Source organism: Nannospalax galili, unplaced genomic scaffold (assembly GCF_000622305.1).
Source record: "Nannospalax galili isolate Female #2095 unplaced genomic scaffold, S.galili_v1.0 scaffold1360, whole genome shotgun sequence".
Taxonomy (NCBI): domain Eukaryota; kingdom Metazoa; phylum Chordata; class Mammalia; order Rodentia; family Spalacidae; genus Nannospalax; species Nannospalax galili.
The window spans coordinates 29319-101407 of NW_008346551.1; the positions used below are offsets into that span (position 1 = coordinate 29319).

General features: G+C 42.1%; 1 protein-coding gene across 1 annotated transcript; it reads right to left on the reverse strand.

Annotated features, from left to right (window-relative positions):
• Positions 1-13451: 13451 nt before the first annotated feature.
• On the reverse strand, positions 13452-41425 carry LOC115072026 (protein FAM240B-like). The gene is made up of 3 exons (XM_029568305.1): positions 41331-41425; positions 25035-25179; positions 13452-13954 (listed from the first exon to the last, which is right to left on the reverse strand). Exons 2-3 carry the CDS (start codon positions 25175-25177, stop codon positions 13861-13863), a joined length of 237 nt encoding a protein of 78 aa, XP_029424165.1. The 5' UTR covers positions 25178-25179; positions 41331-41425; the 3' UTR covers positions 13452-13860.
• Positions 41426-72089: the final 30664 nt, after the last annotated feature.

Below are 72089 nucleotides of genomic sequence, written 5' to 3' on the forward strand. Positions count from 1 at the left end.
GGCTCTCCAATTATTTTCTTTTTTGTTTTTCAGTCATTCTTTCTGTCCCATTTTCCATGATGTTCCCTGGATCTGAGGTGTAGAGGCTGCATTGTAGATGAGCTGGGGAGATGGCTCAGTGTGTGAAAGTGTTTGCTCTGTAAATGTGAAGACTCGAGTTCAAATCCTCACAACCCATGCTAAAGTTGGACACTGAGCTTGAGCATCTGTAGTCTTAGCTTTTCTATGGGGAAATTGGAGATAAAAACAGGAGAATTCCTGGGGTCTCTCTGCAGCTAACCTGTGTCTACTGCAGAAAAGCAGCAGAGCTCCTGTGCAAACAAGATGGAAGGTAAGGATGGTAAGGATGGATGCTCAAGGTTGTCTTTTGACCTTCACGTGTGCTATGCATCCATGTGCCCACATTCACACACAAATGCACGCACACATACACATACACATAATAACCATATATATAGTTTTGGTGGTTTGAAGTGTCCCTGTTCAAATAATGTAACCTATATCCAAGTTTAAAAGATTAAATAAAAATGTTTTAATCTATTTTTTAAAGTAGAGTTGGAGTTTATTAAGAAATTTTAATATAGATTTTATTCTTCTTATTTATTTTTGAGACAGGGTCTCATTTTGTACTTCTGGCTGGCCTGTAGATCACTATGAGGTTCAAACCACCCTCAAACTCTCAGAGATCTGCCTGCCTCTGCCTCTTGAGTGCTGGGATTAAAATGGTACACCTCCATATCTGGCTTAATATAGATCTTAAGCAAGCACAAGGGTGAAGAGAGAGGTTGTTCAAGAAGAGAGGAGGAAGAATGTACGTGTGGGCCTCTCATGGGAAGGAGTGATACCTCACTAGATTTATTTTTATTGAAAGAATTTTTCTTTAGTAAATGGATTATTAATATTAATTGGTCTGTGAAGAGCATTGCACAGATTGATAGATGAGTGTGGATACTGATAAGATAAAAACATAGGTCAAATGTCAAAAGAATTCTTACCATATGAAGATCACAGAGAAATCAAGATATAGTTTAATCACAAACATGACTGACAATCTTGTGAGATTTTCTCAGAAACGTACATGTTTACAGATGAGAAGGGAGTACTGATAAAGTCAAACTCAAAGATCCAGAATTCCTGTGAAGTAGAATGAATTGCCCCATCTTACAGGTTACTATGTTAGTCAGTTTTCTGCCATTATTACAAAATACCCGAGATAATTAACCTATGAAGAAAAAAGGTTTATTCTTGCTCTCAGTTTGGGAAGTTTCTGTCTCTGATTACTTTGCTCCATTTTTTTGGAGTCTCTGAGGCAGTGCATGACAGTTGGAGTGCATGACAGAGTAAAACCACTTACATCAAAAGCCAGTGGGCTAGTGAGATGATTCATTAGGTAAAAGAACTTGCCATGAAAGCCTTGGTGACATGAGTTCCATCCCCCAAACCCATGTAAAGGTGGAAGGAGAAACTGACTCCACAAAGTTGTTCTCTGACTTCCAAACACCAAAGTTGTTCCCTGGCTTCACCCCTCCCTCCCCCCCCCCCCCCATATATAAAAACAATAAATAATAAAAAATCAGGGGACAAAGAAAGAAAGAGAAAGGGCAGGTCTCACAGTTCCCTTCCAGGGCACTACCCTGATGACCTCAGGACCTCTTAGTAGATCCCACCTCTTAGACATTCCAGTACCACCCGCAGCACCGTGCTGGGGAGCAAGCCTTTGACACAGACACTCATTATTCAAGCCACAACAATGAGGAAACCCATGCTGACAGAAGTTAACTATTTTGCCTGTTCTGTGGCAGCCCTGAGATTAGCTCCCAGAGCTGCCGGACTCCAAAGCCCTGGTGTTTAATCCCCCAGCTCTACAAATAACAACTGGTTATTTGTATTGAAGTCTAGGTCACAGTCCCAGCAAATAGCACTTGGAAGTCAGATTCGTTGATTTCTGTTCATTTGCTAATCTTTTCCCAGCTTGCTGCTCCACCCTGGGCAGATGCACATGAACTGTTGATTGCTAAATATTTACTTTAAAATACTGTGAATTTAATCCTGCAAAGAGTCTTGGAAGAGAAACCTGATTAGGCCACACTTCATGTAAAGCGAGCTCTTATTAATCTCTCTTATTTTATTATTATTGTTGTTATTGTTATTTGTATAGGGTCATAGGTAGGCCAGGGTGGTCTCAAACTCTCCAAAGATGGCCTTGGACTTCTGATCCTCCTACCTCTACCTCATGAGTGCTGGGATTACAGACATGTGCCACCACACCTGATTTATATAGTGCTGGAGATCACACCCAGAGTTTCATGCATGATGAGCAAGGACTCTGCTGAGTGACACCCTTTGCCCCCCTTTTATTTTAATACTGAAACTCAATTTCTTCGCATGATCCTTCCCATCCTAAGACTTTATAGGGAGATCAAGCATGAGCATTAGAGTGGCATCTGAGCTCCCCACTCAGTATCAGTTTAGAGGTGTTCAGGTCCCTCCCTGGGCTGCATTTCAGATACTCAGCTGTCCTGCAGCTGTCTGACAGTTGAGAGGGACAAAAGAATGTTGGACTCACGGTATTTCATCCTTGTGTATAACACAGGGCAGTGGGTAATAGAAGGGTAGAAACAGAATAGCAGGCAAGTGTCATGCAAGGGGAGCTGGGGTAGAAATGCTAATATCAGAACTCCAGCCTTTGGCACTTTGTTTGCTTTCATGATGAAGGTTGCCAGCCCTCCCTTACAGCACCTCACTTGGCCTTCAGTGCTGGCCCCATGGAACAGTCTTCACATTCTAACTTATTTTCAGTCTTACAAGGAAGGGCTTAAAGGGATAAAAGAGGGCTGTGCACCCTTGTGACCTGGATGCTTTTCTGGTATGAGGCTAATGAAGTGGTTCGGCTCTGACCTGACCTTGAAGCATGGCCATTGTTTCAGGGTCTGTGCCAAGACTCCCTGGGGTCCTGCTGCATTCTCAGCTCTTCAGTTTTTATGGCAGGGGTGTCCGAACCTCTTCTTTCCCAACCTTGGGCACAAATTTCAACATATCCATGTGCTGTTTTGTTATTTGCTTAGTATCTTAGAAAATAAATTTGCTTTTTAAAAAATTTAACTAAATGCATTTATAAAAATTTTCTTAGTTGTTTTTAATCATTGTATGAATATGTATATACACCTATTAGATACAAAAATAACCTTTCATCATTATTGGACTGATTGCCACATACTAGGATGTGTTTGTTAATGGTGAGAAAAGACTCAAAAGATGGACCAGTGAAATGGCTCAGTAGGCAAAGGCCTTTGTTGTACAAGCTTGATGACCCGAGTTTGATCCCTGGAACAAGTGCAAAGGTGGTTGGAGAGAATCAATTCCACAAAATTTTCCTTTGACAATTGCACATATGCACACATCGATGTGCTAATAATAAATAAAATTGCAAAAATTCAAACTAACTACTCACGAGTAGTTAGGATCCAGTACAGAGGCCTCACAGGGCACATATCCCTGGAAATGGATGTTGCTGTTAAAGAGACAGACCCATATTTAATATCCGGGGCGACACTCTAGGATATCAAGTAAGCATCTAAAAACATGAGAATTTTCACTCTAGGGAAAATGGTGACATAGTTTGGTTCTAGACTCAAACAAATGATGCTTAAAATGTGGATCTCCTTAACAGAATTTCACAGGTAGAACTCTGTAATTAGGATCAGAGTATCCTGCAGAGGATTCAAGTATAAACAACCCACCTTCTTGTCCACCCATCCTTTCTTCAGTTCCAAGAGAACATGTGAGATTCAGATATTCAACCCTTTGTTCTCTCCTGTTGATTCTGAGGGGCACCATTTTAATAAAATTCCCACTTTGAATTCTGGGACTGTGAACCCTAAAGGACATAAAAATGGAAAAGAAACGAAAGTATACCTAAACACAGCCTGGAGTAAGCCTCTGCAGGAAGAGCAGTCTGGCAGGAAGGGCCCCCATCCCCCCTATACCTGGGCAGAAGACCTTGGTGGGCCTCTAAAAGCCAGAGTGGATGCCAGTGGTCAAGGTAACTCTGATCCCAGCTAGCCCCTTTGATCTAACCACTGAACTCACTCCCTTCCACTGTCACCTCCTGGGTAGCTGGCTTTCCAGTGCCCCAGCACACAGCGGGCCTGTGATTGGCTCATTAATACCTCTAGGGGAGCTTGCATTCTAGCTGGGAAGTCAAGCCTCCTCAGGTGAGGTCGTAATGGGAACAGCACACAGTGGGGTCAAGGTTAAAACGCTGGCAGTGAACATCTATTGCAGACTCTAAGGTGCTCACCAGGCACTTTGTATAGCTGATCTTCCCAGTGGTCCTATGAGGTAGGTCCTTATAAGTGAGGGAACTGAGGGGTTAAATGACCTCCCTGGGAGCCCCAGCTCAGAAGGTGCATCCCAGCACTCACCTAGTGGGCTGGCTAGCCTGAGAAGCCCCTTATTCTCCACAGGCTCAGTCTACATAGGGCTTTTGAAGAGTTCTGTTAAGTATTACCGTGTTCAAGATTCAGAGGCATTCAGCAGACTTTAAAACGAACTTGCTTGTATTTCTTCTGGTCAGAGTTCTCCATACTTACCGGTCTATGAGGCCCTCTTTGCTCTACTTTTAGTCCCACGGCACAGGATATGAGGCAAGGCCGCCAGGAGTATCTCCCCTTGGTCCAGTAGTGGGAGGAGCCAAATTGAAGCATTCCATCCAGGAAAGGGCACAAGACTCAGGAAGTAAATGGAATTTAGAAGGCTCAGGAAGCTCCAAAAGACTATTGCTCAGACAGTTCTTACAACTTGTAAGGCTCACGGAGCCCAGAAAATTGCAAAATTCACAAGGCCCCTCCCCAAGGTTTAACAGGAACAACAGTTCCTTGGCAGATGTCTGGCCAGCTGAGCTGTTGGCAAGTTGTGCAGGGAGCCCCAGGACTGCAGCTTTCCTGGGTTGCCACCCATGCTGGGGTGGGCCTTTCTGTTATACAGTTACTTTTGAGTCATTCATGCTCCTGTAAAGTCACTCTAAAGCTGGACTACTGTGGGGTTATGACACCAACATTACAATTACCTGGAGGTGGGTGTGCGGCCTTTCAGCACTTTGATCTGTTAATTCTCAAGGATACCCACATTCATTCATTATCTTTTGAGGAGAAGTACCAAATTGTCCCAGGAAATTCCCCAGTTTTAAGACACAAGGGTCATTGAATTTGCCAAGGTTAATTAAAAGTCATTAGTCCAGATTTGTCCATTTTATAAAAGTCATAAGCCGGGTGTGGTGGTGCACGCCTTTAATCCCAGCACTTGGGAGGCAGGGGCAGGTGGATCTCTGTGAGTTCAAGGCCAGCCTGGTCTACACAGTGAGTTCCAGGACAGCTGGGGCTACAGGGAGACCCCGTCTCAAAAAAAAAAAAAAAAAAAAAAAAAAGTCAGTCTTATAGATTACTAAGCTAGACTTAGATGGATTTTTTTTTGGTCTGCCATAAGTGCCCTATCAGCAGTGAACAGACATTTGTTCATGGTGCCCCAAGAAAAGTCACATGACACATGGTGACTGATGCACCTGGGTCCACCATTTTTATTGTGGAGAGACACAGAAGAAGGAATTTTCACTTTTCTTTTGGTTCTAGTGGAGCACAGACTCTGGTTTTTCCTTGTTAGGACACCCAGGTCCTTTGGACCTTAAGCAGAGAAGGCTGTGAGCAGGGCAGAGCACACCAGGCCCCAACCCCTCTCCCTGCATTGAGGGGTGAGGGGTGGGGTGTAGGAATGGAGCCTGATTAGCAGTAGTGCCTTACAAATCGCACATTAACCAAGCCCCATTCCCTAACCCAAAGAAAGAATGACCCTCGACATGTGGCCTAAGTCACATGTGCCTCACTTCTTCACCTCTGTCGTGTAGCATAGGTCCTATGTTATCCAAGCCTGCTTCCTCTTGGTGCAGGAACTCTCCCTTGCTCAGAAACCTTTAAGGGTTGGCACCCTGCTTTGTGTCTGGTGGGACTAAAGCCTCTTACTACAGTTTCCCACTGTGCTGTGCTGCCTCTTGGCCTGCCAGTGTTAATGCACCCCTCGCCTAAAGGATGATTCAACTCAACCCCTTCTCTCGAATCCTCATGTCTCCTATCCTACCATGAGTCTAACATTTCTCTACTCAGTCTAACATTTCATGGACCATCTGAGCCAGTCGCAGGCACTGAAAGGATGTGGTTGGTTAGACCTACGTCACAAGCCTAGGAGTCGGGTGAAACCTGCCCTCACTTGGAAGAGGATCGAGAGCCCAGAAATTCCCTCCCCGGGAGGGAATTGTGTAATGAATTATGAGATGTTCTTACGGGGTCCATGCAACCTTTCATTGTGAGTGACATGTCTGGAATAACATAATCCATTTCAAGGAATTGTTTGTAAATCCTCATAAAGTGGGATATGCTTAAGTAAGTCACCCATTATACCTCTGACTTCTATTAAATTTTTGTTTTTATTACAAAGGAAAGGAGGCTGGGGAGATGGTTCAGTTTGTAAGGTGCTTGACTTACAAGTGTAAGGAACTGAGTTTGGATCCCCAGAACACAAGTACAAAGCTGGGCATACACACCTGTAATCCCAGTAATAGTGGGATGGGAGGCAGAGGCAGGAAGATCCCTAGAGCTCACTGGCTACTTAGCCTGGCCTACTTGGTGAAGTTACAGGCCAATGAGACACCTTGTCTCAAATGAAAAGATGAAAAGTGGAAGATATCTGAAGAAAGACACCTGAGGTTGTCCTTGACACACACACACACACACACACACACACACACACACTTAAAAAATAAAAGAACTGTAGGGGGGCTAGAGAGATGGCTCAGTGGTTAAGAGCACTGGCTGCTCTTGTAGAGTACCCAGGTTTGGTTCCCAGTATCCACATGGCAACTAACAGTTCCAGGGGATCCAACCTCCTCTCTGGTCTCTGTGTGCATTGCATGCACAGGTACAGATGAAATATTCATATACATAGAATGAAAAGAATAAATAAAATCTTTTTTAAAAGAACTGTATAAAAAGTTTTATATATTTTACTTTTTATACAGAGGCTAAAGTGCTTCCCTAGTATGCACAAAGCCCTGTCTTCCATCCCCATTACCATATAAACTGGATGTGGTGGCATAAATCTATAATCCTAGCACTCAAGAGGCAGAACTTCATTTGAACGCAGGAGTTCGAGAATAGTCTGGACTCAGGAAGAAAGGAAGAGGAAGGAGAAGAAAAGAGAGAGAAAACCCCAAAGAGGCAATAAATGGAAGCAAAGAGGGCCCAGGCTTGGTGGCTCCTGATGGTAATCCTGGCACTTGGGAAGCTGAGGATCAAGAGTTCTAAGTCAGTTACTTAGTGAGACTTTTCCTTAAAAATAAATAAATCAATAGTAAATAACTTGGCCACATCTGAATGCATTGCACCCAACAGCTACAGATCTGATTCCCTCGATTCTAATATGTCCACAGCATATTGAGCAGAACAGGTTACAATAACATATATAATCTCATTTTTGGAAATCTTTTTGAGTACACACGAAAAAATATTATATAATCTTCACAACGTCATCAGTGTTTGTTGCAGACTGGAAGCCTGTAGGTCATTCTTATACTTTGTACTTTCCTGACTTTTCCCCACAAACATGCATATTTGTATAATGTAAAAAAAATCAAGTGATTTATTAGTTTTGAAGAAAGCTCATCACAGTCAAAGCTAACACAAGATTCTCATGTTAATGAGACATTCCTATTTTCTTCTTTACAATCTGTATATATTCAAAGAGAATATTGCATAAGTCAGAACTAATGGAATCGACCTGAGCTCCTTCCTCAAGGCCCCCTCTTGTCCTTGTGAAGGTCACGTGTGGAGGCCTGGCTCTGCACCTGACCTGCTCTTTAGCACTGTTTCAGTTCTCATGGTGTGTGGGGGAGGTGACCCAGTGTTGTATTAGGAATGATCCTCTGATTTACCCAGCTGACTGGGCTAATGCCTATCTCCTCTGTCAGGCCAGGACAGTAAATCTTTCCTAACCAGTGTCTCCTGCCTGTCTCTCTGTCTCCATCAGAGGATGGTGTCTCCAGCAGCAAAACCTGTGAGTGCCATTGTGTCTCCCTGGCTGGGCGCATGCATTTCAATTCCTCTGTCCCCCACTCCTGTCCCCACAGCCCCAGGGGCTTGTATATAGCTCTTCAATGTTACCATTAAGTTGCTTTGTGGAAAGGGAAATATTCCCATTTCAATTCTTCTGTCACTGATAAGGAATGGTGGTTTTGAGCTGTCCAAAACACAAAAGGACCTTTCATTGTGTTTTCTTCAATATCAACGATGTCAGATATAAAGGTCACTAAGACCTGGGGGGGGGGGGGATAGCTGAGCTCACCTCTAGGTTGGCATTATGTAAGATCTTGCAGTTTTCATTCAGTGTTTTACACAAGATTGTTAAAGAGAAACTGCTAATTAATTTTGGAACAAAAGCTGCAAACTTAAAGCTATTAAGCTGGGGGGAGAGCGTAAAACAAAGTGGCCTCACTGTGGTCCCTGCATCTTGTTGCTTAGACCATGCGTATATTTGTACCTTCACTTACCTGGGACAGGGTTCAGGATCACAGAAGGGGTGTATTTTCCAAATAAAGCTGTTTAGATAATCACAGTTTTAACAAAGACAATCCCTCATGTCTGTAGAGTACATTCTCCACGATGCTGCCAGGGTTGCTTAACTAAGTTACTAAGACCAGCTCTTAGCAGGTCACCAGCCTGCTTAGAAACCTTTGATGAGTCTCCATTGCCTGTATGATCAAGCCCAAACTCCTTAGTGCAGCATTTCAAAGGCCTTCCCTTACCTAAGCTCAACCTACCCATCCTTTCCCTGCTTCAGCCCCAGGCTGACAAGCAGAGGCTGTTTCTTGCCTTTCTTAGTGGCCTCATGCATTCCAGTAGTTGACTCTAGTAGTTGACCAGACCTACCCCGGGCTGCACTTGTCTAGAGCATCATGTGTGTTCCTTTTAACTCCACCAGCAGACTCAGTTTCCATAATTTCCCTCCATTAGATTCTATGTCTTCCAGGGAACTGGTTCCCATGTCTGGCTGAGCACCAAGGTCTCCAGAGTATTTTGATTAAAAACACAATTCCAGAATCCCACACCAGACCAATAGAATTAGTCTCTCAGAGTAGGGCCTAGAGGTCTGTGAATTTAAAACAGTTTTCTCATCAATTGGGGCTGGTAAGCAGGCTTGGGACCACCACTCTAGGGTGAGCTATGCATTTTCCATGGGACCAGACTGCTGTCAGCCAGGTGGAACACAGAGAAAGATGGAGGCAGAGAACTCAGACACACTAAGGACCCCCTCTGGGGCTTGTACTAAGACATGTGAACCTGCCATCTGGAAAGACAGTGGTAGGCTGGTTGCTTCACCAGAAACCCAAAGCCCAGGAGGCTAGTTAGCAGGTCCACGGTTCTCACTGCTTAGTAATTTGGCTGTTGATAGAACCAGCTCAGCTCCTCCTAAGGGTTCATATTCTCTTTCTTTAGCCCATATTAAGTAAGCGTTGGTTAAGATAAATGAACACCTACTATGTTTTTAGATGCTTCATGTCTCATTGCATCCAACCAACCTGAATTTATCATGGTGACCACAGAAGCCACCTCCTAATTCAGCTCTAACCATCTCCTGTCATCTCTCAAATCTATTTTCCTGCTGTAGCCAAGTGATCATTTAAACTTGAAAAACCTGCCAAAGCTACTCTGTTCATGGTCCATTTTGCCACATAAAAGATTTTCATTTTCATATAGACAAATATGTCTATTTTTTCCTTTATAGCTTCAAGCATTTTAGACTTGATAATGAGTATTTAATGAACCTGCCCTGCCCTGCCCTGCCCTCTGGATTTCTAATGAGAATGACAATCCAGGACTTTAAATTTTTAAAATGTCTAGATGGCTTATGCACTTTAACATGAAAGGCTGATTTTAGAAAAATAAGCAATGGGGTGGGACTTGCGGGGTATATCAGAAGCTCTGTTGGGAGAGTGATCGCTTAGCATGCTGGAAGCTCTGGGTTTAATCCGAAGCACAGCATAAGTGGGACTTGGTTGTGCTTGCCTATAATCCTCTCACTGGGGAGGCAGAGGCAGGCCTGAAACTCAAAGTTGCTCTTTGCTACATAGCAGGTCAACCCAGGCCACAATGAGACCCTGTCTCAAAACAATTCAAAACAAGACAAAATGATCGGTGGGCATAAGTAAGCATTTTGTAGATGAGAAAAATCAATTTTTGTTTGTAATCAATAAACAAATGAAATGCCACCCCCCCTGCCCCCGGTCACCAGAGGTTGAAGAAACAATGGGGTGTCACTTTCTATCTCTCAGATCAGAAAAATCCTAAATAGCACTAACACTCAGAAACCACTGTTTCAAATGGAAATTTCTCCAAATTTTCATAATTTCAAAAGTAAAATCCATTAATGCTGTTTATTTGTACTTCCCATCCTGGGGAATCTGGTTTTCAGTACAAAAACACTGGTTAGCAAAAAGGACCCACGGGTGAGATTTTCACTGCTGTACTGTTCAAATGGCAAAGTCTTGGAATTGAAGTGACTGTCCAGCTCTAAAAAAATTGTCCACTTTAGCATGAACACCCACATCAGGGTACGACATGGCCCTATTACACTTGTGAATTGGGGCTCCATTGACCTGGAAGCATTCGTTTGAGCTGACTGAAGGAAGCAAGATGTGAGAAGGTGGAATATGTTCACAGAAAATATTTGTACCAAGTCTTTTAGTTGCAAATTGTATGTATGTGCATGTGTGTGTATGTGTTCATGGTTACGTTAATGTGCAGGAAAGTATTGGAAGTTATTAACATAGGCTGCTAGGACGTGACCGTCAGTGGTGGCAGGGAACACAGCAGATACGGAAGGAGCAAGCCAAGACAACCAAGGACAAAGGAGAAAAGGTTAGGAGAAAATTGCAGAATTCAGGAGGCAGAGGCAGAGGCAGGTGGATCTCTGTGAAGTTTGAGGCCAGTATGGTCTACACAGAGAGTTCCAGGCCAGTCAGGGTTACACAGTGAGACCCTGCCTCAAAAACAAAATAAAAACAAAAATCCAAAACCCCCAAACCAAAAACTAAACCACCCCCCAAACAAAGTATATCAACATATAGGTGTTACAGTTTGGATCTTGAGTTTCCTCCAAAGGCCTGTATGTTAAGGGGCTTTGTCTCTATCCCAGGACACTATTTTGAGAAGGCAGAATGTTTAGGAGGTGGCATCCAGTTGGAGGAAGTTAGGTCATTCTGGCATATCCTTGAAAGGGATATTGGTACCCAAGCCCCTTCACATCTCTCTCTTTTGCTGTGAGGGGAGACTACCTGTTCACAGTCTTTATTCATTTCTCTATTTCTTTTTTATTTTCACTCATTTGCAAAAGTCATGGTCTTCTTTTAAAAACATTCATGAAAGTTTGGGGAGATGACTTATTAGCAGAGTGCTTCCTGTGCAAGCATGGGGATCTGAGCTCAAACCCCGGAACCCATGTTAATCAAGTTAGGAAACAAAAAAGCATGAAAAATGAAAGAAAACATGTCATATGTGTTGGTTGGCAAGCAGATACAGAGAATTTTTATCCCAGTGCTTAGGAAGCCAATCAACATATACGATGTGATCATCTTTGTGCATCTTTGTGCATATATACACCTGTTTGCTTATCAGAAAATCTGAAAGAAGTTAGGCTGGATGTGGTGGTGTATCCGTGTAATCCAAGTGCTTGGGAGGTTGTAGTAGGATGATCAGAAGTTCAAGCTCACCAGTGGCTACAGAGGGAGTTCACGGTCAGCTTGGGCTGTGTGAGACCCCTGTCTCAAAACACACACACACACACACACACACACACACACACACCTGAAAAAACCAACAATGCATATATAAGCAATTAATTCTATTTAAAACTTGCCGGTGGTTATGGCCTTGTATATAAATCTGGATTCTTAAGCCTGTCTCTGGAGGCTCCTTCTCCCCTCTTCTCCCCCTCCTCATTCTCTGTTATAGACACACATTTCCTCTCTCCCCATGGATCCCCAACTCTCATCTGCATGGTCTCTCGCTTGTCCTTAATTCTCCACATGTGATGTTCCCTTTAGCCAAGGCACCCTCCCCTTCTTTTTCCCAGTATGATTCTTGTTTGCATTTATGTGCTGTATATATTTGGTGTATAATGTAATATCTTGGTGTGTACATACACAATGAAATTATCTTCACAGTTTAGGTCTCCATTTGATTGTCACTTTCTCAGAAGACTTCTCTTGAGCCCCTGATGTGGTCAGGTCTCCTGATGTTTATTCCCACTGTTCTCTGTCCTGACTAAAGTCTTACTTCATGATTATCTTCCTCTTCTGAGCTTTACTCAGCTTTTTCTTTTTTAAAAAATATTCAATTTATCATGTGTATGAGTATATTGCTTGCACACATTTCCTGTATTTCTGTATTTCTTTTTTATTCACTCATTTGCAAAAGTCAGGCTTGTGCAATGCCTGTGGAAGTCAAAAGAGGGTGTCAGATCCCTTGGAACTGGAGTTAGGATGGTTGTTAGCCACCATGTGGGTGCTGGGAATCGAACCCAGGTCTTTTGCAAGAGTAGCCAGTGCCCTTAACCACTGAGCCATCTCTCCAGCCCCTTCATTCAGCTTTTTCTAGCAGTAGTTTATAATTTATTGAATCCAAGTTGAATAAGAACCCACAGGAGACCCCCAGTACCACCCTTTAGATTTCACCATGGGGGATAATGGAAAGCTCCAGGCCTTCTTTCTTGCCACCCATGGCTCTCTCAGCCATGACAGGGTGCTAGTTTTCCAGAGGAAGCAGACTGGGCACCTCTAGCATCAGTGAAGACTGAGATGTCCTTTCTAGCACTATCTCAAATTGCCTGGTATACTACCGTGTTTTCTTTGGCCACTTGAGTTCCTTGGCCTCTCAGTCTGAGGGGTTCACCTGCTTCCCCTTGAGTGAGTTCTACACTCTATCTCCCTTTGTTGCTGTCCTGCCATATGACTCTCAGGCCAAGGAGACCCCATCTGTTTCATTGTAGAATGCCATCTCTCTGGCACTCGTGTTTCAGACCTTATAGGAGGCTAAGCAAGGGTAACTCTAAGTTCTAGAAAGTGTCTGAGGCTGATACTTTCTGTACCACCAAAGAACTGACCTAGACAAGTGTGCCAAGTTAACAGGGGGCAGGCAAGGTCGAGGGTGAGCAGTGGGGAGGGCGAGACAACCAGGACTATTGAGCAGTAGTCTATGCATACTGCCAGTGTCTAATAAACATGATTGGGAAAGTATGAAATCCAAAGGCACAGGGAGAGAAAACGAATTTAGTTCATTTTCAAACCACATTGTGAAATGACTAGCTTTACTAGTAACACTAGCTTTATTTCTGCAAGCAGTGGTATTTCTGTATGCACAAGAAAGGGGGAAAGGGATCAGGATTTGTGACCAATTTCTGGATGTGAGGAAGCCAGATTCCATCAAAGACGTTGCCTTAAGTAAGCTCGGAGAAAACACTCAGATTTCAAAGAGGGAGAATGGGGAACCAGATTGTGGGTCTTTGAAAACTGGAGTCTTTGAAAACTGGGGGGAGGGGGTGAGAACTCCAAGAGCTTTTTATACTAATCCAGGGTCACCCTGTTCTCTGTTTGCACAGGATTGAGTTGGATAACAGCTCCCATTAGCACTGGGGGAGGCTTCACATGTAAATCCCATCTCAAATGGGAGAGTAAGCGGGGAATGTCCTGCTTAGTAAGTCGACATATATTTTTAAAATTTTTTCTCCTGGAAAATGCCCTTGGTGGCTTGCCAGAAGCTCTCAGTCCGAGGGGTTCACCTGCTTCCCCTTGTCATCGGGATTGTCCAGCATCCTCAGCCTCTTCTCCAGTCTCTGCTTCCATTCTTCTCGCAGCCTGGGGAGGAGATAACACACATGCGGTTGGTCATTACATTTGTCTCTAGGTCTGCTGGCCCAGTTTTGCTTCTCGTGAATATTGTTCACAGAAGCCCATGACTTTTGTGAATGAATAAAGAGTAAAATGAGTGAAGACTGTGAATAGGTAGTCTCTCCTCAGATTTAATTTAGTCTTTCCAGATTAATACTGGACTCAATATAATGCCAATCAAAGTTCCAGTAATATGTTTTTGTAGCCAACAAGATGACCGCGTAGAAAAACTGCTGCCTGTACAGGGTCCCAGCTGCTTGGGAAGCTGAGGCAAGAGCGTTACATGGGCCCAAGAGATTGAAGCCAAACTGGGCAATACAGCAAGACTTCATCTGAATGAAATCAATCAATTTTATATGGAAAATGAAGAGAAGAAGTAGATTAGCCAAAACAATGTTGAAAAGAAATGAAGTTGGAGGATTTAAGTGACACAATTTTAAGACAATATAATACAGAGTTACCATCATTAAGACTGTGGCTTCAGGAAAGGAACAGGCAGATGGATCAGATATAAACACATACTGAGATGACAATTGATTTGTGATCTCTGCTCAGTTAAAGAATGGGAAGAGAGGATGAAGAGATTGCTTAGTGGTTAAAAGTACTTGCTGTTCTTGCAGAGGACTAGGGTTCAGTTCCCAGCACCCACAGTGGTGACTCACAATTGTCTGTAGCTCCAGTTCAAGGGGATCTGTCTCCTTTTCTAACCTCCATGGATACCGTATGCATGTGGTACACATAAATGCATGCAAACACTCATACACACAAAATAACAATAAATAAATCTTTTTTAAAATAGGAAGAAGCTGAGATACCTTAATTTTTCTATCTTATGAACAATCTTAAAATGAATACAATATTCATCATTCTTGTCATATCCCCATCTATTCTGTTTTCCTGAGAGAGATTCCCAGAGATGAAATGTTACATTTAATCAACCCAGTATTAATATCATGAAGGCTCTAGGCAACAAACTGGCTCCAGGGAAATGTCTTTATTTTATTTTTAAAAGGCACTCATTACTAGTAGTGTGTGTGTGTGTGTGTGTGTGTGTGTGTGTGTGTGTGCGTGCTCATATGCATGATGTGTATGACAATGTGAGTACACACATGTAGAGGTAAGCAGATAATTTTCAGAATTTGTTTCTCTCCTTCCACTTTTGGTTTCAAGGACTGAACTCAGGTCATCAGGCTTGAGTGGTAAGTGCGTTTACTTGCAGATCCATCCCACTGTCCTGTAGCTTCTTATTTAAAACTCTGCTCAACTGCTGGTCCAGGAAACCTAGAAAGAATCTGGAGGGTGGGTATGGTGTTTGGCAATGTCTGTTGCCAAAGCATGTTAACTACCAAGGTCTAAAAGCTGAGATGTGCACAGAACAAGGCAAGTGAGGGAATCTTGTCAGGACCCTCAACTTTGAATAAACGTCAGTGGTATAAGAAGGATTTGTCTGCTTGAAGAGGGAGGTGAAGCACGTAACCTCCACACACATGAAAATACATGAAAACTGCCTCCCTCAAGGTCCTGGTACACTGCCCACATCATTGGCCAGAAGACATTTGCTGAGTTCTATGACCTATTTTGACACCCATCTCTTGGGCATATTCATAGTTCTATTTCTCCCTTGTGTTTGTTACCTGACATTTTAATTGTAACCAAGCTCTCCAATCTGAGGACATGAGTTCATAGGCTCTTCTTGTCACACGTCTTTTTTTAAAAAATATTTTATTTATTATTTTTTTTTATTTTATGTGTATGAGTGTATTGCCTGCATGCATGTAAGAGCACCCGTGTAGTTCAGTGCCCACCAAGGACAGAAGAGGTCATCAGATCCCCTGGAACCGGAGTTACAGACAGTTGTTAGCTGCCATTGTCACATATCTTTGAAAGGCTCTGTAACAAACTCTCCCTCCAACTATGTGACTTCTGTCACCCAGGATCTCCTCAAGCTCACTGATGAGGCTGGCTGCCTGGGTGCTGCATTGAGCTTGATAGACTCCTTCACAGAGTTTGGCGTCACAAGGAGATTTAGCTTTCACCTGGTGTTTTGCTTGGTGTGGTAGCTATGGAAACATACCACTCAGATGGGGGAGTATGACTCATCTGTGGCTGTGGCTACCACAGCAATACGGGGGAACTCTATTGGGGTAGTGGTACAGATAGGTCTGCCTTAAGACCAGTGCCAAGGCCAGGCCTCTTGTAGGCTGCTCCCAGTCAGTGACTGAGCATCTCAGAGGCACTAATGCAGGCTCATTCCTGCAGCTGTACCATCTCTTTAACAGGTGGCCTTGGCTCAAAGCATCTCCTTCAGTATAAAGTTCATTCTGCTGTCTACCCAGTTTTCTCTCTCTCTCTCTCTCTCTCTCTCTCTCTCTCTCTCTCTCCCTCTCCATCATCTGATGACACTTGTTATATCATAACTCTGATTTTCTCTTGGTGGTATTCTGGAGCTGGCTTACCACTGTTGGGGCCAATTATGAATTTTTTCAGGGTATTTTTTGAGTTGATTAAATGTAGACAAAGTAAAGTTAAATTACAGAGATTTACATTAATTAAATTATGTTAAAACCAAAGATAATAAATAAAACTTTTCATTTCCTGTTTCAGTATTTGATAATAATCTGGGCCTACTGTATTTGTGTGGTGCTAATGGGTGATACTGCCAAACATCTCTTCTCAACTCATCTTCACTGACATCTCGAAATAGACTGTGGTAGGAACATTTATACCATTGAATTTGGCAAGCCCTATAAAAATGCAAGACTTGCTTCCCATTCCATTCATTGTCTGATGGACAAAGGATTGCTCTTCTGACCAAATCTGTCAGTCATCTATTTTTGTAAGTAAAGTTTCATTGGAATACAGCCTTGTTTATCTGTTTACCTATTCTGAATACACATTTCTGCTTTCACTCCATAATAGCAGAGTTAAGTTCAACACAGATCACTTGAGCTATTGTGCTCCAAAGATTTACTACCTTGTTCTTTTTTAAAAATCTATGTGCTGATCCCTTATCTAGATTTAAGAAAGGGATGGAAGAATTATAATAATGCAACTTGACTTAGAAGTGTGTCCTATTGGAGTTGGGGAGATGGCTCAGTAAAGCACCTGCTGAGCAAGCATGAGGACCCAAGTTCAGATCCCTATGTAAAAAGCTGGATGTGATGATGTATGCCTGTAATCCCAGGGCCTAGGAGGCAGAAACAGGCAGATCTAGCCAAATCAGTGAGCTACATATTCAGTGAGAGATCCAGTCTCAAAAAATAAGGTGGAGAACAATAAGAAGTACTGTGGTTTCTATTGCACACACAAGCACGCGTACCTACAGGTACATGTACACACCCACAAACACCCACAGAAGAAATGTGTCATGTATAGGTATCACATTATGAATAACAAAAAGAACTGACAGTCCATTTTCAGAACTAAACACTATTATGATCAAGGACACTACTTCTTGGCTGAGCTGGATGATAAATAAGCATTGATTTATTATTTGATTTGTTCAAATCTTAGTTCAATTGTAGGCATTGGTTGGCTACAGACACAAAAGGTTAGCAAAAACCTATTAGAAGCATATTGTGAGAATCAGTTTCTATGTGGAATTTTATAATGAAGGGCATTTTGCATTTTCTTGGTATTTGCAAGTTGTGTGTGATACAGATTTCTTATTGGTAAGATTTACAGTAAGCTAACACATGTATATACATGTGCACATTTCCCCCCAGAAAGCCAGGTGTGACATATTTATTATCATATCATAACTTCTTTCCCATTTCTCCTCTTACAGGGGTTTCCCCCAATGGATCTCTGGCACATCTAACCCTGGCCTCTTAGAGGACCCGGATCAACACATTAGGTATGATGAATCTATTCTAGGAGGATGGCTTTGGACTCTGGGATTCATGGCACATTTATTCACTTTTTATAGCAGCCATACCACTATTTATTGCCCACCAGTGAAGGCTTCAGGTCCCTATCTACCCAAATGACCTTTCAATCTTGGTTTATGAATATTTATATGGATCGCTGTTCTTTTTGGTCAATATCTTTCATCACTCTGCTGTTTCTGTTTAGTTTTGGGTTCTCAATAAACTGGTGACTAGAAATGCATAGATGGAGCTTTTATTTTCAATAAGGAGGTCAGGATGAGGAAGACAGTGTACAACAATGAATGCAGAGGGGCTGGAGAGATGGCTCAGTGGTTAAGAGTGCTTGCTGCTTTACCAGAGGGCCCAAGTTCAGTTCCCAGCAGCCATGTCAGGCAATTCACAGCTGCCCGTAACTCTAGCTCCAGGGGTTCTGATGCCCTCATCTGGCCTCCACGGGCACCTGCACATGTACACACACTTTCACATGCTGTTACTATCCACACTGTTACTATCAATGACATGGCTTCTTGGCTGAGTCGAATAATAAACAAGCATGGATTTGCTGTTTGATTTGGTCAGACTTAGTCCAATTGCAGCCATTGGTTGTCTACAGACATAAAAGGTTGGCAAAAACCTATCCGAGGCATACTGTGAGCATCAGCTTCTCTGTGAACGTACATGAAAGGAGGCATACAGCTGGTATTAAGGCTCCAAAAGAATGTTTTCACCTGCAGCCTAGAAATGATGGTCTCACTTTTCAAATGGAGACCTCATCATGTTTGTTACTTATTGTTCTAGATTCTTCTGTGTTGTGTGGGGTGGCAGGTAGTATCTGGGTACTCAGACTCTCCTTGATTAGATTGGGGTTTAACTAGACAGCAGGTAGTATCTGTGAGAATCACAGTATGTTTGCTGGGAGGCAGTGAGGACCAACTGGGTCCAGGGTTGGACGTTTTGTGTCCTATGCTTGGCATTATGCATCTTGGTTGGGATTGTACCAGAAGCAGATTTAGGGGAAGGAACTGGAAAATAGAGGGAGAGGGAACTGAAGTGTTCAGAGAGAACTCTTAGCCTTCCCTGCTAGTCCAAATCTGTGACAAGAAGCTGTTAAGGAAGTGGTGGTGTGGGGAGAAGAGTCCCACACCACTGCCCAGCACTGAGAAAACTCGGGTGCATGATGGGAGTTCTTTGAGCAAAGCCTGCTTCCAGGTATTGGCTAGGCTCCACGCAAATATTATGATGGCTCCAGAAAGGCCACTCAAAGCTGGTGCTATGAGTCAGCTTTGCTCCCCAGTCAAAGTTATCTTGAAGGCACTCTGAGTAGGGCATGACTGTGGTGATCAAAGCATGCAAAGAAGAGTAATAAAATATCAATCCCTGTCCACAAGGAAATTCTCTGTGGCTACATTCTTGACCTATCATTTCATAGCACAGTACCACAATATGAAACATTTAAATTTCTGTCCTCCCCTTTTTTCAAAGCAGGGTCTCATGTGGTCCTTGTATCTGAGGATGACCTTGAATTCATGTTCCTCCTGCCTGTACCAGTGCTGGGATTACAGGCATGCATCGCCATGCCAGGTTTTATGTGACATTGGGCATTGAACCTAGGACATGGTGCATTCTAAGCAAGCATTCTACCAATTGAGCCACAGCTCCAGCCCTGTGCTTTGGTTCTAACATGAAACTCCAGATGAGGGTTTTTCTCCTTCTCCGTCCTAGCCAGAATAGACCATTTCTGTTGCTTTTCCACACTGGGGGGAAATGAGACTGAGGTTGGCTTTTTGGTATGTGTCCTACACATCACTAGGTCCCTGGTCTTGGGGTAGAGCTCAATCAGTGGACATAGGCTGACAGCCCTTGATATACTGGTCCAATCCACTGAACATACCAACCACATTTCTGTTTTGGTATAAAAACCTACCCCTAGTTTTTCTCACAGCTTATTCTTTGTAGACTAAGTGTCTTGTCAAAAGTTTGAATAGTGATTTCAATTGGCTAGCAGGGTGTGAGTCAGCTAGTCTGTGATCTGCACCTGTAAGTGATTGGCAGGCAGCTGAAGAACAGGCCATAGCCGAGGGGGAGCCCAGTGGCTTTGACACAGGCTTCATTAAAGCCCCTTCCTCTTTCAAGTCTACCAGATTTAACATTGCAGTGGTGTGGGAATTCTGTGAGCCTCTGAAGAGATATTCTGAAGAGTGTTTATTGTATTCTTTACACAGAGTCACTGTTTGGTTGCTCAGTTATAGCTGTGAACTATTAAATTATGATTTAAATATTCCTCATGACTTATCATCTAAGCTTAGATACTTTTAGAAATAAAGGAAAATGAAATAAAAGAAGTTATTCCAGAAGGAGAGCTGATGATAAGGCCTTTCCCTGGCAAACCATGAGTTAAGAGCACACACTGTGCCTTCACTGCACTCAACTTTCCTCAGATTGCCCCCAGTGGGTATCTTGCAGTTTCCAGCTTCTCCAGAGAGCCAATCCAATCATTCTGTGTTGACGGGCTTGGAAACAAGAGGAGCCACAGGACCTGGATTGGATCCCCCTGGACCCACAGGGTGGAAGGAGAGAACCAACTCCTGTGTGTTGTCCTCTAACGTGCACACAATACGCACAATAATAAATGTAAAAAGTAAAATAAAAAACAAAGGGAGTGGAGTGTTTGCAGTTGTTGGATACTTACTCTACCTCATGAACATACATCCAGGACCCCTGCCAGATACCTCAATTACCAGGGAAAAGTGAAATCTCACAAAACCCTGGCTGTCTCCTCTGTCAGTGAACCTACATGCTCGTGCTAAACACCTTCTACCCAGCTCTGGCACAAGATTTACAAGCTCATCCAGCAGAGATAAAGGAACATGACCTTGATTTTGTTTTATCCTATAAAGGGCTTGTTGGAGAATTCTGAGAACTTTGTTTTACTGTTTACTTAAAACATGTCTTGATTGCAAATTGACTTGGATTTGCCTTTATAAATAAAAGGAAGAATACAAAGCTCTCTCTGTCTCTGTTGTGTATTTAAGTGTGCACTTAAGCATAGTGGAGTTCAGGAGGCAGATTCCCCAGGGCTGGAGGGGGGACCAAGGGACTTATGACAATCAAATGTATCCTCAGAGATTATTATTTTGTTAGGACACTGTTTCAAATTGTCTGTTCAGATTAGCAGGGGCTTAAACAAGTGTTCTGCCATTCTAGTTTTGATTTTAAAAGTCCTGGACTGTTTTGCGCAACCAGGTAAAGGTGTGTGTGTGTGTGTGTGTGTGTTTGTGTTTGTGTGTGTAAAGCAAACTTGAGCTTTCTCATTCATTGTCTATCAAATTAAGAAGGGTCTTGACTTTGTTTTGCATTTTCTGCTGATATATATTAGTAGCCCTAGAGACATCAGAGCCTATTACAAGTTTTGCTTTAAATTCAGCACTCAGAGCTTCTGGAAAGGAAGACAGGTACAGGGATGGGACATGATTCCCATGGGCTAGTGGGTCAAGACCAGGGGAAGAGGCCAGGAGCTTACAACTGACTCTTCTCACCTCTCTGGGTACCTTAATATGCCACCCTGCAGCACGGAGGAACTCCTGGTTTTGTACTGGTAGGGGATATGAGACAGGGAGAAAGAGAATCAATCGACAGGACCACTTGCAGCAAGCTGCTTCCTAGGCACCGGGTAGAGAGATGTGTATCCATGCCCGCTTCCTCTAGGAAAGATCTGTGGTTGATAAGAGCTTTTTTGCTGTAGACTGCAGATGGCTTGCTATATTGGAGACAGGAATACCAATAGGGTGATATCTTATGTTACAAACAACATGATCGATGGCCAGTAATTCCCTTTATAAATGGCTTGTTCAGTGGTTGATGATAACTTTTGATTAAGACTGCAGGAGCTGGGGCTGGAGAGATGGCTCAGTGGTTAAGAGCACTGATTGCTCTTGCAGAGGACCCGGGTTCGGTTCCCAGCACCCACATGGTGGCTACCAACTATGCTTAACTTTAGTTCCAGGGGAATCCGAAGCCCTCTTCTGACCTCCATGGCATTGCACAACATGGGTGCACTCACATACATGCAGGTAATACACTCATACACATAAAATAAAAATAATAACTAAAATATTTTTTTAAAAAAGACTGCAGGAGCTGGGTTGGAGGGATGCATTAAAAAATAAGACAGTAGGAAATTCCTTTGCTCAGATAAGACCAGAGAGAGCTCTGGAGATGTAAATCTTGTTTACAGCCTTAAGAAGCAGCCTGAATCCTGAGGGTGAAAAGGAACATGACACCCAGGAAGATATGATAAGAAGTTAGGAGATTTAATGGGGTATGCTTCGATGTCTCAGAAGCCCCTCTTTCAAAGCAGTTCCTTACAGGCCCTCATTGCTAAGCCTACATGCTTAGAAGGCCCAGACTTTACTCTCCACCCCCTCCCCATGATGGTCAGCAGTAGCTGTCAACTTGACACAACTTTGAATGACCTAGAAAGAGAGTCTTGGTGATGGATTGTCTACACCATGTTGGCCTTTGGCATATCTGTGGGGAATTGTCTTAATAAGGTAATTGATGTAGAAGACTCAGCCCACTATGGGTGGTACCATTCCCTCAGCAAAGTGGAGGAATCGCACCAAGTGTAGGCAAGCAAACTTGCATGCACTCATTGTCCTCTGTTCTTGGCTGTGGATGTGATGTGACCAGCTGTCTGAAGTTCCTGCCTTGACTTCTCCACAATACAGGGATGCAGCCTAGAACTGTGAGCCAAATAAACCCTTTCTCCTCTAAGTTGCTTTTTGTCAGGATATTTTATCATAGCAACAGAAATGAAACATCTCCACCCTACCAGCCCATGTATCTGCTTGCAGACTTGGGTTACTGAGTCTGCTTTTCCGACCTCAAGCAAAGGAACTCTAAAGGTATAATTTCCCCTTTTTCGTCTTCCTTCTTCCATCTCTTGCCAGAAGTCTCAGAGATCTCAAGCTTGCCTGCCCTGCTGTTTTCTCTCTTAAACTCCAATAGAATTGTCCTTAACTTTTTTGATGAGTCTGTTTTAAAACTATTTCATCTGGAGAATTAAAACACTAGAAAGGACTCCAAGTCCTCTGATGACACTATTAGGAATGTGGCTGGAATGGTGACAGAATTCCTCTCTGGCTTTGGAGGGAGGCTTCTGCTTGGGACTTAGACGACTTTTAGAAAATGATGTTGAAAACTGCATGGGGTGGCTCATGTCTGTAAGCCCAGCACTTGTGGGAGATGGAGGCAGAAGGATCAAGTGTTCAAAGTCAATTTCAGGTACATACCCAGTTTGAGGGCACCCTGGGCTACATGAACTACCACCCCACAGGCAAGTCTTGGTGAGGCTGCTCCTACTTTTGAGACAAAGAATCCAGGCAGACCCTGAGGAATGAATTGTTCCTGCTGCTCCAAGGCACTGACCTGTCGGCAGGAGGTGGCCTTATGGTAGACTCACGCTACCCATGTTCTCTCACGTAAATAAAACATCCCTTTTCAGTAGACTCTTGACATGAAATAATTTTCCAATGAGAGAAAGGCTGCACTACCCATCACCTGCCCCAAGGACTCTTAATGTGTGTCTTCCCAGATGTGGGCTCTTCCTTAGCTAGTTTTTCACACAGAGCCCTCAAGCTCATCTGGAAGCCTAATATATGCCTTGTGATGAGTTGAGTAAGGGATTGTATTTTATGCTTATATTTACTTATTTATTTTGAGACAGGTTCTCTCTCATATAGCCTAGGCTTGTCTCAAACTAAGTAGCTAAGGATGACCTTCAACTTCTGATCCTCCTGCCTCCATTTCTCGAGTGCTAGGATTGCAGGCTTGCATCACTATACCAGCTCTTGAAGAAGAGATTTTAGGGAACAACTTTATTTATTATGGGGGGTTATGCATGTGCTATAGTGTTTGTGTGTGTGTGTGTGTGTGTGTGTGTGTGTGAGAGAGAGAGAGAGAGAGAGACAGAGACAGAGACAGAGACAGAGACAGAGACGGAGAGAAACAAATTTGAGGAATCGATTCTCTCCTTTCACCTTTATGTGAGTTCCAGAGATCAAACTTGGGTTACCAGACTTGAATAAGTGCCTACTGGCCATCTCACCAGGCCAGACCTTAATTTTTGTTTGTATTTAAGAAAGTCTTATGCATATCTATTGGTTCTCAGTAGGAACCACTCTGTGCCCCAAGAAACCTTTATCACAATGGGAGAGGAATTCTGCTGACAGCCAGGATACTGCTGAACATTGTACAAAGGATAGGAAACCACTTCACATGCCTTAACATGTCAACAGTGCTCACAGCCCTGTGAGTAGCAGGCTACATAGATGTACCTGAAAAAACCCAGTTAAAACAGTGGCAATACGGATTGACTGGTTCTATTAACCTTGCTTCTGACTTTCTGTACTTTATGTTTTGATACCTTAAAAATTTTTCTGGCTAGGGAGAGACTGCCCCCCTTAGCAGAAATAGCTCCTCCACTGCCTTTCAAAGACTGGGTCTCAAATAGTCGGGTACAAGGTGGATAATCTTAAACTTCTGAACCTTCTACTTCCACAGAATGCTGGGGTTACAGGTGTATACCACCACACCTAGTTTATTTGGTACTAGGATTTAGCCCAGGACTTTGTGCACATTAGGTAAGCACTCTTCCTAGACCCAGCAAAAGACTCAGTTGCTTTCCAAACCATTTACTCCCAAGTCTGTAGTTTCAACCTTTTCCATATCAATTTCCACACTAGCCACTGTGTGCCCTTGCAGAAAGGTTCCTGGAGCCAGTACCAGGAGCCAGGCAGACAGAAGCCACCTGGGATTATTCAAACTAGCCAAGCTTAAACTCTACTTTTTCTTGCTTTCTTTTTCCATTGAATCCCCCAAAGATTCTGACTTACCCTTTCCTCCTAAATCCTGTGTTCTCACTTAAACCTGGTCCTTCTGTGTGCCTGAGGAACGTGTGTAGATATCTCTCTGGGTCTTGTGTGTGTAGTGCCCTTCTTTCCCTCCATAGCTTGCTCTGGTTTTCTCCCATGGCTTCCAGACCATGGTACCACGTGCAGCATCCTCCTTCTTACAACGGAGAATGATGAAAATGAGAGAGCTGAGTCCTCCTCTTCACATCTAGTCTATTTCTGAGGAAACCTACTTTAAAAACAAGGACAGAAAAGCAAGCCACATACTTTCTCAGGGCACTTCTCTCCTGGCGATCCTCCTCCAGTTCTCGGTAACAAGTCTGCTTGCTAATTTCCTTTTCCCAGAAGCTTTTGAGTTCATCACAGGTCTCACAGCAGAAGACTTCCCGGCGGATGTATTGATTGTTCATCCCTGCAATGTGAAAGACAAAGCGAATTCCAGTCCTGCAAGTCAGGGCATCCTGACCTGGGGAGAGTTTGAACCCAGGCAAGTCTAACTGACATTTGTGTATGTGTACCTGTAAGATGGTCACGTGCTTATATATGGACTCTGTTTTTGCAACTGCAAATGAAGATTACAGTAAATATGTCAAAGATATTCTTTAAAAGTGGAAATGAACAAAGATAGAAAGGTCATTTGTGACCCTTGCAGGTGGTGTGATCCTACAAGCACCTGGACTTTTTGTTGTCTTTTGCTGTTCTGTAAGTTATAGAAAAATTATAGTAATGTAAGTAATTCTAAAACATGGAAATTAAAACATTTTGTTCAGTGGGATGCAAATGACAGTAGATGTCAATCAGATTTTCATCTACTTATAAATTCATTGCTTTTTATATTTTTTGGACTCATTTGTAATGAGAGAGAGAGAGAGAGATGTATGTATGTGGGTACACTTGCCCATGAGTGCTTAGAGTACTTATGTGGAGACCAGAGATTGACACTGAGTACCTTTGTCTATCACCTTCCACCCTATTTTTTGAGAGAGGGCCTGTCGCTGAGGCTGGGGCTCATTGATTTGACTATGCTGGTTGTCCAATAAGCCCCTGGGGAATCTATCTGTTTCCACATCCCCCCCCCCCGTATAGGGATTAATACTACACGTTGCTTTGAGATGGGTGTTGGGGAACAAGTCCTCAGGGTTGCAAAGCAAGCACATTGTCCACTGAGTATCTTCCTAGCCCCTCACTTGTAATTTCTGTCTAGTCTTCCCATTATATGTAAAATAAAATCTTTGCCACATTTGATTTTACATGTTTGAGAATCACTTTCATTTTATTAAAAACCCTTTAACATTTACTTTAGCTTGTGTGTATGTGTGCATAGGTGTAAAATGACTCCACAAGCAAAACCTCTGAACCCAGTGCAGAGCAAACACTAGGTGTATAGCAAATGTCACTCTTTTCTGTCCCTCCTCAGAGAGTGACACTGACCTCAATTCTTCACTGAGCAGTTGGTGTGTGAGAGGAGTGTCTATACACTGTTCCCTTTCATGAGATGAGTGGTCCTATACTCAGTGTTCTGATCAGGATAGAATTTGCCTGTGGCCTCATCATTGAAAATAGAGCTGATTTTAAACCCAGGTCTGCTCGCCTTCATAGACAACTCTCTCCATGGAAGTCTAACTTGAGCTAATTAATTTTTCATTTTGTACATGAAGAAACTGATGCTAAAAGGCATTAATTGACTTTGCTCAGGCCAAACAGCTTCAGAGTGCTAGGAGCCCGTATTCTCCCCCACACCTTATCCTATCCTTGGAGAAAGGCAGCCTGCCTTTGCATTCTCGTTCTGTTGAGGAGCTCAAAGCTCTCTCCTGTGACTGACAGGACCCTCAGTGTTTGGGTGTTTGTGGCTTAGTGGGCTCTGTTTTCCTAAAGAGAGGGACTTGGTCTTGTTATTTATGATGACTTGAAGTATTTAACAGATGTCACCTATTCTTTTTCATAAAAAGAACCTGTGAATGGAAGTTCCCCTGTGGGCATTGCAGACATCGAGAGAAAGTCAGGGGGAAACTGATTCTGTACTTTCTGGGTAAGAGAAGTGTTCAACTTTGGTGACCTTTTGAGATCTTTCAAAGCAAGGACGATATCCTGAGCATCTGAGAACCCTGGGCTGTCCTCTATCCTGACAATGGCACAGTCTTCTGTATCCAAGGGTATATGTATGTCCCACTTACTGCCATTTCCAGGTCAAATAGATTCAGTGCAGAGAATTCTAATAAATTTCTAGTCATTGGAAAGGAGACTGTTAACAAAAATCTTGGATTTTTACATTGCCGTTCTTAAAACTAGGGGACAGAATCCTTGCCCCTTCGTACCATTGGATTCCCTGTGGGTTCGGCTGTTGCTAAAGGGGGAATCTAAAGTCTTCTCACTCTCCTGAGGTGCTGATATGAGGTAAGAAAATACTGCCTGTGCCAGGTAGATGACTTGGCAGGTATAAGCACTGACTACATAAGCCTGATGACCCAAGTAAGAGCCCTGGAACCCGTGTAGAAAACCAGAGGCAATGGTGTGCACCTATAGTCCCAGCACTCCTCAGGTGAGACTGGAAGTGGAGAGAGAAGAATCACCAGGAAGTTTAGGGGCCAAGTAGCTAAGATTATTCAGTGCAACAGCAGAAATATCAAGAGAGATCCTGCCTCAACATGGCAGAAGCAAAGAACGGACTCGAAAGCTGTCTTCTGACCTCCACATACACACTGTGGCACGTGCACTGGTGCACACACGCGTAACTAAAATACAATGAAAATACTGCTTGCTCTGAGCTTATAGGGAGGAATTATACTTACAACTTAATAGTTTAGGTAGAGGTAAAGAAATACCCCCTACTTGTGTGATTTCATCACAGAATCCTTTATTATAAAATGTCCCTTTTTTTTTTTTTTTTTTTTTTTTCTCAAGTTCTGCAACTGAGTCTGCCAGTACCTCCCTAGCCTTTTCAGTTACCCCTGCCTTGGGCAATTTTTTTTTTTTTTTTGAGATGGAGTCTCATGTAACTGAGGCTGGCTTTGGACTTGCTATGCTGATTCTCCTGCCTCTACCTCCAAGTGCAAATCACAGGAATGTACCACCACACCCAGTTTATGTGGCGCCGTGGTTGGAACCCAGGCTTCGTTGCATGCTAGGGCAAGCAGTAGCACAAAGGGTATTGGCCGAGCCAGGAACCAGGGGGATCAAAACAGCTGAAAGCAGAGATGCCCACACGCCCAAGGGGTGCATGGAATCTGAGTACACCCAAAAGAAGTTGGACAGCGAGCTGTTAGGGATCTGAACTGCTGGCCAGTTTGGATCAGGAAGCACTTAATGGCTCTGTTTCCACGGAGAAGCCTTGCCTTAGAGAGAGGTCATGAGCTAAGTGATAAGGAAGGCACTGGCCTGTGGTCCTGAGTAGCATCAGAGCTCTCTTAAGACAGTTCAAGGCTGAGCCCAACCCCATCTTGGCCAAAGAAAAGATAACTTTTGCTGAGTCTAGCAGAGGCCTGCCTAATGCTCCTCTGGGTGTGGGGGTGTGTCTGACCACAGTGTTAGTCTTGTGCTCTCCTCACTAGTGCTGTAACCACAGCTTGTAGAATGTTCCCTCTAGGCTCCTGTGTTTGGATACTTGGTCCTCAGCAGATGGTGGTGTTTTGGTTGTTGTTTGGGAAGTAGAGCCTCCCTAAGGGAAGTGGGTTACTGGAGATTGTAGATTTTGGGGCTTTGTAGCCTGGTTCCTACTTCCTGTCGGCTGTCTCCTTCCTGATTAAGGACACAGTGTGGCCAGGTACCTATTGCTTCTGCTGCCATGCCTTCCCTGACACCATGGACTGACACCCCTTAAGCTATTAGCCAAAATAACTTCTTCTTTCTTTAAGTTGCATCTCATCAGGTATTTGATCACAGCAAAAGTAACTAATACCCTTAGCTTTCCTTAAAACAATTTCCAGAGTAGAGGAAGACTCCTGAAATTATTTTACTTACTGCCTCCCTCCTTTCCACGAGTCAGTCTATGCAGCCCTCTTTCCTGCACCCATAACTGAGCATGCAAGCTGGTCAGATCCCCGGATTGCTGTTATCCCAGGAGCAGATGGGAAGGGAGGTCTTTACTGTGTCTCACCTCACCCATGAGGGGATGTGTGGGCACAGTTCTCTAGACTGCTCCCATCTCTGCCTCACTCAGCAGCTTCGCAGACTGTGCTCTGTCAGTTAGATACATGAGTGAGTCAAGGATGAGGGCGCTGGATTGATTTCTACTGTGATGTTAAGCAAGCAAGAATTTGTCTCATAGAGTCCTTCATTAAGTATTGTGACACGGTTCTGGGTCCTCATACACAGACTTCTATTTTATTCCTCAAATGTGACATGCTTGTCTCCAGAGCGTTTACAGTCTTTTGTCCACCCCTGGTAAGCAGCAACAATGCTAACTGCCTCCCCACCCCATGGACTTTGGTTTATACATGACATCAAATGCCTCACTTTGTACTGAGTCAGCTGGTATTTAAGGTTTATTTATTTCTGTTGCTGAGCTGTTAGGATTAGGAAGACTTGCCCAGGGGGTATTGGAGCCTTGACAGACACCTTTAGCAAAGTTCCCAGTGATGAGTCTCACCCAGTGCCACTTAGGATATTGCTTCTGTGGCCTCTTTATGGTCAGGCCATACAATCAGGCTCACTGAGTGACACCGAGCATGCTAAAGAAGTGACTGATTTACTAAAATTGATAGCTGCCCATGCTAATGACCACACTCAGCCCTCCCCGGTTAGCCATAGCTGGTCGTTTTGCTGAAAGATGTGAATGAACTTGAGCTTTTAGCATAATGACAGCTATACCATAGAATACATGTGATTTAAGTGAGGTGTGCTCCTTCTCTCCTGTGTCTTCTCTTTTTCCTTGCTTTATATTCTTCGCTCCCAATCACCGTGTTGACTGTGAGCAGCATGGTAGTGGCTGGTATGGGCAGCACTGGATCCTCAAGGAATATAATTGAGGGCTAGGGCTGTAGCTATGTTGATAGAGTGCTTGCGGCAGAGATGGGAGCACATGAAGTCCTGTGTTCAGTTCCCAGCACAGAATAAACCAGGCACGGTGGTGCATCCCTGTAATTCTAGCTCTTGTGAGGTGGAGGCAGGGGGAGCAGAAATTTAAGGTCTTTCTCCACTTCACAGCGTGTTTGAGGCCAGCATGGGGTACTTAAGACCCTGTCTCAAAAAAAGAAAAAAAAAAGAAGAAATGGAATTAATAACAGTTTTAGGGAACTATCAGCCCAAGGGAAGAAGCAGGAATCAAAGGCTCTAACTTTCCCTGGGAACTGATGAGCAAGGCCGTCTATGACTCACTGTCTCTGTACCTGCCCTGATCTGGGCAGCGAAAATCATCACTATACATGGACAGCTCTCATGTGAGTGAAAAGCAGCACCCAGCTGCTTTCTCTGTGGGGTCCAGAAGAAGGAAAAGCTGCGGTGATCTCTGCTGCATGGACCTGCAGTGTTTCCACAGTTCAGAAACAAGAGTTGCGATGACAGGAGACTGTCTGCTCCTGAGCTACTTAGCCAAGATGAAGAGGAATTTTCAACTCAGGTGCCTCCATTCTGTTCTTGTGCAACTGATTTTTTTTTTTTCTAAAAATAAACTTGACTTCAACTCTTTCCCCTCCCTCCTCCAAGTCACAGCCTGTCTCTTTCATCCACTGGTGGGTGCAGTTAGAGGGGAGGGACCTCTCAGGGGAGCAGTGAGTGCTTTCAAAGTCTTCCCTCCAATCCTGAGCTTCTTTAAAAATAGAGGATAACTTCTTTGTCCAGTCATTTGGATAACTTGTTTCTCCTTCATCTCAACAGCTTAAATAAAGAGCAGAAAATTTAAATAAGTCTAGAGGCTGGAAGGTCACATACATATTCTAATTCAAAATTATTTATTAGTTATTATTATTTGTGTGTGTGTGTGTGTGTGTGTGTATGAGTGCCATGGCATGCCTGTGGAGGTCAGAGGACAACTTTATGGCACTGGTTCTCTTCTTTCACCTTTTGGTGGGTCTGGGAATCAAACTCAAGTCATCAAGCTTGTGTGGCAAGCACTTTTACCCACTGAGCCATCTTGGCAGCCCTATTTTCATAACTAACACATAGAGATACATCTGTTTCCCATGCTCATCCACAGCTATATTAGGTTCCCTGTATGTGGTGGTTTGAATGATAATGTCTCCCACAGGCCTCAAGTATTTGGACATTTTGTCTCCGGTTGGTGGAGCTGTTTGGGGAGGTCTTACAACTGATGGTGGCCCCGAGACCATTGGTTTTCCCTTCCCATCCCACTTTCAGACTTTTCTGGATGGACATGGAGTTTTCTCCTTTTCCATCTTCACCTTCAGAGGTGGAAGTTGTAGCATTGTGGAAAGTGGTTCTCCTCAGTTTAGCTCCTTGCAGAAACAGGGAGTTTTTTTTGTGGAGGGAGGGTCTTTTTTGAGACAGGGTCTCCCTGTAGCCCCAGCTGGCCTGGAACTCACTATGTAGACCAGGCTGGCCTTGAACTCACAGAAATCTGCCTGTCTCTGCCTCTGCTGGGATTAAAGTGTGCATCACCACACTGGGAAAAATGTAACTTTAAAAAATTAACGTGTGTTTGTGTGTGTGTGTGTGTGTGTGTGTGTGTGTGTGTGTGTGCCACAGTGCACATATAGAGGCGAGAAGACAGTTTTTTAGAGACATCTCTCTCCCTCTACTGTGTGAAACAGGGGGATATGGAGGCCAGAGGACAGCTTTTTGGAGACAGTTCTCTCCTTCTACCATGTGTGACATGGGGATGAAACTCAGGTGGTCAGGTTTGGTGGAAAGTACTTTTACCTCCTGAACCATCTTGTCAGCCCCAGAAACGTTTTCACTTCTATCCCCTTCACTCCCAATTCAACCAGGCTTTGGGAATTTGTCTTGAATCAGTTTTTATAGTTTCTCTTGTGATTACTATCCTTCAAAGCTACCTCAGATTTTGCTGATTGTATGTTTGTGTCTTAAGAAGAGGCTGGGAGGGGGTAAAATTTCTTGGGGCAGTATGAGCTAGTTCTCAGCTAGAAACTTTAGCTAAAGGAGGGCTTATGAAAAATAGCGGTGCTTATACTGTATGTATTATATATATTTGTATATATATTATATGTCCATAATAACTCAGCCCTATTGTTTCCTCTGGGGGTTCCATGGATTGACTGTGTGATACCAAGTCATGAAGGAGGGAACACCAGCAATTGCTAGGGAAGTCACTATGGCTTTGAGGTCTTGTGACCTTGAGAGACATATTTAATTTTTCCTGAAGCTGAATTTCCTCATACGAAAGGTGCATTGTTCTGATGATTAAATGAGATAGTGCGCTATACAGAACACACAACATAGTGTCTTGGCTATGGTGACTGCTTGCCACCACTGTTTGTGCTTTATACAGCAGCCTACATTAAGTGGAGCACCAAAGGTTGCCTCTAGGCAGCAAACTGTGGTAGCATTTTCTTATTTCTATGCTTAGGGATGAGGAAGAGAGTTTGACAGGCGAAGTGATTTCTTCCTTGTTCCAGGGCAGAGCTCTTGCCCTGATTTGTTAAGTCTCAGCCCCTGCCTGCTTCCTGGTGGGAGGCTGACTTCACACAGAAGAGTGTGACCAACGCATTCAATGTTGGAATTGCTGATTCAGTCTTGAAAAAGATCTCATTTCATGATCTCAGTAGCTTTGGGAAACAGGTTGTATCGTTTCCTCCTTTACCAGGCCAGAAGCCAGGTATAGATGAAATCATAGAACCAGCAAAGTCTGGTGCTGGACTCTGAATATGTCCTGCTTGATGCCAAATGCATGTCATCACCTCCCACAGTTTGATCCACATTCTTTATTCATTTAGGGGAAAGTTCATCAATCCTAGGAAAAATAAGGACTGAATGTTTGTCCCCTCAGATTATGATTACATGCAAGAAGCTCTGTAGTTGTATTGCCTGGACACATCCAGGCCCACCATGTGTTGTCAGTACTGACAATACCTCTGTGGGGTGGTCAGAGGCCTTGCTAAGTAAGTCAAACAGGAGTCTGTAGGGGAGGCTCTGGGTTACTTGCTAGGGATGAGGTAACAGAAGCAATAAAAACAGAAGCATTGTATACTTAGATGATCTGCTCAAAAACTAAATTTCAAAAGATCAATATTGAATGAGTGGAAAAACCTAGAATATGGACAGTGCAAGATCATGAACTTGCTGCTCTAAGATGTGGCCAGATGCTTTAAGAGATGTGAAGCCCAGGAAGGATCTTGCCACGAGCCCCTGCAGTCATATCCCTATCCCTATCCCTCTGCAGAGAGAGTTGTGATATGTGTTCACAAGGCTTCCTCCCCACCTTTGCCTCTAGAGGTAAGCTTAGCACAAAGCAGCCTTGAGTTACAGCCTTGTTTCTTATGTAGCACACCAAACTCTAGTAGTCTCAGATTGCATATTCCTCATAATAAAGCCATATGCTACCCTAGAACACTCACGCCCTCTAGAAACCAAAGTGGGGAGTACCCTTTGTGCTCAGATCTTCTCTTGGACTGTGGAATGGAGCCCCTGCTATGGTGGCCTGCATTATTAAAAGGCCCACTTACTTTAAATACATCTCAGTGCTTGTCAATCATGTCAATAGGGAACCAATTCTCTCCCCCTTTTTCTATGACAGACAGCACCAGGATTGCATCAGTGTTCAGTTTCTCCATATCAACAACTGGGCTGGGAGGATTAGAGAATGGCCTTGTTCTTAGGATGAACACATTGAAGGGTTTATGGGTGGAAGGCCATGATGTCTTCTTTATTCTCAAATCAGTCAGAAAAATACATAAGGAGATGAAGCAAGTGATGAGGCCATGGCAAGTGTATCTGGTCTACTGGTCCATGGATTTCTTTCAATTCTTCTTTTATTTTTCCTTCTTCTATGCTGGGAATCAAGCCCCCTGCTGCTTCCTCATATCTGCAGCCCTGAGTTATCCTTGTAATTGTTTGCTATCTTGATGTTAGTTCCATGTAAAATGCTAAGCCAACAAAAATTTTCTTTCAGGCCCCTTGAGATGGCTCAGCCGGTAAAGGTGCCTCCTGCCAAGCCTGGGCAGCTGAGCGGGACCCACGTAGCGGCCTGAAAGTAGGACTCTGACATCCACACGCATGCTGTGGCATACACGTGTATACACTGTGCACATGAGCATACGCTTGAAATAAAGATGTACAAAATGTTTATAAAAAATAAAAATTACTTTCATCTCCTTACAAGAGAAAAACTACAATTTCCCTTTTCTTTCCCTTTTAGTCTCCAGCCCCTTATGTAGAGTGCTAACATCTGTAGATAAACTGTGGATACATTTTTATTTTTAAGATTTTCTGTGCTGAACATATTTATAGTGACAAAAACATGGATGGCTTGAAAAATTTAGCTAAAAGGACAAGAGGAGTCTGTCCCAATAGCCAGAGTTGGAATGATCTGAGTAAGAAAATAACACAATATGGGTTACACAAAATTGACATGATTAAATAAGTGAGAGAGAAGGAAACCTACTCCTGTCAGAAGTAACTAGAAGGAAGGAGTAAATAGAAAATGCGAGGCAGCGCCGCTGCTGACAAGGACAGAGAGAGTGAAACCTGCCGCAGGATAGCCCCGCAGCTTCAGGACCATGTCCAGGCTTGCTCACTCCAGTGAAGGGTGGACCCGGAACACGCATTCTTTAATACCACTCCCACTTTTCTTGAGTCTGGTGGTACATGCTGTTCAAGGGGGAAAACTGTAACTTTTCAGAGCAGAGGCAAGGGGCACCTTATGCAATGAGTGAGCTCACCGCACAAGCAGCCATCGTTTCCATGTGCCCCAATGTGATTGGATGCAGCAGAGGATGTGGTCTTTTCTACACACCTCCCAACTCCAGAAAGCCCAGTCTATTCATGGGAGCCATTGCTAGGTTGTCCCCACTCTAGCAAATAACCCCCATCTATGCTCATGCAGGCACCTAATTCAACACAGTGGGTCACACAATAAAATTAAAAGACGGGAAAGTAGATGCTGGACTTGGGGAGAAAGGATTTGGTGGAGGGGGAAGAGATAAGAAATAATGGAGGTTGAAGAGGACTTTGTTCAAGAAACATTATATGGCGCTGGACAGATTGCTCAGTGGTTAAGAGCACTGGCTGCTCTTGTAGAGGACCTGGGTTCAGTTCCCAGCACTAACATGATCGCTAACAATGCTCCTTAACTCCAGTTTCAGGGGGTCTGACACCTTCTCTGGCCTCTGCAGGTGTGGCACTCATGGGTGCATTTACAAAGCAGGCAAAACTTTCATACTCCACAAAGCTCAAAACCCATTATATATGTATGAAATTGTAAATGAATAAATAATAAATTAATAAATAAGAACACTAGAAATAAGAAAATTGTAGACAAGGCTCAAATTCAGGGCCATTCTACAAAAGATCTGACCACTGTTCCTTGAAAGTGTCAAGGTCAGGGTAGCCTAGAAATTGAATGCTGGCCTCACATGCTTCAGTCCTCGTATGTTTCCATTCCTAGAAACACAGATACATACATGTGCACACACACACACACACACACACACCAAGGTCATGAAAGATAAGGAAAAGTTGAAAAACTGTCACATAACGGAGGAGACTAAGGAGACACTGTATATAATATATGTGTCTATATATACATGGGTATATGTGTGTCCCACATAAATGCAATATGGGGTCATGGAGTGGATCTTAGAACAGGAAGAAGAAAATTAGTGGAAAAACTAGAGCATCTTCAGGGACATTTATTGTGCTGGTGTTAATTTAATAGTTTTGATAAATATTCCATGTTTGGGTAAGGTGTTAACATCCTAAGGAAAATAGATGACAGCCCTATGGGAACTTTGTAACTTTCCTTAAGTCTAAATGTATTTCAAAATAAAAAGTAAAAATAAAAAGGGACTTATATCATACACATACATCTTCCTACCACCATTGGCAGATGTGAATTATGGGCTGTTTTCTGGCTGTGGCATTTCCAGTGTGTTTAGAGGTGTTCTGCCCCGGAGCTAGCTGTGCCATGGAAGTCCTACCTGTGTCACAGAAAGAGCCCCGGACTAGCAGCTAAGAAACCTGCATATTCTATGTTGATTTCCTCAGCTGTGAAGTGCAATAAAACTGACAAAGTCAACCCAGCCTCAGCTGAAGAAGCTGTGGGGCCACATGTTTAGCTCCTGACGTGATCTATGCTTAATAAAATCTCGGGTCGCCTACTTTATACTTTGGATCATATATAAATCAAGTTTGTGTGATACAGGTATGTTTAGAAGGCTCTGTGGCAAATTCTAGAATGTGTGCCTCCTTAGAGGAGACATGCCATTCAGCTCCAGACGCTTGTGGCCAAATTTTCAAGTTTGCTGTAAATACCAATTTAAAAGAAAAAAAGACATGTAATCTTATTTTAAAATGTTAAAATTTAAAGCATCGGGCAGAATGTGTGAACATATCTGCTGGCTAGACTTGGCTTTGGGTGTCCAAGTTTAGGTCCTTATATGGGCAAGTGAGCTCTCTGTAGCTGTGCCCGAGGTTCCAGGGGAAACCACCCCAGGTGCATACAAGTGCAAATGAAACACCACACATACTAGGAGAGTTCAACCTCCATGGCTCAGGGCCCTTGTTGCCCCAGGCCATAGCTCACTACTATCAATTTATACTGGGCCCATCAAAGTTTGATATTTCCTCACATAATTAGGAATGCAAAGGACCCAGGAGGCCACCAGCTTCTTGTGCTATGGCCTCGGTGAGTTGAGATCAGAAGCCAAGTCATCACTCAACCTGGCTTTGCTCCTCATATCTTCAATTAGATTCACGTACTGTGGGATAGGAGCTTGCTTAACCCTGTGATCTTCACTGTGTCTCCATGTGGAGATCCTGTCAGGTCCTCACAGCCATGGTAGTTACCTGCTCAGACTTCTGCAAAGACTTTTCAGCTAAAACTAAGCCTTTCTCTTGAAAACTGTATATTCTCCAGTGAAAAACTAGTAAATAAGTAAATTAAAAAATTGCTAATAAAATTCACTGCAGATTTGCCAGCTCCCTTTCCAGTTCCCTCCCTGCTTCAGCGAGCTGCTTTCCATTTCTTTTTTTAAAAATTTGTTTTTATTGAATTTTTTTGTATATTTTATACAGAACATCTCAAACAATCTTAATGATTTTTATACCTCCATTCCCCACTGGCACACTCACATAGCCCCCCCCGCCCCCCCCTAGCCCATATACTCTGTCATCCCTGTTAAGGCCCACTGTATCATCAGTGTCCCCAGATGGTCCCAAGTGTAAGTCCATCCACTGAGGTCTAGTCAGCCTATCTAGAGTCCCTTGTTTTAGGGAGATCAGGTCTTTTTCACCTAGCAGCAATCAGTTGTCAATATTTCTTCAGATAAGATTGGTGTCTGCTGCTCATTTTTCCAGTTCTATGCTGGGTTTTTGTCTGCCCAAGTTTGTGTGGGACTTGTGTATGCTGATACCATGGCCATAGAATTATATGAGCAGGTTCTCAGGAGCTTGTAGGACTCTGTCTGTGAATTGCCCAGACCTAAATGACACATCTACAATGCAACCTAAGGCTCATGGAACATGGAACAGGAGTAAAGAAGAAGACACTAATGAATCTCTCGGTTCTCAATAACAAAGCTCCCTCATGCAGCAGAGGGCCAGGAACACAAAAGGTCACAAATGGCCAAAGCATAGAGATCAAGACTCTGCTGAATGATGGTCCTTGGACAGGACTCATTTATTAAACTTCATCCACCCGAGTCTCAGGGACCATCTCGGAAGAGGGGGTGGAAAGATTGTAAGAGCCAGGGAGGAGGTGCATAACCATATGGAAACAGAATCTTACAAGCTCCTGGGAATCTGCTCATATGCTTTTCATTTCTTAAAACTTGCTTGTTCTTCTAAAAGAAATATACTGGTTTTAACTCTCACTTCGTTTCTCCAGACTGCCAGCCTGTGTCCTTTTGGCTGTCACTAATCAATGCCATATCTTTTCTAAGATGGTGGGCGCTAGTTACTCTGATCTCAATATTTTTCTTGTAGAAAATGAAGTATCAGGAGGCTGAGGAGATGGCTCAGTGGGTAAAGTGCTTATCTTGCAAGCATGAAGACACGAATTCCATCCACAGAACTCAGGTGAAACAAACAAACAAAGTGGGGGCCAGGGAGATGGCTCAGTGGGCAAGGGTACTTGCTGCACAAGTATGAGGACCTGAGTTTGAATCCCCATTACCCAGGTAGAAGTTGGGCATGGCTGAGTGTGTCTGTAACCCCAGCATTGAGAGACCAAGGCAGGTGGATCCTGGGTGGTCACTGGCCACCCAGCCTAACCTAATACAGAGAGGTTCAGGATTAGTGATACACACTTTCTAAAGGGAATAAAGTGAAAAGTGATGGAGCAGGGTACCTGACATCATCCATTTGCCTCTGTACACACACAGGTACACACACACTACACACATTATACATACACATATTATACATATGCATGCATACATACAGGAAGAGACAGAGACAGGAGACACACAGAGCAGAGCAGAGCAGAGCAGAGCAGAGAGAGAGAGAGAGAGAGAGAGAGAGAGAGAGAGAGAGAGAGAGAGAATGAATATGTATAAATATGGAGATCTGGAAGGAGAATGAATATGGATGAATATGGAGATCTGGAAGAAAGTCTGTGTAGTGACCTTCATGCCACACCAAGTCACAGGCCAGGCTTTCCGAACAAACTGGATGGATGATTCTAATCAAAACAGAGGGATTCCTTAGAAACCTCACGAGGCTCAAGAGAGGCAGGAGAAGCTAAATGCAACTGACAGATTCAGGAAGGTGTCAGAGGGCAAAGGAAACAACATAAGCCATCCCAGGGACAATACACTCACACTCATTGGGGCTACGTAGGAGGAAAAGACATAAGGAAAGAACCACAAGACTACCAGCAGTACTAGTTGCCCCTCCCCTAGCCCCAGAGGCCGTTTTTAGGGCATTACCCACACCTATTTTTTTTCTGTTTGTGCTAGTCCCTGAGGTTGTGTGTGGATGTGTGTGAAAGTTGTATGCCATAACTTATTCAATCATTCTTGTTGAAAATCTTTAGAATGGCTTGCTCAAAGGATTATGAATTTCATAAAGATGTCCTTTTAAGACTATTTTTTAAAAGGTAAAAGTTGCATGCATATGGTAAAATATTTCAACTAATTATAGTAGCCCTTCCCCTCTTGTCTCCCTGGGGTCAACAGCACTTCTCAATGATATCTATGGCTAACAATGCCTTATTTATTCCATTCTAATGAAAGCATGCAGATTCATGTATATGTGTGTATTCTTTTTTCTAAGCAGGACCAAAGCATATATGGGGTTTGGCTTGTCTCGCTTAAAGCACTTTCTAACATGTTGCTTCCACAACCTTTCAGTAAACTGTTGATTGATATGCCATAACTTATTTAATCATTTCTGTATTGAGGATATTTAAATTAATTCCTGTTTGGGAATACTGCAAAAAAGAAAATCTCAAGAAAACCTCTCAGTGGGTTATATGTTTATCTGAAGCATAAAGTACTATAAGTCATGAAATGTTTACTGTATAACTGAATTGCCCTCTGTAGTTACATGAATGTTGAAAGTATTGTTGTCTTGGAAGCATCTCTTGTATAGAGGTACTTCCAGCTCCTTCCTGGGCAGAAAAGAGCAGGCTGCTCCTGTACATGCCCCTTAATGGAAAGACAGAAGCACAAATCTTACACCGAGGAGAATGCACCAGAATGCGCCACTCTGGCACAGTTAGCACATCTATTGAATAAATAAATAAGTGAATCAGGGAGTGTTCCTCAACTGGTGATCAGCATGTGTCACAGTTTAATTATTTTGTGCCCATAAGAAGGGGCAATCATCATTTGAACTGGTAAGCATAGATGTTAACTATCTTTCATATTTATGCTAATAAGAAAGATACACAATCTTATGTAAGTAAAAAAGAATATTCTAAGTTCTAACAGAAGACAGGTATTCTGAATGGTCAAATATAATCCTCATTTCTCCTATTTTTTTGAATGAAATATTTGAAATAAGAAAAGCAAAAAGGCCTATGGTTACCGTATTGCTATTAATATTCCCCCCGCCTCCCTCTGTCCCTCCCTGCCTTCCTCCCTCCTTCCCTTCCTTCGTTCCGATGCTGAGGATCAAACCCAGACTCTTGTGCATGCTAGGCGGGCACTCTACCAACTGAACTTCACCCATAGCCCATGTTAGTTTTTAAATTTATGTTTAAATGGTATTTATTCATTTATTTATTTATTTATTTATTTATTTATTTATTTATTTATTTTTTTGAGACAGGGTCTCCCTGTAGCCCCAGCTGTCCTGGAACTCACTATGTAGACCAGGCTGGCCTTGAACTCACAGAGATCCACCTGCCTCTGCCTCCCAAGCTTAGAAAGCTTCTTTTAAATTTTGGAAAAGCTACTTCAGTCTCCTCATATATGAATTGAGGCGGCCGTGTGTGGGTCCCCTGAGGTTCCCCTGACTTGAATAGTTGGGAACATCACCAACATTTAGTTCTAGGGGAGAGTCTGAACTTCACCATTGTTTCTTCACTTCCAAATGAGGACATTCGGCTGCTTTGCACACGTGGAAAGGGCAAATAGAAATACCCACACTGGCTTTAACAAAAGGAGCTGCTCTCATTTCTCTGTACCTCGCCTGCTACAAAAGTCACTCTTACTAGCTTTCACATGCATTGAGGGATTTAGTTCTATTTTCAGTAAATCATTACTAATTTGGAAAAGTTTTATTTCACTGCGATCCTTTAAAAACAACAACAACAACAGTATCTCAAGTAGCCCAGGCTAATCTCAAACTTATAATGTAGATGAGGGTGACCTTGAACTCCTGCCTTCCTGCCTCTACCTCCCAAGTACCCAGATTAGAGGCATGAGCCACTGGGCTAGGCTTCTAGTAGTGATTCTTGATGTGGTCTCAATGGTCAACTTATACTTGAAGAGTCCTAGAACTCAGTCTTAGATGCAAATTTTGCATTAAATATCCATTTACTCAAGTAGTGCTAGTTGCAAGTTGGCTTTGTGGATTTGTGCAGTCACATCTCTCTAATGAGGGAACACAGAATAGTCAATTCTAAAACTAAAACAAAGTGAAATTCTACAGCTTAATTTTTGAAGTGCCAGGTTACTCAGTCAAGTAAAAACTTCAAATGAATGACTAATCCTCTCCATCAGTTTCAGCGGAGCTTCTGTGGTCTGGCACCTCTAGCAAACATTTCTTGGGACTAAATTAGCCATCAATCAACATGAGATATATTCCTTAGTTTGGTTAATCTTCACAGTCTCACTCAGTGAGATTGACACCAATTCTTGGCGTTTTCACCCTCTTCTACTTGAAATTCTTGCATAACTAACATTTAGGGAAAAAAGGAAAAAAATCAGAGAGGAAAAAAAAAACAAAAAACACAAAACAAAACAACCCAAACTCTATTCCTCTAAACCATTCCTAGCTAGCTATATGGTGGGCTATTCTCACACCTGACAACACAACACACCTTACCTTAGAGATGAATTGCAGGTGATATCCTGCTGGTATCCTGTTAGGGTGCAAAGAAGGGCGAATATCCTGGCCCTGGCTCCTGCCTCCTCAGCTCTGCTTTGGGAAGGCCAGGGCACTATTGTGAAATCTCATAGTTGGAGCTCCTTATATATGGAGTGGAGGGAGTTACAGAACTCTCTCAGCCGTTCAAGGTCATTTGAGCCAAATTAGTAGCAGAATCAGACCATATCTTTCCAGGGACATTGTAGCCTTCCCTAGTGGTGAGAGATGGCTCTAAACAAATCCTGTCTCTCCCTCCCCTGCCTGGCCGGAGTAGCGAGCTTCTGTTTTGGCAGTTTCTCATGAGTGCTATGACTTGGACTGAACCAAGAGAGGTGATTTAGAACATGCACTGGATTACCCATGTGCTCTGTAACTTGTGAAAAGCCACTCTCTGCTCCTTAGTGTGTAAAGGGGCCTGGAATGATAGGATGGGTTACACTTGGGGATGATATTACAGGAAGACTTAGTGAGGCATCTTGTTCTTCGGAGCCATTAATCCTTGAATAGAATCTGGTGATGACATATCACGGTCGGCTAGCACTCTACCAGCTGGAGCGGGAACTGACCCCTGGTGAGTGTTTTCCAATCAAATGCATCCAAGTGAGATGGACTTTCATTTTAGAGTGGCTCTTGTCCTGTTCAGAGGAGCACACTTTGTCCTTAGGAAAAACATTTGGAATAATCACTCATCTGATCACAGAAATAGCTCTGGTTTTCATTAAATCCTTTGACTGTGCTGCTAATTGCAAACCCATTACTTGGTTCAGTGGGTTATAAATCTATAACTCACATTATGCTTGACAACTTCATCCAATATTGATGCTCAGATTTTAGCTTGCTGAAGTGGTAATATTTACTGTTGAGTCTGTAAAAGTATCTTAATAAAGCTGCTTACTATACTAGATGCCTAATTTAACATCAGAATGCTTTTACAGATGAGATTTTCTTAAAAATTAGGATAAAATTAGCTTGAAAACATTTTGTGGGGAACTACCTATACAAAAACAACAACTTAAAGAGAAAAACACTGAATAAAGACATTTCCAAGGAATACACTGAAACCACAATGAAAGTCACAACTAAGTTTATATAGATTATTTTTGCATATTTTATTTCAAATGAATATTTATTTTATATTTTATATGTATATTTCTGCTTATAATAATACAGTGAAACCAGGCATGGTAGTGCACACCTTTAATCCTAGCACTTGGGAGACAGAGACAGATTTCTGTGAGTTCGAGGCCAGCCTGGTCTACATACTGAGTTCCAGGCTAGTCAGTGCTATATAGCGGGATCCTGTCTCAGAAAACAAAACAAAGCAGAACCAAAAAAAAGAAAATGCAGTGAAACTGAGTAGCAAACAGCATATCACTAGAAGATAATTGCTTTATTTTCCTCTCTCTCCTTTCTCTCACTTTCCTTCCCTCCCTCCCTCCCGGTTCTGGTTCCTTATTTCTTCCTTTCATTTCTCCCTTTCTTCCTCTTCTGTCTTCTATCTTCTCTTTATTATGCAAGGCAGAAGTTAGGAAAGCTGTGCTGATTATATGGGATTCTTCATTCTTCTTTGAAGCCATTAGAAAAGCTTCAAAAGAAATGTAAAAATACTTCTCATAGGGTGTTACTATACCTGGATATCTGCAAACACTTAACCACTGACATGGAATGTTGTACAATTAACAATCTGGTGCATTTTAAAGAATGAGCCCTCATGCCCATCTTAATTCCACCAAGATTTTAGCCTACACAGGTGGGAACATCCAGAGTTTGATCTTGCTTCTGCATTCTGTTTGCTTGGGAGGACACTGGCTGAGAGAGATTACATCACATGGCTGGGGAGTAGCTAAATTTGGATCTGACCCCAGGCTGCCTGACTCTCATTTTCTTGCTCAAATGATCTCATTCAGCAGTTACAGGCGGAAGTATGTCTCAGTCACACAGCATGTCCACCACCCATTCCCTACCAAGAAAGGAGAGTTTATTTTAAGGAAGAAGAAATGATGGCCACATGCGCACATCAGAATCTTTGCAGGACCGACCCCTCCTTCAGAAAGGTGAAACAACCATGACAAGACAATGCCCATAGAGGAGCAGGAGTAAAGCAAGGTCACCTGGTTAAGGAGAAGCCACTTCAAATATACACAGGAAGCTTATTTCAAAAATTAAAGATGTGGCCCTCCCAGGCTCCAAGGCTGAAAACCAACCACTCAGCTGGTCCACAATCTGACAAGTTTGGGTAATAGAAAACAGATACAAATGCTTACTCAACAAAGGTGATATGAGATAATCATATCAACAAATACCATCAACAATAATAACTACAGATGCCTAGGTCCCATTGCAGAAACACAAACTACAGGAATAATCAAGATAGTATGTCCCCTTCAGAAATCAACATCCCATCATGTTTCCAGAGAAAAGCAACTTAGCTGATACACAAGACATGATTTCAAAATAGCGATTATAAAAATATTCAAGGAACTCAGAGGAGATGAATAAAAGACTGAATGAGGACTGAGAAAACACAGTTGAATTAAATAAGTAAAACAATTTTAGATATAAAATTAGAATTTAATAAAAAGAGAGTCTGAAGTAAAACCAAATTGAAATAAAACTCGAAATGAAAAACTCAAGAAGTCAGACAAAAAGCTCAGAGGAGAGCTTCAAGGAGAGGCTGGATGAAGCAGAAGAGAGACTATCAGGTCTCCAAGACAAGGTAGAGGGAATAGATCACACAGTCAAAGAAAATGTTAAATCTAAAGTAACCCAGGAATGGAACATGCAGGAATTCTGGGACACTATATAAAGACTAAACTTACAAATCATACGTTTAGGAGAATTTATGTCCACTAATCTGGCTCTTCGGAGCACACTAGAAAGAACACTTTGCTCTGAAGAGAAAATTAAACACACCCAAAATGGCATAAAGAATAAGCAATTCCAAAACAGTTAACAAAAAAGCGTTCTAAGAAAATACCACCACAATATAATAACAGGAACTAATGAACACTGGTAAAAATAACTCTCAATATTAACATTCTCAATTCCTCAATAAAAAGACAAAGACTAACAGATCAGATTAAGAAATAGGATTTATCTTTTTGCTGCCTCCAAGAAACACAGCTCACCATCAAAGACAGGCTCCATCTTCAAGTAAAAGGGTAGAGAAGGTACTCCAAGCAAATGGAATAGGAAACAAGTGGACTGTGCTCTTCTGATATCTGACAGAATAGACTTCAAATTAAAACTAATCATAAGAGATAAGGAAGAACATTTTATGCCCATTAAAATTCATCAAGAGAATATTATAATTCTAAAAACATTTATGCACCAAACACAGGGACATCTATCATAAAAGAAACAATACTAGAAACCACAGATTGATCCCAGCACAGTGATAGTGGGTGACTTCAATACCCCACGGTCACCCATCGACAAGTCTTCCAGATAAAAACTAAACAGAAAAACTCTGAAATTAAATAACGTCATAAATAAAATGATCTAACATCTACAGAACATTGCACACAAATACTAAAGAACATACTTTACTTTTTCAGTAGTCCATGGAACTTTCTCAAAATTAACCAAATATTATGACACAAAGCAAGTCATACTCTGAATATGATACAGAAGAAAGTAAGGAATACACTGGAACTTAGAGGCACAAGAAAGGACTTTCTGAAGAGGACCCCATGAAACTAAAAAGCTTCTGCACAGCGAAGGACAACATCATTTGAATAAAGAGGTAGTATATAGGCTAGAAAAAAATCTTTACCAGTTATATGTCTGACAGAAGGTTAATATCTGGAATATACAAAGAACTCAAGATACTAAATGTAAACGACAACAATAAATCAATGACAACCCAGTTTATAATTAGGGGCATAGACCTAAACAGTGAGTTATTAAAGTAAGAAATAAATACAAATAACGGAGAAACACCTAAAACCTTTCGACATTTATAGCCATCAGGGAAATGAAAAAACTACTTTCAGATCTCATCTTACCTCAATCAAACTAGTGCAAACTAGTGCAGCTATTATGGAATCAGTATGAAGATTTCTCAAAAAGATAGAAACAGTTCTACCATAACATCCAGCTATACCATCTTTGGATACATACACAGAAAACTGCATATCCTACTGCATAGGTATTTGCTCATACATGGCATTGCTGTTCTAACTCATAATAGCAAGGAGATGGAGAGAGTCTAGATGTCTGTTAACTGATGGATGGATAAGAAAAAATGTGGTACTTTTATATAATAGAATGTTTTCCAGCTATTTAGAATAATGAAATTTGCAGGTAAATGGATGGAATTGGAAAGAATCATCTTGGGCGAGGTATCCAAGACCAGGGAAGGCAAACACTGCATGTTTTCTCTCATAAGTGGGTGTTAGCTTTGAATCTTTAGATTTGTGGGTTTCATTTGGAATACCCCTAGAGATTAGGAAACCAGCATGTGGGCCATCCATGGGGGGCAGATACTTCAAGGGAAGTTAGATAGAATACAGTGATATAAAGGGGGGAAAGAAAATAATGACACAGGAAGGATTACATGGGATGGGGGATAGGTGGATAGGGTAGAGGAGGGAGCATAGGCAGAGGTAACTAACACTGAAAAATTATATGGAGACTACTGTAGAAGCTTTTAAAAATATATACATGTACATATATAGAAAGAGAGAAAATGGAGCTACCCCATAACAGGTGGACAATACCCAACTAGACACTTCATCTTAGCAAATGAAACCCCCAGTATCAGGAATGGGTTGCTGTTTTTTGAGTTGGCTAGGGGGATCCCATCAACACCCAAACATTATAGGCTATTGTCATTGCTCTTGGTTATCCTCCAGAACTTTGTGGTAAGACCCTATTGCTAAAGATGACACATACTTGAGTCATAAAACAAGGAGAAATTAAGTGGGTACTAGCCTGAAAGCTTCATTCCTACTGGCTAGCTTTCATGCTCCTGGAAGGTGCTATGCATGCTACCAAAGGAAAAAAGTAATCATTCATTTCACTCAGCTGTGAACTCTGTGAGTTGGCAAAAACAGCTGATCTGGCAAGGTATCCCCACTGTTGTAATGGTGGTACAAATGTTGTATGATATTTTTCAACCACTGTCTGATTGGATTTAAGGTCTGCTGCATGAGATGGAACTTATACCTGGCAGTGTTACAGGGGCAAAGAGCCTGTGGTTAGAAAGGTCATGGGCCCTAGGGAAGAACCTGATGCTAATAGTCTACTTGATGGACATAGTATTAAAATGACTACTAATGACTTCTTTCTATACCCATAGATTAGTGCATTTCTCAATCCTCATTGGAGAAGCTTCTTGAAGTAAAAGGAAATTATTATAGAGACCCACAACTGATCAAAGTGCAGAGAATAAGAGACTATGGAGTGCTCAGCTCTACATGGGATGTCTATATCTCCCCCCCAACCCCAAGGCTCAGGAGTCTTCACAGGAGAGGGGCAGGTAGATTGTAAAAGCCAGAGGTGGTGGGTGACTGCAAAGAAGCAGTGTTTTCCAGGCAGCAGGGCTGTGCACATATGAGCTCACAATCATGACAGCATGGACAAGAGGCACTGAAACTCAAGCCAGGGAAAATCTCAGCATACAAGGGGAGGTGGGCATGAAGTCCCACCCCTAGCCCAGGAGCTGTTGGCATATGATAGCTGCTGGGAGAGAAAGAGTCAGTTCTCTTTAAGTGTGTGGTCCCTGTTAGAATGACCAGGGCTGGCACCACTCTCAAGGGTATTTGGACAACACAAATTGAACTTGGCTTGGGAACAATACAAAACACAAAAAGAACACAGAGGCTTGGGTAGGGAGGTGTGGGTATGGGAGGATCTGGGAGAGGGGGAATAGGAGCAATGTACATTGTATGAAACTCTCAAAGAATTAATTTTTGAAAACCAAAGAAAAGTATTTAAAGATGTGTTGCTCCAACTATAATTTTTGCCACAAAGAGAATGTTATTACTCAGAGCTATTCTTTCTCCTTGATTTGGAACTGGGGATTTAGTTTAAGTTCTTAATTGTTTGAGTTTTATTTTATCCCATAGTATGGATATACTGTAGTTTATATTTAAAAATTATTTTATTTATAAAGCTTTTTTTGTGGGTGTTCACCAAAACCAAAATCAATCCAAACCAATGCCCCAAATAACCAAAAAACATTGTTTTTCTTTGTGGTACTAGTGATTGGGCCTGGGTTCTCATCATAGTAGTGTTCTACTGCTGAGCTACATCCCCAGCCACAGCACACTGTATCTACTAGTTCATCAACTGATCAGTTGTCTCTACTTTCCGGCTCTTGTGAATCATGTACATATGAAAATTCGTGTCAAAGCTTTTGTTTGAACACCTGGCTTTGGCTCTGGCACTGCCCACTTTTATAAGCCACGCTTTAGTGCTTACGGCCATTTTCATTCATTTATCTAGAGTAGAAGTCAGAAGAGACTTGTCCTTTCCAGAATGTCTGTCAGCTCCCCCATGATCTACAACACTGAGCTGACGAGATCATGGAGCTAAGTTTGAGCACTTCCTGAGTTTATTAGAAAATCCATCTGCCTCCCCTTGTTCAGTAGGCATGTGAGACTTTGCTCTAAGCCTCTGTCCCACATGAGATGGGGCTACCTATGAAAGATTGCTTGGTGTGGGGGTGGCCTGAAAGGGAAGCTTGCAGGGGTGCTCATAATACACATGGATTCCAGTTTATGCCAATGTCCTCTAATTCAGAATTCATCAGTTTCCCCAAGGTGGAGGTGTGGCTGTCTGACTGTATGTATATGTAGGAACTGGTGGTCTCAGAACTACTGGCGACAACCTGTTGTTGAAAGGCCATCTTGTAATTTCAATGAACTCAAACGAATTTTGTGACAGTGGCTCTGAAGACAGGATGGGGGCTTATTTTAATGGACTGAAGGTAATTTGGGCTTCAAATTTTGAACATTTGAATCTTTTGAATTGTGTCATCGGTCTTTAGTCAAGTGTGAAAGAACAAAATGCAGCTCAGAGTGTTACCACTTAAGACACGAGCACCTATGTGTGGAGGATGATCATGTCCTTCGTGTGGTATGCTGAGGGATGGGGTTAATGAAACTCGCAAAACCTTGGCAGTGACTGGGCAATCCAAAATCATTTTTTTTAAAGTTTTAATTTAACCTCCTAATTTTAATTTTTTACTGACCTTTCAGAAAAGTAACACGGAAATGACACAGTTCCTATGAGTCTCAGTACCTATGACTTCCTTATGAACATCTTTTTTAAAAAAAAATTTTTACAAAAACTTTATTGAGAATTTCATACATGCATATAAGGTGTTTTGATCAAATCCACGCCCACTCCCTCCCTTCCAACACCTCACACCTCTCCCCATCGCTTTTTTCTTTTTCTTTTTTTTCTTCTTTAATTTACTTATTTTTATGGGGCTTTTGGCTACTCTAACATTCCCCCTCTGAAAAGGTAACCCTAAAATCTTTTAAGGATTAGATACAAGCTCCCAAATACTTTTGACATTTTTGACCTTTGGAACAGAGTATGTTGCTAACAGTCCCAAGGACATTTTGACTTTTAGCCAAGAAACTGGCTATTTTTCTTTGGGGTCTTTTTACCCTAACTGTCTAGCCAATTCCTACCTCCTATTCTTATCACGCCATCCTCTGAAGAGGTTACCCAAATTTCCAATAGGGAGTAGGGACACAGACCGCTCTGGCTTCTTCCATGCTGAACAGGGAGGGATTCAGGGTGAGGCAACTGGAGTACCCCTTCAGTGGATCTATCTAAAAGATTCCCAAATTGTATAACTCTTATCTCTAAGGGGAAAAAAAGTCCCTGAATTGTGAATAGGAGATGTGAAGGAGAAGTAAGGGCAAGAGTAATTAGAATTACAAGTTCTAGACAGAGAACTAGAAAAAAGTCAGAAGAGGGCAATTTTCAAATGTTCCCTTATCTTTCATAACGTAACGTGGCTATTTTTCTGAGTGTGTGTTGTTGAGAGGCTCCCTAATATTTCTTAAGTGTCAAATGTAGATGGATTTTTATAAAATTATATAGTATTTATTTGTATCACACTATTTGCTGTGGAAGAAAGTAATGAAATAATCAAGAGAATGCCTAGTTGCATTTACATGAAGAGGTGTACAGTATACATATGTACTGAAAAAAATGGAGTGTTATATGCACATTTGATCATGGTGGCCATCTCAAACTTGTTGGCAAACAGACTTTCATGTTTTTTAAAAGATATAATATGTTATATTTTTATGTATGTATGTGTGCATCTGTGTGTATGTGTATATGCATGTGGGTACCCATAGAGGCCAGAAAAGAGCGTCAGATTCCCTGGAGCTGGAGTTACAGGTGGTTGTAAGCTGCCTGATGTAGATGTTGGGAACTAAACTCTGGTCCTCTGAGACAGCAGCAAGCACTCCTAACCACTGATCCATCTTTCCATGCCCTTTCATTCTTTTCTTCATTTGGAGGTTGTGGTGCTTTGAATGAGTGTCCCCACCCGATAGGCTCCAAGTATTTGAACACTTGGTCCCAGTTCATGGTGCTGTTTGGGAAGAGTCATGGGACCTTTAGGAAGTTGTGGCCACACTGGAGGAAGGATGTCACTGGGTGTGGACTTTGATAGTTCACAGCCATGCACACTTCCAGTGTCTCTCTCTGCTTCCTGTGTGTACTTAAAGATGTGAGCTCTCAGCTTTCTGCTCTGGCTGCCTTCTGTCATGCCACCTCACCATGATAGACACTTATCTCTCATAAGCCTAATAAATTCTTTCTTCTTCAAATTGCCTTAATCATGGTGTTTTATCACAGTAACAGAAAAGTAACTAACACTTGTGTAAGTTGAAAAAAATAATAAAGGAAAAGAAAAAAAATAACCTTCATAGCTTTGACCCTAGGACTGCCTAAATGAAAAACACTACCACAAATGTCTATGAAAATAATAATTTCAAAGGATTTTTAGATAAATGAAAATGGGAACAATTTTCATGTATATTTCACAACCTATGAGGAATGTGTGGGAAAATAGGGTGAATGAGATATTCCCAGATGTCTGCATCCATCAACTAAAGAACTAAGTGGAGAAGGTCAAGACACCTTGTGGTAATGGGAGAGCTGCTAGGTAGTGGCAGGATTAGCAAATGGTTTGTGAGGGCTGTGGGGCCATGAGAAGGTATCACTGGGTCTGGAGAAATAGTCCAGCCCAACTGCACTCTCATGAATTTACTCTCTCCCACATTCCTTTTTCTGATACCCTAAGAACTTGGCAATCTGTCTAAAATGGACAGTTCTGCAGTGGTGTGGGAGAAAGTAGATTGGTACTGCATTCTCCAAGGGCCATGTGGGAATGTGGCTGGAGGCAGAGAAGCCTGGCTTCTCTTTCCCGCCTGGGCAGTGACTAATCATAGCAAACTGCCCCACCTACTGTTCAGGGGCAGCGGTGGCAGGTGGAGCTTGCCAGGCACACAGGCCTGAGAGAGCTGCACTGGTGGGCTCTGATGTCCCAGCACCCCAGCTAGGAGAGGCCTGGTCTTGGCTCCAGAAAACCAAAGAAGGAGAGATGTTTTCTTCCTGCCCTTCAGCTGAGGGAGATGGTTTATTCAAGGTTCAATCACATGCCATAGAATTAACTATGGATCCTATTGACTACAGCACAAATGGCTTGATGTTCCTAGGCTGTGGAATAAACTGCCAAAGATAGGATTAGCCCAATTAAGGGGATTCAATAACTTGTGGGAAGAAGTCCACATTAAAAAAAAAAAAAACAACAAAAAAACAGTATCTAATGACTATGTTGAATGCCACCCTGACTTTAGACCCCTCCCCTCAACTCATCAGTCTCCTAGGCCAGATAGGAGGCTGTGTGCTTGTGAAAACAGCTTAGATCTACGCTCCCACTATTCCTTTATAACTAGCAACTGACCCACCAATATCATTCTGATATAGAAATTATGAAGCTGCCTGTCCAGGGAACAGGTGGCCACTTCCACAGCCTGAAGAGAAGCAGAGAGAACCAAGGAGATTGAACTACAGCAAAAGTCTGGGACTTACATAAGCTGGATTTCTGAACTCTTCAATATGTCCATCCATACACTGGAAAACAGTGGTTACTCCTAAGGCCCAGGGAGGGACTCTGGATCATGGAACTAAAAAACCACAACAGGGGCTAGAGAAATGGCTCAGTAATAAAGAGCACTGACTGCTCTTGCAGAGAACCCAGGTTTGGTTCCCAGCACCCACATGGTGGCTAACAACTGTCGATAACTCCAGTTCCAGAGGATCTGGCACTGTCTTCTGACCTTTGTGGGCACTATACAACATGGGTACACTTACATACATTCAGGCAAACATTCATGCACATAAAAAAAAACCCAAAAACAAAAACCACAAACAGGAAAACGAGGAACACTCAAAATCTGTGGTAATATGAGAATGGAAGTCAGAAGGTTAGAAAAACAAAAAAGAAGAGGTAGAGGGATAGGAACTGCTCAGACATATTAGAAGGAAGTTTCCCTAACCCAAGAAAAGCTTGTCTTTAGAGTGAATAAATCCACTGACGCCCCAGGTGGAGTTAATGAAAAAACTAAACAATTCCACCTTAAAATATCCTGGCAAAATTCTTGAATTATAAAGACAAAGGAAAAATAGGCTAAGATTGAAATGTGTCCATAGCTGATGTGGTCCAACACTGGGTCTCCTGCTGGTGGCTCTGTTTGAGAAGGCGGTGGAATCTTTAAGAGGTAGAGCCTTGCTGGGGGAAGTAGGACGCTGAGACAGAGCCTGAGGCTTTATAGCCCCAACCTACTTCCTGTTCCTCTGACCGCCCCTGCCCCCCAGCCTCCTGCTCCTGTCACCATGCTATCTGGACTCTGGTTTGCTTTGCTCAGTGGGGGATCTACTGGCTTCTGGGCAGAGAGGCTTGATTGGCAACAGTAACAATTCTGGGACTTGGTTTCCTTCACACAAGCTGTTTATTGCAAAATTCAGATGGTTTTTATACATTACAAGGAGCTGGCAGTCACATGGGACATGGCAGTAACGTACAAAGGTTTAGGGTACAAAGAAACAGGGCATATAGTCTGTTAGTTGGCACCAGAAGGATGCTTAACTTTTACTCAAGGTTACCAATGCCTGTCCGGTAATTTATTGGCCATAATGTTTTCTTTCTTAGGGCTAAAAGCATGGTAAACTTTTAGCTTTTAGCGCAGGAGTAAACCTTTAACCTGGCCAAATCTCTTAGCTAATGACAGCTGAGTTATTTGTTCAGGACAGGGATATTGCTGTTGACCAAGACACTTTCCCACAGAGCATGGAGCCTGCACTTATGACCAGGCTGCTTTCTCCTGCCAGTCTCGTGGTGTTCTACAAGACAGGGATTATCAGAGGTACTGTTTTCAGCGTCTCTCCCTTTAGCAGAGAATGCAGCCTGGACTTAAAAGTTTTAGGTTCATCTCACCCTAGGGCCTGGCATCCTGATTTCCTACATCAAGCCTTCCCAAACCATGATGGAACATATTTCCTGAACTGTAAGCCAAAATAACCCTTTCTCCCTAAGTTATTTCTTTTCAGGCACTTTGTCGTAGCGATGAGAAAAACAACCAATACGGATTCCAAAGTGAATGAGTAGGCTCTATAGAAAAGAAAGGAAATCTGACTAGCATTCTGAGCTTGTTAGGACACATGCATCAGGAATTAGAAATTCTATACCTGTCAGGGAGAAAGACAGCTCCTCAAAGCCGGCCCATTTATCGCCCTATCTGAAGAAAACTTACTGAAATCTTGTAAACAAATGCATTTGATGAGGAAGGTGTTTGAGGAGAGCAAGGTGGGAAAATGACGCTGTGATACGGATCTTGTGAAACAGATGATAATGCTGTCAAATGAGGATTATTCATCAGAGGTGACACTCTGAGGGAAAATCTAATAGAATCATGGAACTGAAAAATCGTAAATTATCTGAATTTGAAAGAGGAATATTTGTTGGAAAAAGAGACTAGAGAAAAGAGAGCAGATCTTGTCTTGGTGAGAGGAAAAGAGGGCAAGGAAAAGACCTGCAAGGGAGGGGAGAGAAAAGAGGGGAAGGAGAGAGAAGGGGAGAAAAGAGAAGAGGAAGGTGAGCCAGAGGCGGGAAATGCCAACGAGAAGGCCGTGGCCGTGCGGGCGTGATAACGTTTGATTCAGGAGCAGTCAGTCCTACAGGACTGTTAGCTGATGGAGTGGACATCGGGGACAAAGTGCCGAGGACCTCATTGGTGCTTCATCTGTGTGATAGGTGAAACCAGGGTAGGTGAATCAAATCACAGACAAGAAATCCGGCGGGATAGAGTTTATTAGCAGAGGAAAAAGCGGAAGGACTGTTGGGCAGCTGATTACTGCTGGATGAGGGAGAGCTGATCTTCTTTAAGAGAGTGACTCTAGATAGGCTGACCAGACCCCACTGTTGCGGCCACATCCTGTCTTAAATGACCATATCCTTGTATTTCTCTTTCTTTTAGTTCTGATCTCCTCTTAATGGATTTTCAGCCTTCCTTTTTATAAGCCCCATATCATATTTTGTCATGTGACTATTTCAGGGAAGTAATTCACTGAAGACCTCTACAATTTCCCTTGTAACGTCTATTTGTTACTTTTTCTCCCTATAACTGTTTTCTTTATTTTGTTCCCTGGATCTTTACCATCTCCTCCTCCATAATTTTATTACTGTCTCTTGTAATACATATATGTGCTCATGTACGTGTGTGTGCACTCACACACACACACACTTCTTGTACACTGTTTTCTTTTTGATAGAACTGTTCTTATAAACTTTCTTGAGTGCTTATGATGAGTTCCTCTTAAATAGCTGGACAAAATGCTTCAAGGTAGTTATCATAACCAAGATTCACTATTTTTGGCTTTAGTTTATGCCAATAAATTTCTACTGTACTCTAGAACTTCCTTAAACTGAGAGCCATCATTCTTCTGCATGCTAGGCATGACTATCAGTGAGAACTCTATGTGCCCTTTTAGCTTCCACCTCACACTGTTAAAAATAGGTGCTCTTTTGGAAGATGAGTGATATTAAAATGAATATGGCCTTGGAGGGCCAAAAGGGTGAGGGCCTTCACTGTGTTTTGGCTACTACAAAGACACTTTGAATGACTTTCTGAAACTTCTTCAGACTTTTGAATTGAGACCTAAGGAAACATTTCAAGAGCAATAATACTGCCCAGCCAGCTGAGCTGAAATCCCTCCTGCTCTGTTACTGGGCTGTAGCACTATCCTGCTGACCTTGGGCAACTCACTTAGCTTTTATGTATCAACTTTTATTCTTTAAAAATATTTTATTTATTTATTTAATTTTATTTGTGTGTATGAGTATACTGCCTGCCTGTATGTAAGTGCACTACGTGTGTGTGCAATGCCTTGTGGAGGTCAGAGGAGGGCATCAGATGCCTTTGAACTGGAGTTAGAGACAGTTGTTAGCCACCATATGAATGCTAGGAATTGAACCGTGGTCCTCAGAAAGTGCAGCCAGTGCTCTTAACTGCTGAGCCATCTCTCTAGTCCTTCAACTTTTATTCTTGAAACAGTAATATTACTACCTTTTCTCATGGGCTTTCCTTACAAAAATAAAAGAACAAAACAGCAACAATAACAGAAAACCAATCCATTGTCATGACAACAAAGCTGTATTTCGCTGGAATAACAAACCTGCTTTAGGCTGAAAGCTAAAGCCTAAAGCCTGGAAATACATTCTCTGGTCAACGTGGTCAGATACCCCATGAGCAGACAAGGGTGAGGGCAGCAGAAAGAGTTGGAACAGAAACATTTGGAACTTTAGAACTAGCTTCTTATGTCCTCATCAAATGTTCTTTCTGTAAGAAAACATTAACCTGCAAAAGCGCCCCCAAATAAAGAACTGTTGCTAGAAAAAAAAAATCTCCTTGTTATTTTTATGCCTGAATTTACAGCAGCTGCAATTAGTGAGCAACCACTGATTGGTCATAGTTTGTGCTCAAATCCTTGAGTCTGTAAGTTTTCTTTTGATTGTTCATGGATACATATGTGGTTGGAGAATATTAAAAATTTAGACAGTGGGCTGTGGGAGGGCTCAGTGGGCAAAGGTACTTGCCAACGAGCCTGATGACTGAAGTTCAATCCCTGGAAACATGGTAGAAGGAGAGAACCAACTTCCACAAGTTGTCCTGATTTCCATTCCCCCTCTGTGGCATAGAGGTGCCTCCCCATAACAAATAAATAAATGTAAAAAATTAAAGTGAGCAGTTTACAAGTCTTCTCTGGCTGCTGACTTTTGCCATACCTTCAACTACCTCTTTTATGCAAACACATGATGTCATAATGAGACAAGAGTAAGTTGCTGGCTGTGCGCTTTCCAGTTTTCTGCCCTTGTGCACACCCTCTGAGCACCTGTATCCTTCTAGGGACAGTTTGTATTTTTATACTTGGCTTAAACGTCTTTATTTCTTTTTAAAAAATTATTTAATAACCACATAATTAGTAGAAGCATTTCATTACAACAGCATTGACATAGCCAATAACATTTTCCAGAGCAAAGATGCATCTCTTTCAAAATTGGCTGTAATTTTTAGGCTCACAAGTGTTGAATCAATACAGTTATACAATATTGAGCTCAGTTTAAACCCTATAAGACATAAATTGGATGAGGTTTTAACCTTTAAAAAGATCCCCATTTCATTTTAAAATATACTATTTCATACAGAAAAACTCACTTTTAATGCAACTAACACTTAGATGTTTGCACATGCATCTCTAATGTCTATATATCTGATTATTACTAGTCACAGTAGGTTACCTTCTGAGATCCTTGGCACCTGAGCATGGATACAAATTCATCAGGTAGATTTCAATGGTAATATTTTCCATATCTACTAATTAACATGAGCAGATTTTTATGCTTCTTCCTCAAATATAACTAATTTTTTATTTATCGATTTTTTGTGTGTATTTCATACAGAACATCTCAAACAATCTTATTCATCTTTATATTCACATGCCAAATGGCACCCTCCCATAGCTCCCCCACCCCACTGAAGCCCATATACTCTTGTCATCCTTGTTAATGTCCACTGTGTTATCAGTGCCCCCAGCAGTTCCACAGTGCTAGACCATCTGCTGAGTCTAGTCAGCCTACCTAGAGCTCCTTCTTTTAGGAAGATCACCTCTTCTTCATCTAAGAGCAATCTGTTGTCAGCATTCCTTTAGTTAAGATTGGGGTCTGCTGTTCATTTTCCCAGTTCTCTAATTACTAGTGATGTTGAACACCTTTTAAGATGCTTCGTAGCCATCTTTACTTCTTTTGAGAACTCTCTGTTCAGCTCCTTAGCCCATCTTTTACTTGAGTTACTTCCTTTCTTGATTCTCTGTTTTTTGAGTCTGTTATATATTCTGGATGTTAAACCTCTGTCAGATGTGTCACTGGTGAAGATTTTCTCCCACTCTGGGTTTCCTTTTCACTTCCCTGGTTGCCTCCTTTGATGTACAGAAGCTTTTTAGTTTAATGAGGTCCCATTTGTTAATTCTTGACCTTGTTTCCTGAGCAATTGATGTCTACTTCAGAAAAACCTTTCCTACACCTATGTCTTGTAGGTTTTTGCCAATGTTTTCTTCTAATAGTTTCAGAGTTTCAGGCTTTACATTGAGGTCTTTGATCCATTTGGAGTTGACTTTTGTGCAAGGTGAAAGATAGGGGTTTAGTTTCATTCTTCTACAAGTGGAGATCCAGTTTTGCCAGCACCATTTGCTGAACATGCTATCTTTCCTCCAGTGAATGTTCTTGGTCCCTTTGTCAAATATCAGGTGGCTGAAATTGCGTGTACTCAAATTTGGGTCTTCAGTTTTGTTCCATTGATCTATGGGTCTATTTTTGTGCCAGGATGGTGTTGTTTTTATGACTATAGCTTCTTAATACAGTTTAAAATCTGGTATAGTAATCTCCCCAGCATTGCTCTTGGTGCTCAGGGTTGCTTTGGCTATCTTTTGTGCTTCCATATGAATCTTAGGATGTTTTTTTCCCAATTCTGTGAAGAATGACATGGGATTTTGATTGGCATTGCATTGAATCTATAAATGGATTTTGGTAGGATGGTCATTTCCACAATTTTAATTCTTCCAATCCGTGAGCACAGGAGCTCTTTCCATTTTCTGGTGTCTTCCTCAATCTCTTCCTTTAAAGTTTTCATTGTAGAGCTCTTTAATGTCTTTGGTCAGGTTTATGCTGAGATTTTTTAAGAGGCTATTGTGAAAGGGAGTATTTCCATGTACTTTTTCTCTGATAGCTTGTTATTGATATATAGAAAGGTTACAGACTTTGTAGATTAATAATTTTATAAACTGCTACTTTACTAATAGTGCTAATCATTTCTAGGAGTTTTCTAGTGTAATTTTTAGTGTCTCTTAGCTATAATATCATATTGTTTGCAAAAAGGGATAATGTGATCTCTCCTTTTCCAGTTATTACTCCTTGAACTTCCTTCTCTTATCTTATTGCTCTTGCAAGAGTTTCAAGCACTATGTTAAAAAGGAGTGGAGACAGTGGAAAGCCTTGTCTGGTTCCTGATTTTAATGAGAATACTTCGAGTTTTTCTCTATTTAGAATGATGTTGGCTGTGGGTTTGTTGTATATGGCTTTAATTATGTTGAGGTATGTTCCCTCCAGTCCAAATCCCCCTTAGACTTTGAACATAAATGCATGTTGAATTTTGTCAAAGCCGTCTCTGCATCTCTTGAGATGAGCATGTGGTTCTTGTCTTTGAGTCAATTTATATGGTTTGTGATGTTTATTGACTTATGTATATTGAATCATCTCTGCATCTCTGGAATAAAGCTGACTGGGTCATGGTGAATGATCTTTTTGATGTGTGTCCTGTATGTGGTTTGCAAGTATTTTGTTGAGAATTTTTGTGTCTATGTTCATTAAGGATATGGGTCTATAATTTTCTTTGATTTTGGTTGTATCTTTACCTGGTTTTGGTTTTAGAGTGATGCTGGCTTCATAAAAGGAATTTGGAAGTTCCACCTCCATTTCTATTTTTTTGAACAAATTAAGTAGTCTTGGGTATAGATCTTCTTTAAATGTCTGGTAGAATTCTGGTGTAAATCCATCTGGTCCTGGGCTTTTTTTAGTTGGGAGGTTTTGGATTACTGTTTCAATTTCCTTATATGTTATGGGTCTTTTTAACCTGTTGGTCTCTTCTTGGTTTAGTTTTGGTGGTTCCCATGCTTTTTGATACCATTTCTTGTTTTCAAATGTAGTAGCATATATATATTTAAAGTATTCCCTTATAATGTTCTGGATCTTTTGGTGTCTGTTGTGATGTTTCCCACTTCATCTCTGTTTTTGTTGATTTGGAGGTGCTCTTTCTTTCTTTTGGTTAACTGGGCTAGCAGTCTGTCAATCTTGTTTCTTTGTTTCTATTTCATTAATTTCTGCTCTGATTTTTGTTATATTTTCTTGTCTGATGGGTTTGGGCTTCATTTGCTGTTGGTTTTCAAGTGTCCAAGAAGTTTTGTTGTGTTGTATTGTCATTTTCATTTAGTTCCAGGAATATTTTTATTTCGTTCTTCATTTCTCCTTCGATCCATTCATCATTCAGGAGTGTGTTGTTTAATCTCCATGTGTTCATGTAGTTTCTAGGGTTCCTTCCGGTATTGATTTTAAGCTTTATTGCATTGTGGTCTGAAAGAATGCATGGAATTATTTCAATCGTTTTGTATTTGTTGAGGCTTGTTTTGTGCACAGTATGTGATTTTGGAGAAAGTTCCATGGGGCACTGAATAGAAAGTATATTCTTTGGTGTTTGGGAGGAATATTTGGTAGGTGTCTGTTAGCCCCATCTGATATATGGTATTGTTTAATTCAGATGTCTCTCTGTTAATTCTCTGTCCTGTTGACTTATCTAATGGAGACAATGGGGTATTGAAGTCCCCTACTATCAATGAGTTGTAATTAAACTGGGTCTTAAAGTCCTGTAGTACTGTTTTTATGAAGTTGGGTGCACTGGAGTTTGTTGAATATATGTTCATGACTGTAATATCTTCTTGGTAAATTGTTCCTTTGAGCAGAATGAAGTGACCCTCTTTATCTTTTCTTATTAGTTTTAGTTTAAAGTCTATTTTGTCAGATATTAGAATTGTGACTTCTGCTTTTTTCTTAGTACCATTTGCTTGGAATATTTTTTTCCATCCTTTCACCTTAAGTACTGTCTGCCTTTGAAAGTGAGATGGGTTTCTTGCAGACACCAAAAGATGGGTTTTGTTTCTTAATCCATTGAACTAGTCTGTGTCTTTTGACTAGGGAGTTCAGTCCATTGATATTTAAAGTTATTAATGAAAGATGTGTATTGATTCCTGTCATTTTGATTTCTGTTCACATTCTTGGTGTAACTGTGCATTTCCACTGTTATACCTTCATTAAGTTTCTTTCTGTTACTTCTTGGGTATAGCTGTTGCTTTCTTCAGCTCTTTGTATTCCTTCAAGAACTCACTGAAGGGCTGGTTTTGTGAACATGAATTTTTTCAGCCTATTTATGTCATGGGAGATTTTTCTTTCCCCTTCAACTATAATAGATATTTTGGCTGGGTAAATAATCTGGGTTGGCATCTTTGGTCATTTAGAACTGGGGAATACTTTAGTCCAGCCTCTTCTGGCTTTCATAGTTTGCACTGAAAAGTCAGCTGTAATTCTGATAGTTTTTCCCTTATATGTGACTTATTGTTTTTCTTTTGCAGCTTTCAGTGTTATCTCTTTGTTCTGTATGTTTAGTGGTTTTAGTATGATGTGCTGTAGAGAGTTTCTTTTCTGGTCTTGTCTATTTGGTGTTCTATGTGCTTCTTGTATTTGTATGGGCATGTCTTTAATTTTGGGAAATTTTCTTCTACAGTCCTGTTTGCAGATCTGGTCCATACCATTATCCTGAGATTCTTCTCCTTCCTGTATGCCTATGATTCGTAAGTTTGGTTTTTTTATGGCATCACACAATTCTCGCATATTCCATTCTTGTGCTTTCTTAAATGTTTCATAATCTTTGTTGCTCTAGTCTAATTTGTCCATTTTATCCTCCACTCTTGATATTCTGTTTTCCATTTCATTCATCCTATTGGTGAGGCTTTCTCCTGTCACTTCTAATTAGCTTATTGAGTGCTTCACTTCCTTCTTCATTTCAGCCTGTGGATTCTTTAATATTTCTCTTTTCTAAATTTATTCAGAAGTTTGTCCCTATCTTCTTTCAGTTCTTCCATTTCTTTGTGTGTTCTTTAAATTCACTGAGTTCTTTTATCATGTTTTTAATTGTTCTTTTGAATTCCATGTCCTGTGTTATCTCTAGGTGGTTCTCATTATACTACTCTACAGGACCGTTGGTAGTTGGTGGGGATATTTTATTTGGGTTTTTCATGTAACTATTTTTTCACTGTGACTTTGACATGCGGATTTCTTTTGTAGTTTCTCATTCTTGTGTGAGACTCAAGCCTTCCTTTGCTGAGTTCAGGTCTGCTTCTGTTTGTAAACTTTATGTACCTTTGTGGTTTACTGGTTGGGCTTGAAAATCCGGTTGGTCTAGGCTTCAGGCTCTCTGTTTTGATTTTATGTTGGAGGGGCCAGATGGCTTTCATCCTGCTGCTCAGGAGTTCCCACAGAGCCCCAATTCAGATGAGGATCAGATGCTCTGAGGCTTTCTCCTAAGGTCTGGATCCCTCTAGTCACCAGGAACAGAACAATTTTGGAGGATTGCTAGGTAGAGGTAGGATTCAGGACTCTCAGGTAGTCAGGGAAGGAGGCTGGTGTCAGGACTCCAGAGCAAGCAGGGAAGGAGGATGGTCTCATGGATCCAGGTTTGGGGTGGGATAGTCAGGAATGAAGGCCAGCATCAGATAAGCAAAAGCAAGGTAAGGGAGGAAACAGTTCCCAAGGGTTCCCAGGGTCTAGACCAAGGAACTTGGCTTGTCTGGGTACAAAGAATCAGGAATCAGTGGGGAGTTTGGGCCAAGAGGGTAGTCCAGAGGTCTGGGGTGCCAAGAGAAGAAATGGGCCAGTGCTCACGCTAGGAGGAAAGACAGGGTGGGGGAGCTTGGGACTGTTTTTATTTTTAATTTTGTAGTACTGAGGCTTGTACATGGTAGGCAAGTTCCCTACCTAAGACCTATGTCCCCAATAGTACCGGTATGCTTACACCAACATCACTACAGTTATGTGAGTAATGTAGTATATTCAGTGTTACTATGGCAATGATATCACTAGGTAATGGGAACTTTTCAGCTCCAAGATAATCTTTTGTGTGTGTGTGTGTGTGTGTGTGTGTATCATTGCTTAGTGCTCCAATGTCATTTTGTAGCAAGTCTGAGATGAACACCCTTTGGTGGAGAAGTTCCAGGTGTCTACCCAAGGCCCTGCCTAGTGGAGCTGCAAGATCACAGGTGTCCAGTCTTCTTCCCTGAAGTTCAGTGTTTTTTCTTGAGTGATGCTTTCTCTGTTCTGTGCCATTGGATGATGTCCACAGTTCCTTTTTTTTAATAACTCATTTTTTAAATTTGTTAATTTTTTGTGTGTATTTCATACAGAACATCCCAAACAATCTTATTCATCTATATACCCACATCCCAAATAGCACCCTCCCATAGCCCGCCCCCACTGGAGCCCATATACTCTGTCATCTCTGTTACTGACCACTGTGTTGTCAGCACCCCCCAGCTATTCCCCAGTGCTTGTCCATCTGATGAATCTATTCAGCCTATCTAGAGTTCCTTGTTTTAGGAAGATCAGTTCTTCCTCATCTAGCAGCAATCAGTTACCAATATTCCTTTAGCTAAGATTGCGGTCTGCTGTTCATTTTCCCAGTTCTATGCTGGGTTACTGTTTGAGAATTTCTTGGGCCACCCTGGCCAACAACTCAAAGAAAGGTATTGCCTATATGGCATTGTTTCTTGTTATGTAGCCTTTAGCTATACACATGGACTCTTAAGGAATTATATTGACCCCTTTAATCTTTGGTTATACTTTCCTTTTGGGTATTTAAGACCATACAATTGGCCCAGATAAACCAGTCATTTTTACTCTTAAGGCTGTTTCCCGATCTGTTCCTCAGGGGTCACGTGGGCTTGGGAGGGGCCCATGTCTCCTTTCTTTTACCAGTTCCATTTATGTGAAGATAAGTCAAAGGTCCTGCTCAATTGTGGCTGGCTTCACTTGGAAGCATGGAGGAAATGTTTCCTCTGTGTTGAACCTTCTCTTTGTAGACTGGACACTGGTTCAAGTTCATTTGATGGCCTCCTTGATCAAGAGGACAGGCAACTCACCACAGTTACAAGACATTTTGATAGATGCTCACAGTCCCCTGGAACTTTGTGGAGAACTCTTAAAAAACTACAAATGAACCTACCATTTGACCCAGTTATACCACTCCTTGGCATATACCCAAAGAACTCATCCTATTGCAGAGACACTTGTACATCCATGTTTGCTGCTCTTTTCACAATAGCTAAGAGATGGAAGCAACCCAAGTGTTCCTCAACTGAGGAGTGGATGATGAAAATGTGGTTCATTTATATGATGAAGTTTTACTCAGCAGTAAAGAAAGATGAAATCATGAAATTTTCAGGTAAATGGATGGAACTAGAAACTGTTATACTAAGTGAAGTAACACAGACTCAGAAAAAAAATATGACATATGTTCTCCCTCATTTGTGGATCCTAGAACCAAATCCTTATAAGTGAGTATGTATCCAGACATAATTACAGGAACAAGGATAATGAAAAGAACCAGGGAGGTAAAAAGAATAGAATCTGAAAGAGAAAAGTAGGAAACAGGCATTAATCAGGGAAATATGGATAAAAATGGGGTTATTTTAAGGGGAAGGGGGAGGAAGGTTATACAAGGAAACTTGGGGATAAAGGGAAAGAAGGAGCTCAAGAGAGGTGGGACCATAGGAGAAGGGTATTATTAAGGGAGAAATGGGAAAAATGGGGGCACTTTAAATGGGGAAACCATGGTGGAAGGGTTAGACAATGCGAGAGATAAATAATGCCTAGCTAGTTTTAAAAAGAACAGAGGGAACCATATCAATTGAACAGCCTACTGACAAATTATACGTACAACTAGCTCAAGGAATATAATATATATCTAGGCAAGGTTTATCTGGGAATATTTGGTTTTTGCCCAAGGTACATGTGCTACATGGCACATGGTAATTAAAAGTACCAGACTGGTGGAATTAACCTTCTTGGATGTTTAAGAGCTGTCCTTTGAAGCCTACACTAATTTGGTCAGAGGGATCTAAAGGACAGTTTTTGCTCCTTGTCTTCCTATGTCCACAGTTCTTTGAAAAAATATTTTATTTTATTTTACCCATTATTTTTATGTGTATGCATGCATTGGAAGCCAGAGGTGGACATCAGGTGTCCTGCTCTATCACACTCTGCTTTATTCCTTTGAGATTGGGTTCTCACTGGCCTGGAGCTTGCTATATAGATCAGGCTGGCTTCAATCTTACAGACATCCTCCTACCTCTGCCTCCCAAGTGCTGGGATTAAAGGCCTGTACCACTATGCCCAGCTGCACCTGGTTTTTTATATGGGTTCTGGGGATTTGAACTCAGGTCTTCATGCTTGTGCAGCAAGTGGCTTTACCTGCTGAGACATGTCCTCTGCCCAACCCTTCTTTACTTTAGAGAGTGCTACTCTGACTACTCAGTCATCAGTGGTGGAGAGCTATGATGAACAGTTCATATTTAGAAGTTCTCTGTCTCTAAGAAGGGGAAGCAGTCTTCAGGTTAGTCCAAGTGCTATTTCTACAAATGGGAGGAATATCCTGACCCTGAAGAAATGACTGAGGTTCCTAAGTAGGACACTATAGTATTATTTTTTGGTTTTTAAAATATTTTATTTATTATTTTTATTTTATGTGTATGCGTGTATTGCCTGTATGTAGGTTAAGTGCACCAGTGTCATGCAATGCCTGCGGAAGAGAGAAGAGGCTGTCAGATCCCCTGGAACTGGAGTTATGGACAGTTGTTCTGTAAGAACAACCAGTGTTCTTAACTGCTGGGCCATCTCTCCAGCCCCTATAGTATTATTTTTTAAGCCCTTAAAAAAATCCAACTTCATCTATGCCAAGGAAACATATCTGGGGTGGGTTATTTTATTCTCCCACAAAGGCAAGGACTTCCTGAGCAAGCTATCTCTGTCTGGACTGTCCTGAATCATGAGGTAGACCTAAGAAGGCCTTTATTGAAAATGCTTGGGGTTCTAGGTCCCTGTCATGGCTGGCTTTGGTTGTTAACTTGACAGGAAACTTGGGAAGAGGGAACATTAACTGAGGAATTTCCTCTATGGTATTGTCCTGTGGTCATGTATATGGGGTATTTTCTTGATTATTGAGTGATGTGGGAGAGCACAGTCCACTATGAATGGTGTTACCTTTGGGCAGGTAGTCCTGGTTGTATAAGAAAGCAGGCTAAGCACAGGCCAGAGGAGCAAGCCAGTAAGCAGCATTCTTCCATGGCCTGTGCTTCAGTTCCTGCTTCCAGGTTCCTGCCCTGAGTTCCCTCAAGGATGGACCATCACTTGAGAGTGTAAGATACAACACACCCTTTCCTCCCCAAGTTGTTTTGGTCAGAGTGTTTTATCACAGCAATAGAAACCAAACTAGAACAGTCCCTCGTGACTACTCACTGTTTTGAGAGTTCCTAACATAGGGGATTTATCTACTAACCATATTTTAACCTGTATTACTTAAAAAATTATTTTAGAAATATTTTATTTACTTTTATTTTATGTGTATCAGTGCTTTGCTGAATGTGTAAGTGCACCACATGCATGCAGTGTTTGTGGAGGCCAGAAGAGGGCATTGGATCCCTTGGAACCAAAGTTACTAATGGTTGTGAGCTGCGGTGTGACTGTTGGCAACTGTACTTGGGTCCTCTACAAGAGCAGCAAGTGCTCTTAACTACTTCTCCAATCCTTGTGTCATCTTTTTCTTTGCTGTGACAAAATACCTGGCACAAGCAACTTAAGGAACCAAAGGTTTATATTCGCTCATCATTTGAAGGGACAGTCCATCATGGAGGTAAAGGCATGGTGGCTGGAGTGTGAGGCTGTGCTTGGCTCGCTTCCTCCTCTTCATTAAGGGACTACAGCCCATTCCGGGTAAGTCCTCTCTCTTTGGTTAAACATTTCTGGAAATATCTCATAGATAAATAAGGAGGTGTGTTTCTATGGTGATTCTAAATCCAATCAACTTGACAATATTAGTCCATTTGATACTGAAATGGCCAAACTGACTCCATTTTCTAGCTGACTTTTGCTTTACCCTGTGTTTCTGCCTAACTCCCCCCACCCCCCATGCAGTCAGCCAGCCAGAACTGCTCCCATGAATGCTGTACCTGTAGATTCAGGGTGCACATTGTTTTCACAATATTGGGAAACTTACAGAGAGCCAGGTAGCATGTCCTCTCCTGTCATCTCCACAGAGCCCATTGTTTCTGCAGTTCTAAGAAACTTGATTTTTCTAACTGAAACTGTTTGTTAACTGAAAACTTCTTTCTTAACTGACTTGCCTCTGGTCTGGTGTAACTATGGTGACCTGATGTAATTTTTGGTTTTGCCCCTGGCATGGTGTAATTGTGGTTTTAAGCTTTACAAACCCTGCTCTGCCTCTCCTCTGTGTCAAGAGTTCTTTCTGACGATAGCCCTTCTCAATCACCAGCTTTCTGCTAATAAAGAACTCCTGATTTGACCAAATTTGTATGGCATTTCTCTGAATATATATATATATATATATATATAAAGAGCTAATGTGTACATGCAGCATGTAGTATAGATATTTATTACTGTCTGTGTTATATAAGTAATTATCTGTATCTAAGGCACTGGGACACTACCATGGTGTAAAAGAGAAAAAAAATCAATACTATACATGTGTATATACAAATATAAATGTCTAACCAAATGTAAGTGCTTACAAGAATAGAGAATATGTAAAATGTGCAGATATAAAGTATGTATAAAATAAACATAAACCAATAATCACCACTATCTCATATATGCACACAGGAACTTGCATTCTTGTTAGAGGCTGAAGGCTGCACATTTCTGAGCAAGCTAGTTCTAGCTGGACCTGATAGAATTGAATTTAGAGAGACTTACCTGATTGGCTGATTAAATTACTCATTCTCTAGGATGGGAGCCAGAATGCTAAGTGAGTCCTCTGCTAGTTACAGATGGTCCTCAGTAGCCATAAACACCAATGTGATGCCCTTTTAGCAGGTTCAGCCCAACTGCCGTCACTGTCCACTCAGGACCTGTCTACTCTTCTTGCGTCATCAGTGCATCTGGATGGCTGCTCTTCTGAACAGCCCAGGGACAGTTACAGCAGGATATTGGCTTGCATGGGCTTGGTGGGACTCTCCCTTTAGTCTGAGTGCTCAGATTGAGTGGGAAGTCAAAGTGGTGTGTGTGTGTGTGTGTGTGTGTGTGTGTGTGTGTGTGTGTGTGTATTTTGTGGTGACAGGGTGACAGGGGCTAAAGGGATAGCCCAGCTAGGCTTGCAGTGTATCAGGGGCTGTTGGGAGAATTCAAGGCCTGGTGCTGAAGGCTATACATTCCTGAGCAAGCTGGTTCTGGCTGATTCTGCTCTAATTAGGTTTAGAGAGACCTATCTGATGCAGCAGAATAGAACTTAAACTGGGGGATCAGGTGGCTGAGGCCAATTAATTTTTTTCTGATTTATTTAATTTTATTTTATATGCATGAGTGTTTTACCTGCATGTAAGTGCACCCATGTCATGCAATGCCTGTGGAGGTCAAAAGAGGGAATCAGATTCCTGGAACTGGAGTTAGAGACAGTTGTCAGCTGCTATGTGGGTACTGAGAACTAAACCCAAGTACTCTGTCAGTTCTCGTAACTGTTGAGCCATCTCTCCAGCTTTACCAATTATGCTTTCTGAGGATCACTAAAGATAGTTTGGCTAGAAAATTTTCCTTGGTGATTCTAATGTACGGCAACCACAGTAGCCTTTGGCCTGGGAGTCTTATGTAGTGATGAACCAGACAGAGCAAGAATGTATGACTTCAAATAAAGGAATCTTTTCATGCAACAGCCTGAGAAGCAAGGGGGACATTGGGTACATGGAAAACTTGACACATGGTAAGGGCCAATAAGCATTAATCATCATGATTCTGAGCAGCTCCAGCCATACCATCCTCCAATCCCTCAAGTGACATCACTGGGTCAAGGGTCATGGAAGCATGACTACTCTTGATTTACATACACTTGAACCAGTTTTGTAGAGTATGCTAATGAATGCCATTGGCCAGCAGGAAGCTAAGCAGAAGTGGTACCAGCAGCTGTAGCTTTGGAGCAACTGTGAAGGGGGTTCCTTTGGGCCCATCATTCTAAGACTGGATCTTGCTGAAAGGGTGGGATCCTTGGAGCCCATCAACATATCTCCCAGGGCAAACCCACCATCTCAGCTATACCCAAGTCCTAGCTGCTTCTTGCTGAGGGGGGAAGGGAAGAGAGTGGGACAGGCTTCAGAGTATTTCTTCATAATGTGGAGCTTTCTTCTGCTCTGACTTCTTTGGTGTAGTTGGGGGCAAAATAGCCTCAAGAGCTAGTGAATCAGACTTCAGCCTCCATCTCACCCCCACCCCTGCCCTGCAAGAGGAACATTATGGAAGAGAGTAATTTGCAATACGTTAAAGGCTGCATCAGTTACTTTTCATGCTATAACCAAATACCAGATAGAAGCAACATAAGGAGAAAGGATTATTTCAGCTCACAGTTTCAATCCATTGAGGTGGGCAAGGCTTGGTGGAGCTGCTGCATTCACGTCAAAGCGAGCTAGGATGCAGAGGAAAGGAAATGTCCACACCCATGGGCTTTCTCCTTTACCCCTTTTATTCTGCCCAGTCCCCTACCCAATGGAATTGTACCTTCCACGTTCAAAGTGAGTCTTACTGCCTCAGTTAATCTACTCTAGAAACACCCCTCAGACACACCCAGGGATGTGCTCCAGGAAGCTCGTAGGTGATTCTACATCTAGTCAAGTTGACTATTAAATAAGCCATCACAAAGGCCTTTTCCACTCTTCTGCTGTCTCTGCCCCACTTGGACAGGGCAGTGGACTGGGAGAGCATCTACTGACCAATCATCAGGTAGAAAGGCCTCATCTCTATCCAGGGGCCTGCAGGTTCCTCCTGGGCCCAGATGGAAGCTGGAGTGGAGACTTCTCAGTCTCGGCTCTGATGCTGTCAGTCTGTCTTCTCTGGGTGGTCCATGTAAACCCTGCATGTGGGTGGAGTGACTGCTCAGAGGGATGCCTCATTCATGGAAAGAATCATTGAACTTCAATCGCTGATCTTCATCTCAAAAATCATGTTCTAAATTCTTATGAATGCTGTGACTTTTCATATTTAGGGCTTCTGCCTGATGCAATGATACAACAGTCCTAGAAGCACAGAAGACAGTATCTGAATGGTCCTCTGGTTCACCCTGTCCTACAGTGTCCAAGACACATGAGACCCCAGGGCTAATGTGTATACTGAGCTGCTCTCTCACCACAGCCCTGGGGACCCCACTGTCAATCCCATTAGAAAGCAACTGAAGGGCCTCTCTGGAATGTATATCTCATCAGTTTACAGACAGGAAATGGATTAACATGGTATGGGAGAAAAAGCCAGAGTCATGGAGGCTTTGGGGTACTTACCAGGGGAGCTTGAGCTCCTGACACTCTAATGTTACTTGAAAGCTTTGAGTGTATCCCACTCGGATATAGAATCTGCACCAATGTTCTCAACATTCCTCAAACAGGGAAAACCCCAATAATAATCCTAACAGTAATAACTGTGAAAATGAAAACATTGCATTCAATAGTGAAGACCCCATATGGCTCTTTGTTTTAGTAACTCACAGATATTCTCTAAGTACTTCCTGAATGATAAAATAATACCCATGGTATGGTTTGTCAGAATGACAGGCGATCACAGAGAACTCTGTGGAGCCCAGATGCTAGGTGTCAAGTTGAGAGATGATGTGGGGCTCTTACACACCTCCGCTGTAGGATCAGCGGAGCTCCAAAGGACAAGCATAGCTCTGTGTCCTAATGCAAAAAGGCTCACAACTTCCATCTCTCATCTCCATCATTCATTGCATCGTGGTCCTGGCTGGTGACATAGGTTGGAAAGACTTGAAACTCCTTAGGACACAGGTCCCGCTTCTACTGGCATTGAGGACCTAGTCACTGTGCTATGACAGAAGAGCCAGTTCAGGTCTGGGTTACCTCCTGGCCTTCATCTCTCAGTTGCTTTGAAATCTTAATAGCTGGAATCTAATAAGTGTTGCTGAGTTGAATCCCATTTTTAAATTCAGAGATTAAAGACGGTGTACAAGGGAGACTTGTCACAACTTCTGTTAAGACTGATTCTGAAGTGTGCAGTTCAAGATTGTCCCTCCTCAGCCTTTCTCTCTTCCCTCCCTCCCCACTTCCTTCCCTCCCTCCTTCCTCCATTCCTCCCTCTTTCCTTCTCTTCCTGAGTTCAACTCCAGCAATAATGGTTTAACAATGTGTTTGATATAAGTGTTTGAAAAATTATTTTCTTACTTTATTGTAAATACATATCCTTATATTTACGGACAAGTGTAGCTCTCACCACTCATCAAAGAAGCTTCTTTTTGCAATAGATAGACTATTACAAAGTTCTGCAAGTGGTCAAACAAATAGAGTAAACATCTGTGAGGTGCCCAGCCACAAGTGACACATCTACAGTGCAATCTCTACAGGGAACACAGTGGAATGGGATGGAAAGAATATTAATGTATCTCTCAACTTTCACCAGTGAAGCTTCATCGTGCAGCAGATGGTGACTTACCCAGAAAGCCACAGCTGGCCAAAGTGCAGAGAATAAGAGACTGCAGAGTACTTTCCTCTGAATAGGACACCTATATTAAAGCTCTGCCAAATGAGACTCAGGGACCATTGCAGAGCAAGGTGTGGAATGATTCTAAGAGCCAGAGGTGGTGGGCGACTACAAGAAAACAGCCAGACAGCAGGGCAGGTACTCATATGAACTCACAGCAATAGTAACAGCATACATAGACCCATGCAAGTTTAAGCCAGACAAGAATCCCAGCATAGAAATGGGAACGTGAATAAGAACATATCTAGCATCATACCCTTAAAGAAAACCAACTCTCCCAATACTTGCTGGGAGAGGGAGAGTTGGTTTTCTTCAAGGGTGTGATGCTAGATAGGTTAAGCAGGCTCCAGGGGATGGATGAATATCATCCACATTTGGATGGACATTTGGGCGCACAAACTGGACTTGATAGGCCTTAATAAACATGACAGATTACATGAAATCCAGCAGGGCACTCTAAGAGGAGTGCAGATGGAGAGTGGGGTCTAAATATGATCAAATGATATTGTGTGAAATTTGCAAAAATAAATAAAAATGACTTATTAAAATTACAATTGTATTAGAATAAAAGTTATTTCATAAGGAAAAGGGGCATCACATTACCAGGAGTTGTGTGTAACTGATTTCATTCGTATTTTCTTAGTGTCTCTCACTTGATCCTGTCCTGTAACCAAAGCAGAAACCTCCTGTTATTGTTGTACTTGCTTTTTAAAAAAATTACAGATACTGGAGAGATGGCTAGGATGTTAAGAGTACTTGCTGATCTCCCAGAGGACCCGGGTTCAGTCCCCAGCACCCACATGGCTGCTAACAATGGTCCAAATTCCTGTCTACATCAGCAGCAATGTATAAAGTGCAGCTGAGCTTTTGGGGAGGGCTTTTGGGCTGTAGCTGGGACCCTTCATGACCTTTGCATTTTTCTAGCTTTCAACCAAATATTCAAATCTGAGACTGAAAATGACTGAGTACCCCAAATACTGTAAGAATATGTTAATCTATCCACAAAAGTATAAAATAAAACATATCTTACAGTTCCCCAGTGGGTTGTGTATAATGTCAAACTGATCATAAACAGTAGCCTGGAAAATGAATTTTTTCATTATTTTTATGACAGAAGTTCAGAACCTGAAATAAATATGCAAGCAGCAATTCACACAAGTATAAAACTACCTTCAGACAGTATTAAAGCTAACCAAGTGGCACACTTCTTTATCACTTGTAGATTTTAGTTAATGTTGGCACGTGTCAGAAAGCTTTATCAGACCCAGAAAAATAGTGCACTTCCTTCAGTTGAAGGGACATTGATGAGTGTGCATTGAGAGTTAGTCTTATGATTCTGTGCGGTTCCCATTAGCTGGATGGTCTGTGTCCTTAAGTGACACAGTGGCTCACTTCCCACAGCCACTGCAGGTGTGAGCCCTCTTTCTTTAAGTGCACCAAGGAAAGACCCCCCCCCCCCCATCGCAGGTGCATCCAGACAGCTCTTGGATCTGAAAGTTTCTCTAGCCCAACCTCACGGGACCAGAGCATTAGGAAGTAGGGTGGAAAAGAGCTGGGACTGCAGCTACCCTCTGCTCATAGCCTATGAGCAAAGGATGAGACGGATGCAGCCAGGCCCAGAGCTGAGGAGAGACCTGGCTGTGCATCCAGACACTTCACTTGCAATTTGTAATGGGATTACTGCATGTCAACATAATAAGCAGTCTCAAGAAGGAGGATTATTCTGTGAAGGTCATGATTCATTCCCTTTAGTCTTTTTATTCCTA

What these genes read in the sequence shown, in the direction of transcription:
- LOC115072026 (XM_029568305.1), bottom strand. Translation starts at nt 25,177, where the DNA reads ATGAACAATCAATACATCCGCCGGGAAGTCTTCTGCTGTGAGACCTGT. An exon ending in GAGAGAAGTGCCCTGAGAAA is followed by an intron (nt 13,955 to 25,034) that starts GTATGTGGCTTG and finishes TCTCCTCCCCAG; the next exon opens with GCTGCGAGAAGAATGGAAGC.